The following is a 72,089-nucleotide window of genomic DNA, read 5'->3' as shown; positions in this document are numbered from 1 at the left end:
TAAATGAATGAGGAAAAGGCTGCCTGTGCGCCCAAGTAATGTATGCGTGCCGAGAAAACCATCCGGTTCTTTTGTTCGCGCATGAAACCGCAACAAAAAAACAAACGAATGGCTAAATGGAAAAGGCATATGGCAAGGACACTTCCGATGAGTTGATAGACATCGTCATGGAGTAGAGCTGCTCAGGAACGCCCCGCTTTGAGCGCCAACCACAAAGTGTCAATCGCAGAAAAAACAATAACATCCTCAATGGAAAAAAATACAATCACTCAACTTAGTTGGACAATATTCCGATTGTGGAGAGAGAAAATCATATCATTAAGAACGTGAACCGAAATTATGAAAATTTTCTTTATTTTAATTTTGCTTGAAAATTCCAGCTTCAGTATTCGATTGGGTATACATATTAGGGTGCCCATCGAAATTTATTTTATTTTTTTTAATTTCAAGTCCCTACCCCCTAATTTCCCTCCTTTTTATGAGAAATATTATTGCCTATTTTTACAGATTTGTTTTTAATTATTCTTAGGTCAGAAACTACGGTTTTGTAGATTTATCAATGTTTGAATGATCATTTTTCCTTCGATTTTAAAGATCGATTGTGAGAAGAGGATTTATAGATCATTAAAATGATGCATAATAATCTATTGTCAGACTTGGATTGTTGGGAGTTCTCATCGGGAAATAGGACTATCTAATATTAAATTTATTTTCAAAAAACTGAGACCTCATTTATTGCAATCGCATACAAATTGTCGAAGTTAGGCAACTATGTATGTGTGTATGTACCGGACTTTCAGAGTTTTTGATCAGTGTGGCTAAGGAATTCATCAATATTTATTAAAAATGGATACATATATATAATCGCCCTTTAACAAAAAATTGGTTTTTCAAAAAAATTTAGGAAAATGCGGGTGGCACCGCCCATTTAAGTATATCATATACATATGTGTATATCAAAAACTAATTTACCGACTAAATTTGGCATACTCGTTGCACTTAGCCTCCTTATGCATCGTCTTGAAAGTTTTTGAAATCGTGCAAAAACGTTAAATGAGGTCTCAGTTTATTTGAAAATAAATTTAATATTAGATAGTGCTATTTCCCGATAAAAATTCCCAACAATCCAAGTCTGACAATAGATTATTGTACATAATTTTAATGACCTATAAATCCTCTTCTCACGACGTGTTCGATCTTTAAAGTCGAAGGAAAAATAGTCACTCAAAAACTGATAAATCTACTAAACTGTAATTTCTGAGCTAAAATGTCTAGTCGCGACCTCTATTTGATTAAAAAAAAATCTCTGAAAATAGGCAATAATATTTCTCATAAAAAAGAAACAAAATAGGCGAAAGGGTCTTAAAAAAAAATAGATGAGCACCCGAATGTACATATATACATTCATTCCGTTGAAATATTTGACGGTGGTACCGGGAGGATCGGTATTTGGGTAGTAGGAGGTTTAGATTCGGTTAAATGCCCACACTGACGTGTACATGATTTCGATGCGTCCTTCTCGTAAAAAAGCTAAAAGTATGGGTAAGGACGGACAAGTAGAAGATTGGGGACGTATGAATGCAGAATAGAATTTCTCACCTGTTGAGCCGCCTAGAATTCGATCCACGCAGCGGATTGATGAGTCGATTTCTAATGTAACGGCTAATCTTGTTGTAAATTAATATAAAACTTGTCCGCCTCGGCTACCCCTTAGGAGTACGTTCTGTTCCCTGATAGAATAAGGAGCAAGCATTTATTTTTCATTTTTTTGAAGACCCGGTCTAAAAGTTTCCTATAATCACTCTTTAACTTCAGAGGCCCCTTATCAAGACGAATTTATACAAGGTGGTGTTACAGGCGAATTTAGATTTTCGCCGCGGTCCTTCTGAATGTCAAATTAAAGTGTTTGTTGTAAACAAGGCAAATTCGTATTACAACAAGCACATCATTTTGACATTCAGAAGGACCGCGGCGAAAATCTAACTTCGCCAGTAACATCACCTTGTATAAATTCGCCTTGATAAGGAGCCTCTGAAGTTAAAGGTGAGTATAGGAAACTTTCATACCGAGTCTTAAAAAAAAAAAAAAAACATGCGCCACCGCTGCACACAAACTGATTACCATACGCTAATTTGTTCTTCGAAAGGGGTTTCGTTCAAAGTCTACTGCAGTGCTACAGATACTTACCTTGCCTCAAATAACTATGCGGGTGAAGCTCCTTGAAAAAATTTAACCGCTAAGCTGGGTTCACTCAAGAGGCCTGATGATTCCTTCACGAAGCAAAGAAGTGAGTGCTTTTGTAACTTAATTTATCTGAAAATAAGGTGATGGAGAGAGAATGTGAGAACTACAGTTTCAAGGTTTGTTGCCAGAATGAGAGGCGAGGTGGTGAAGATGCCATAAGGTATCCTACTTGATCTTTTCTCCCAGCCTCAAATCGCCCAGTCCGGATGATATCATACTTATCGTATTCAACGAAGGTGCTGAGCTTCCGGTGGCGACATTGAAAAGTATTTTTACTGCGTCGCTCCGCTTGCTTACGTACCACAATTATGGAGACTAGTTGAAGGCTGGAGATCCCGGCGTTTACGAAAATTATGGTGGAATAAGCCTGCTTATTATTCCTTACAAAGTCTTGTCGAAGGCACAGTTTGAAAGATGGTGGCCCTTCAGCAACCAACTGTTTGACCTTATCAGTGTGGCTTCAGATCTGGTAGGTCCACCATTAACCAGACTTTCTCAGCACGTCTTATCCTAGAGAGGACACTATATATACAAATCGACAAACATCATATTTTTGGCGGGTTTAAAACCGCTTTTGATAGCGCGCATAAAAGCTGCCCATGAACAAAATGGAAGATTTGTCTCCACTCGGGATGAACAACTAGCCCAATTTTGGAAAAGAGAAAGGCAATTGGCAAATAATTTTGGTCTTTGTCCAAACCGATAATAGTTGCCTTGCCAAGTAAAAAGAAGAAGAAGTTGACGTCGTCTTTATCCCTAAAGTTAGCAGGGATGGCTAACCTAGCCATTAAAGTTTCAACTCTATTTTAATTATGTCCTTTACACTGAATTATCTGAAAAGGTTAGTTCAGTTGCGCATTCGTGGAGAACGCTTTCATCCTATCCATTGTCTTTGCATCTTTCCTGACTATTAGGTGGGGGAAATATTGTGAGACTTCTCTGCAAAATCTTGTAGCCAGAATTATCAATTGCCACTTTAGAGAGGACGTGCAACTCGGCTCTAAGGCACAGAGTAAATTTCTTGCTGGTAAAGTCGTTCAACGCTCAGGCAGAGGGTCGTTTGGACGACTCTAAACCACGTCCAGGTCTATGCAGATTATGTAACATGCCTTAGTACAGGCTCTTCTCTACCAATTATTTTCAGGAAAGCGCCGAAAATACTGAATATGATTTACACTTGGTGTACTAAGGATGGACATCCCAACCAAAACGAGCCCTATACTCTTTACGGCTTAGTCAGAAGGAGGAAGTTGGGCGGACTTGTTCCCCCTACTCTTAAATGAGTCACAATTTAGATTTCTTTCAAACTAAAATACATATTTAGGAATTACCTTAGATAATTAACTTCTATGGAAGTCACACGTTGAACAAAATACCTCCAAGGACTTGGAAGCTTTCTGGTAATAGAAGCAGGTCTTTGGTAAAATATGAAGTCTGTCACGTAGATATAATGTAAGACCTACAACGAGCTGTGCATCAGCGGTATGGTGGAGCAGACTCTCAATCAATAGCGTGGGAAATCTGCTTATCAAACTTAACCCTGGACGTGCTTCGTTAGTCGATTCGACTAACAAAAATCGTGTTTCGCTTCGTACCTGCCTCTGAAGTCTTTTACCATTTTGTTTATTATATGTAACAGAGAAAATAATATGTATTTAATATTTTGTTTATGTGTTTGAAAAATTATAAAGAACAAAAATTCATAAAATGTATTTTCGTTTTTAGCTCTTTTATGTTTGTTATTTCAATTCAAAGTTGGTGTTAGTCGTTTCGACTAGCAAGCCCGCAGACAGGGTCAAAAGAGCGAAGCACTTCCAGGGTTAAAAGGACAATAATCTTTGCTGTACGGGAGCTTTCTATACAACAACGTCGGCTTAATATTTTTTCCATGAGAAGAGTCTTAGGGTGACCTTTAGGCTTCGAAAAATTGGTGCTGGTATGACAGCGTGTGGAATGTGGCGAGATTGTTGCTAAGTAAGGACCTCGAGTCTATATCGAAGGTAACGGATATAATCTTCCCTTCTTTCTAGGGTAGTATGCCTTAGTATTATCAGCCAAGACATTTGCAGTCCTCAAGGCGTGCACTCAAGGCATTGGCCAGCCTGGATATAGCACTCCGTCTTTAGGCAATCGAAGCCACCGTCAGAAACTTGGTGAATATTTCCCTCAGCAATGACTTAGAGAGGCTGTATGTGGGAAAACTTATGTTGTCCTCAATCCCAGAAGGCCTATACAGGCTGTTTTATTTTCATTGCGAAGACGGAGCTGCATACAACTTGTGAGATTATTGACTGGTCACTGCTCGTGGCACATACACCTGACTGTAATCGGCAAGCATGGGGTTCTCTTCCTGCCCTGAAGAGGATTAGAAGGCGGAGACTTTTTACGTTTCTGTCCCGCCTTCGCAAGGATTAGTTATGAGGCTTTTGGTGGCGATGTGTTGAGACATGAACACCTAAGCTCTTCAGCACCCAACAAATCATGAAGGGCCATAATTTTAGAGAACTTTCAGCAAGCAGGTGGTAAAGTCGAGAGGCGAGGAGGCTGGATGTTATAGCAGCTTTTCAACATTCAGTTTTTCTTGCGTTGCTTACTAGAATTTCATACCACCCAGTTCAGGGACCCAGCCAAACCGATCAGCTTCCACACAAAAAACGTTTTTCGTGTGGGATTCTAAGTCCAGCGCATGACCAGATTTGTCATATATAGCGAACTAGCAGATCTTGGTGTACACTGTACAGAGACGGCAGACTTAAGTGGGCCCTTGAACCGAGTACGTCAGCGTGCCCCCACTAAAGCTCGCTGTCTTTCTGCCGTGATCCAAGGAAGGAATTGAGAACAGTCAGGCAACTGAAAGTGCATTCCCAGAAGCTTCACTAAACCCCACCTAAGTAGATAGTATACATATACATATACACCAATTGTTGTTTTCGATTGTGGATTGCACATTTTCATACTCATTATATTTGTATTGAGTAACAAAAGTTAGCGGACTATTATTACGGATTTTACTTTGACGTTGATGATTTAAGCAGCTTTTATTGTTAACATAAATTATGTGAAAAAATATGCTAAGCCAATGCCGAAAATGGCTCTAACATTTCGACGTACAATATAACAACTTTTCATTAATAGGTACGCTCTTTTATCCATCTTATTTTGTTTTTATACGTACATTCTTTCAGGAGTAGTGAAGCCATGATTGTCACTGTCTAAAATCCAGTGGTCGTTCATATTTTTTTTTTAGTAATTTAATAACGTAATTCCGAAGTGTTAGGCTGTCAACTTGTACCGAAAATAGCCGGCAGGGGTAGCGATAATCCATCACGGTGTTGAACTGCCTACGCGGAGAACATCCTGTTGGTGCATAAGCACAAGCAAAATAAGGAATAAAATACTCTGAATTGTTGGACTAAGAGGGAAAACGCTAAGCTGCTGTTTCAACAAATGCTGTTGTTGTTGTTGGTGTCAAGAAATTGCGTTTATCTGTTGGCCATAATTCATTTATTAGCGAAGATAAATGAATCCACTGACTTTGCATAGGCAATTAAACTTGACGCAAAGGTGTATGCCTCTGGCGCCGCTGCGAGCTATGAGCCAAGTAGTTATGTATGTACGGATACTGTGTTCGCGTGTTCTGACAAGCGTAAATCCAATTGAGATATTAAGCCGATCCCCGCAACGCCGCAGGGGAGTAATGATGTGGTCGCTTACACAACAAAGGAGGCGGCATATTGCCTCTGCCAAGCTATTCGAAAAGGCCTAGTTCTCTCACTTGGCTACTAGCTCGAAGAAATTCTATGGCTTTGTTTGTTAAGTGATTATACTTGTCGTTGGTTACCTTGGTGGAAGCGTGCGAACGTCAGTTAATTAAGCAGTAGCCCGCGAGGAAGAGGAACCGGAAGTCACAAACAAGACATTTTTCCTGCAATCGAGTGCTGTTCTAATAAAACGCGCTAATAACATGAACAACGACTCCCTTGGCATTCCATTCGTGCATTTTATCGGCAACCTGTGCTCGTCACTTACGACATTATCGCACCTAGCGTGTTTGTGCAGCGGCGTCGGTGTCAATGTTGGCAAAGGTGGGATAGATGCTTTGCGCGTTGACATTTTAATCCTCAACCACCCTGACCATTGTCTAATTTCGCGTTATGTTTCATTCGGCTTATCGCTTCTGCCAACAGCTTAATATGCTGCAACTACAAAAATTTTATTAAAATACCAACTTTGTTTTACTTTTACGTTGGCTTACGGAGCTAAAATACAAGTTTTCCTCATGCGAATTTAACATAAAAATTAAAAGTTTAAATAAAAAAAAAAAATAACTTTTGAGCTTTTGAAAAATACATTTGCTGGTTTTCAATCGCGATCGGATATCGAAATCTTCCGAGAAAAGTTTTAGTGTGCGTTCCTAGGGGCAAAATCCAGCTATAATTAAGTCTTGCTCATGATTTTCCAAATTGTTTAATTCGATTTTTAACCAAAATGTTTAAATTTCAAACCACTGTAAAAAAATTGTAGTGGAGCAAAAGAAGATTGCGGCTTTTGTTACTACATAATTTCAAATACTATCGTTTGCACTTGGTTTGGTTTACCTACAAGACAATGACCCTCAATTTGTTGCATAGTGTTATTCGGAGAAGAAGAGTTCTTCAAGTAGTTGAATTCAGTTGAAGCTAGGACCTGGTATAGTCCCTAAGCGGACATGATGACAATGGAATGACTGTACTCCCTTAAAGGAGCAGACGTTTATCATGTGTTTTTCGAGTACTGCTGGTTACCTTCTCGGGAAAGAAACCCAAATTCATTAAAAAGGGAAAATAAACGTATAAAGTTTGTGAAACAACCCGTAAAAAGTGTAACTTTTATGCGTTTTTGACGTAGAATACGTCTTACGTTTCGATATGGACTTAATAGATGTTTGATTGAATTAATATCGAGCATTCCACCCGAAATTTGTTTTTTTTTTAAATCGAAAATTAGCGGCGAGGATGGTTTCCCAACTCGTGTAGACGCCACATATACCTGGCCGTGTGAAAAGCATGACATTTCCAGAATTATGCCGCACACTTACAATGACTGCCCTTGCGACTTGTTTATGGTCATCGCAAGTGCAAGTTTGAACGGTCCTTTCAAATCCTTGCCACTATCACGTTGTTCATTAGCTTCGTCACAATCAGTCTAGTGCCATTGCACAGTTTCAGGCCATGCAGATTTCGTAGCATTTTCAACGCGATCGATCGATTTGTATGAACGCAATTCTCCTAGAATTTGATTTTGAACCATTCAATTCAAGTCATTGCCATCAATATTGTGATGTTTTATAGTCGAAGGTTCAGCAGGAAGGTTCATTTTAAACAGGAAATAACCTTAAAGCTAATTACGAATTTCAGTGCATAGATACGTAAATGACAACTATCAGTGTTGCCATACTGTGTGCTTAACATCTACATGTATACTCAACAAATATTTCTGACTGCGTGCGCTCAACCGATCTTAGTTAGTATTGGTAATTTTGACCAATGTTCGAATATACATACATAAGCGATGAGCTCATTTTTCTTTGAAGTGATTTATCAAATGGCAGGTGGGATCGACATTAAACCACTGCAAGTATCTACCGGAATTTGTCCCTTTCCGATTCTTAGCAGTTCTTTGGGGAAACTTCTGCGGTTCTATCCTGTTGCAGGCACACTCACATATTCATGCTCAGTGGAATGGTTTCCACGTATTGGCAAAAACACGAGGACTTGAGACTTGCGTTTAATTCATCTTCCGCTGTTCACTTCGGAATTACGGAAAGTGTTTGCCGAAAGTCACCCGCCAATAGTATCATCACGCCACCGAAGCGATGATTACATTGGCACACAAAAAAAAAGGTGTGCTTTTAACCAGACCCACCGTTTCGACTCGTATACCTCCTAAATTTCGACAAGATTGCGAATTTTTTCTGTTTTTCGTATTTTACTCGGATTCAGAGGGTCGAAATACATGTCTATAGGTGGATCTGGTGTTATTATTGCGCAAATATCTCAATGTTCGATGGAGTACTGTGCGCCATCGTGCGTGCATTCATCCAATATGATCAATTTAAAATTTTTCACTACTTTTGCCATGGCTGGTTGCTTTCAAATTTTGCAAACAGGATTTTCGTTTATTTACCGGTTTAACGGAGCTTCAGTGCCGAATGTTCCGTTCTTCCACCTTACAACAGTGTTGAAGAAATTCGGATTGATGCGAGATTTCATGGGACGCCATAGAACGCCTTCGAAGTTGCAGATGGAGCTCTCATAAATATCCATGCGCAGTGAATAAAAAACAAGGTTGCTCAATTGCAAAGCTGTGTGAAAGTCCTGTTTCGTCGAATGGAAAATGTTCGGAGAACGTATGGATGTACGTTAATAATAATAATAATAATAATATTAATAATAGATTGGCGCTACATATATGTTAGCGTTTGGCCGAGCTTCTCCTCCGAATTGTGGCGTGCGCCTTGATATTGTCACACAAAGGGGAGGGACCTATAGTTTTACGCCGACTCCGAACGGCGATTGTATTTTTACGAGAAGCTGTTTTTTATGGCAGAAAAACAGTAGGAGGTTTCCATTGCCTGCCGAGGCGCAACCTCTGTTAAGAAAAACCCTTTTTTCTACATTTTTTCCGATGTTGCTTTGACCAGAGCTTGAACACGACCTCCAAGATACTGTGATACAAGTTTTGAGTAGCTTCTCCCTTTCCGCTGCATTGAGTGAGTTGTTGGTCGAGTTCTACACGTCGTACTAAACATAAAAAAATAAGGCGTTTATTGGAAATTTTGTCCTCTACAACTTGCCATTTAAATGTGCCATTTACTTCAAATAGAAATTGCTCAAAATTCGAAAAAACCGGGCCACTTACCTAATTTTGGGCATTTTTTGGCATATTATTAGCAATAAATATGTAATTGTATAAAAAAATTATAGGCACATGAAAATTGTAGGGAATCGAATTCTCTACAAATTTTTTCTCTACCTAATTTCGCGAGAAATGCAAAATTCGCGCGCAAATCGTAAAAAACACAAAATCCAAGATGTCGCACATTTCCCATATCGCAAATGGTGAAACATTTTCATTTTGTGTTCACCTAAACAGGAGACACCTAACTGCGTCGAAAAATTTCTTCCTGGAATTTTTTTATTCTTACGTCGATTTTGGTCTAAAGTGATCAGGCTAGATATCATTCTTCCTCTGTCGAGGGGCAATAATCAGACGCACAAATAGCGCTTCCCTAATAAGGCCGGTGAGTTAGGGGCCGGTAAATACATAGAACCAGGTTCTTATTAATATGTATACTAGGCTGATCCAAAAAAAGGACCTATTTAAAGAGATGGAAATTTTCCCGTTTGGAAAAATGTTTATTCCAATTTTAAAAGGTGCCGTTGGGCGTTTGCAATTTTTCATGTAAATAACTTGTTTTTTTTCATTAAAAATGTTATAGCTATTGAATCGTTTGAGAAACAAATATTTTCTACGTATATTCTTGTAGGGCATTAAAACAAATTAAAAAGACCCAAAACTTGGTTGTATTAGAGACGATTAAGTGTACTAAATATGTTAAGGATATTGCTAACGAGCTATAGCGTTGATACAAAATTATAATCGAACTTTGGCGAAAGACGAAGAACAAAAGCAATTTCTTTTGCAAGTAGTGCAATTTCGTCGCCAACAATATCCTAATTGCCATGAACTGAATTTTATTAATAACTAGCAGAGCACCCGACGTCGTTCGGGTAAACAGTGATTCAGCATACAGTTTCTTTCTGTTTAAATTAAGGTATCCTTATGAGCCATACTTTTAGCTTTATCGCGATTCAACTAATATATGCTGATCATCATTTCTGTACTGCAAATCTTGTTCCATTATTAATAGTTGCGTTCCCTAACTCGCAAGAAGTTGCAAGGATGTACAGGAATTTACCAGAAAGCGTTCCCGTACTCGGTTCTCTCGCTCTCACCCGCTTCGCTGAGTGTATTAAATTTCTACGTGCTACATTAGATGTAATTTATTTTAATTAAACACAAAATATTTACTTAAAATATGCGAAAATCAGGCGATTTAAATTTTTTAATATCTTCAAAATATATTCATACCAAAACATGTAGTTAAGAAAAATTAAGCCATTTCAAAATCAATTCGATTGATACCCATATTATAATAATTCATTAAAATGATTGAAAATTTTGAATTTTACTTTTTATACCGTTAATTCCTATAATCCAAGTTGAATTTAAATTTTCAAACATGTGGAGTCCCTGCTATTCATATGTTGCTTAGAAATTAAGCCTTTTCAAGACTCTTCCGATTAAAACATAGATTGTAATAACTCATTAAACTTATAATATAATTGTATTGGAATTTGGATTTATTACAGGTGGCAACCCCCTTCAAAGACCTTGGAAAACTTTACATGTTTAAGCTGAACATTTCTAATTTAAACTCGAGTTTTAAAACAGGTGGCAACCCTTTTTGAATTATTTTTTTACTAAAACCTTATTAAATCCTTCTTGTCTGACGTCCATATTGTGACACATATTCCAATTATCAAATTCCTTTAATTCAAGAAGAATTTGATTTTTCAAACATATGGAAACTCTCCTACATGTAGTTTTGAACTAAAACCCTTATTAAAAACCTTTTGATTGATACCCATATTGTCGTAATTCATTTAAATTAAATGAATTTAATTTTTCAACGGGTAGCAACGCTTGTGAAACACCTCAGTAATATGTTTAATGTTCGACCTGAATGTTTCTTAGCAATCTTTCATTTGACACCCATATATTAATTTTTTAGATAGCTTGTGAATAACTAATTTAAATTTGGCTTTTCGAACAGGTGGCAACCCTTTCAAACTACAACTTTTTAAGCCATTGAATGACATTCTTTAATATAATTTTCAAATAAATAATTATTCTAATTCAAGTCGAATTTCATTTTTTCAAACAGGTGGCAGCCCCCTCCATGAAAATGGAATTGTCTTTATATACGTATATTTATCTATACCAAGTCTCTGTACTCTATGAAAATGCCGTTTTATAGGAGGTGCCACGCCCCCTCGTAACTATAATCGGCCCCGGTGTACAAAATTTAATGGGAATCGGTTGTTTAGTTAAAGCGTGAAAACGTAACAAAAAACAAACTCACTTTCGGATTTATAATATTAGTAAGGATACCTTTCTCTTCCATAGATACGTCTGCATACCAAATTTCAATTTCATGTGACTTATGGTTTTGAAGTTATAGCTGATAAAATTTCCACGAATATGGGATAAGGTACGCCTCCTTTTACATACTCATATATATATGTATATAAGCAACTACCGTATATATGTATGTCTGCATAAAAATAGCTGATAAAAATTTCCACGCCTATGGGATGAGCCACGCCCCCTTTTACAAAACCATTTATGTATACCTAAACCATTATGTATGACTACAGGACTGATGAATCGGTAGCTACCTGATAAACACCGTCAATTATCGACTGGCTACTTGCAGTGTATTTCATCGATTACTTTTACAAGGCAATGTCCTAGGCGGTAGTCACCATCGGCTCTCATTTATATATACCTTACTATAAGCACCTACTGTAGTAAATTATATAGTACTATAGTATTGAAATTTCTAGAATACTGTTATTTTTTTCTCCAGCAATTACATTTTAGGATGAAAACATAAACTCGCACATTATTTATGAAAATGGGGATATTTAGGGCATAAAATGGACGCTTCTCAAAAGTGCCAAAATCCAGGACATGTCCCCGAAACCCAGGACGGTTGGTAACCCTACTACTGAAGACAGTTGCATACATCGGTAATGGGGTTTTCAGTTTGAGAAGATGATTTTGTAATCGTTGGAGTTGTTATTTTACGATGTTGGTCCCAAGCCCAGCAGACAAGCCGTTCCTGGGAGGTGTTTTAATAGGATATATATTTACATATGTATGTGTGTGTATAGCAAACCGCTTGCTCAACGAAGGACACCCGCTTGTTGCCATATATCCTGGTGCACGTACCGTTCATACACTTACATATGTTACTAACGTTTCCCAGCCTGAACGAGCACGGAGATAAGAGTAGGGATTGAACATGGTTGCGCAACCGCAACTACATACTTATCCCGAAGAACGACCAATTCTCTCCAGAACGGTCACTCATCATTGCGATCATATTTATTTGGTTATAAAATGGCTTCATTGGTCATCGCTTGAACTCATTACATGCGTATTAAATTTTTGTTTATGCATGAATTCATTTGCTTCAGTGTATTTGCATATTACAGCATTCGGAAGGCATAGATTGGGAAAATTTCGACAGTAAGGGACACCATTAGCGACAATTTTCGCATTTTATTAAAATTCCCTGTTGTGTCTTTTATCTTCGGCTGAAAGATTGGGTGCGTTTTAATGATAAAATGATGACAGCCACTGACACAGTTATGACAGCAAGGAAACTCGCTGAATTAATGATGTCAAAGTACAATGTACTGAATGACAATGGCAGGAAGATACAGCCGAGACTAGTCGTTGCACATCTGCTTAAGTGTCAAAGCAGTGTGGAAGGTTTCTTCATTTGCTGCTCTCACAAATGTTGGCCGAAGCAATCAAAATTAAAAGCATATCTGACGTCGTCGTTTAAAGCGTTTGAAATGTTTTTAATGTCCTGCAATGTCCTATTAACAACACAAAGCATATACGTACATTCATAGCTGTGTAGTCATTCGTATCGCTTTTATTTACCACCAACTGTCCTAGAGTAAATGCACCCTTTTGGTATTGTACAGGCAATTAATTTGTTGTTGTTGCGCTGTGTGAGACTAAAACTTATTGTCCCAGTAAACGGTGCGTCCTTCGAAAGCTTAAGGATGACAACTCACAGCTGGACATCTGCCATAGCCTGTGGGGCTGTAAATTTTTTTCTTGTCTACACAAAAGCTGCCACATAAACGGATGTATGCAGTTTCTATGGCCTGTGGGGTGGGTGGGATAAGTGTTAAAATCGAACTAAAATTGTCAAAGTTGTCTTTATAAACAGTGGGACTGGCAAATCTATGAGTGCGGGTTCGAATGTCAACTTTGTCACAGGAGAGTGTGGTTTCTTAGTTATTTGTTTCATCAAAGCATATACCAATAAATTATAACTCTCGCTATCGACTGATCGGTTAGCAAAATCGTAATGATGATGATAGTTGAACTTGCACCTTATGAGCTGCTCGCCGCCGTATTTGAATATCTCAGCTGGCAGGCTGTCATCTCCAGTACCTCGTCATAGTCAGGCGGTGGAACATCGTCTTCATCGACTGGGGGTTCAGACTCGTCTTCTCCACAACTTGCAATGCTGCTTCCATTCAGTAGGGTGTGCTCTGTAATTTAAATACGTTCTGGACACCTGTCACTAGGTCGCCATTGTTGTTCTTACAGGAGTTCGCCCTGGTCTTGAAACCTTCCGTAAGTCGCCTAACTCTCTAGTAAAATTTTCGTGCGTTTTTCCTATCGGCGTCGGGTCCACACATTCCAGGTGCATTCTCTAAAATCTCAGTTCGTCTCTTGGAACCATGGAAATCGATTTCTTGACCCAAAACTGGTAAAAATATGTTTTTAGAACTTTTAAAAAGTTAATTTCAAACTGCTTTCGGGACAAAAAGGATAAATATTTAAAACGTTATATATTTGAAGGTAAATTTAAAGGTCAAGGTAATCCTTGTTCCGTGCAACTAAATTAAGTACGTTATGGACATCGGCCACTAAGTTGCCATTGTTTTTCTTACAGGAGCTTGCCCTGGTCTTTAAACCGTCCGTAAGTTGCCTAACTCTCTAGTGAAATTTTCGGGCTCTTCGCCCTAATGTAGATTAAAAAATTCGTACGACGTAGCTGAAAGATGTTGTGATAAACGGCGTGCAAGGTTTGCTCAGAGGCCTTCAAAGTGTGAACCTCGTCAATCTACCTGAACGTATAAGTTTTGTGGGGATCGTAATTTCAGAAGCAGTGAATATTTGTGGGTGCAGTTTGGATTGTTAACGTATCCGTTTAGAGACGGCTTTTTCCGCGTTATTGGCACTAAATGAAGAACTTTGCGGATTAGCCACAGTAATGTGATATTCCAATCTTCGGGAATTGATTCATCAGACAAGATTGCGCATAATATGCCATTTGCAACTGATCGGTCATTAAGAGCTTAATTCAAACTTGGGCTTTTAGCAGAAAATTAGTAGTGGGAAATATGAAGTACTTTTGAGGATCGAGTTCTTTGGTGTCGATACTTTTAAGGATCGGATATTTTTGAGAATACTGAGTACCTTATTTAAATATACATATGTTGGTAATATTTCAATGCTTAGTGTAGAAATATCACAAGCTGGCTGCACTTTATTCAAATTAATATATTAATCCCAAATTGCGGCGATTGAGTGCCTTACTCTATTGCACATGAACATCTTTTGAATCGACCCTGAGTACATGTATCAAAGTGATAGTTGGAATAGAGCATTTTTGAGTATTGAGTACTTTTGAGTTCTTTTGAGCCCTAAGTACTTTCGAGTTCTTTTGTGAATACTGAGTACTCTGGTGTACTTTGGAGTACTCAGTATCGATAATTTTAAAAATCGGGTGCTGTCGATCCTTTTGAGAATCGAGTTCTGAGTAATTTTTGTATCGATAATGCCCAAGACTACAGCAAATTTTGACCCCCAACCTGATCGCGACAGAACTAACATCTTATTCGCTTTGAATAGATCTGGACATAATTTCTTTTCGGCGTTTGTATATTTCCCCACTCAGCAATGTTTAGACAGGTCTGCAACTTTGAGAAAAGTACAAATCAATAGCGTTGGTCCGGTTTGCTTTCGGATTGAACTTTTCGCATTGATTTTTTTCCTATTTCCGGGCAATGAATCATTTGCTCCACACTTTTTCATCAATTATAGCGCCGATTATCTGTTCATAATTGACACAATAACAACAATTATGGTCGCACTGTGCACCGATTTCAATGACGACAAACGAAAGCGAAGTCCAATAATTTGTTGCAAAGTTATAAAAATTAATTCCAGCGTTAATTACAACTCGCTACGAGTACAAACTTGCAAAGGCTGGCCCCACCCTCCATGGACACTTGCACATGCGGCGCTACTAAAGGGCCACAATCACTCATACAGTTTGCAATTTACAGTTTATGTAGCGTAACACAGCGGCAAGTGGGTGTGGCAATATTGTGCAATCCGGGCTCAGCGTTTTTCTCCTTTCTTTGCTTTGTGGCAAGGCTAATTGAGCTTGGTAAAGATTCCGCAACACTGCAGCAACACAGCGGGGCACTTGTTGTTGCATTTCTGTAGTTAACCGAGGCGCCTGCATGGTTGCGCATTAAATCGCTTATGATAGTGGGTGCGAGTACGAGAAATGAATGTTTTCTTGAATTCCGCTTGAAGCAGCATTTAATTGCCGTTAGACGTTTTGAAAACAACACATTTTTTCTGCCGCACTGCCCATTTTCACATTATTTTTCTTTGTTTTTATAACTCTCTCCAGCTTGTGCAATCATACATGGCATGTAACGGTATGTCGTAACGAACCCACCAGCCAATATATCAAACCCAGAAATCGCTTAAATACAATTGTTGGAAAACTTTTTATTTCTGCTGCTGCCAAAAGCACATCAGAAACTATCTGTTAGATGTAGTTTTCCATTAGCACTGTAAAGGGTGAACAGATAATAACAATTTTCTGTTCCATTGGTACTTTCTATGTACATACATATATATACATATGTACAATAGATGTACATATATAACTTTTGTATACACATAGATACATCTATCCTCTTATACATATATAGACGAGTGTACATTAGGGCGGGTGGGAAAACACAAAATGCTTGATACGAAAATTGTATTGGTCTTAAAAGGTGCTATTTTAATCGAGTACTCAAATCCGGAACTTATTCCCTCTCATAAAATCATAAAAAAAATAAATTGGGCATATTAAAATTAAGTAACGACAATATTTTAATCAATTAATAAATTAAGTAGGAAATAAAGATTAATTGATTAAAATATTGGTGTTACTTACTTTTACTTTGCCCAATTTATTTGTTTATGATTTTTTTTTACGGATTTTATCTACATAAGTCGTTGTAAAAATTTATAAAACTGGTATTTCCACTCTAATTTTAAAATTTTCAAGCTCATTCCGCAGACTGAAGATATAGTCGCAGAGGACCAGGATTTATTTTCTAGAATAAGGGATTAAAATAAAATTTTAGTTTAAAAAACTAAAACCTCCCTATTATAATTGCCATTCGTACTGTCATCAGATGTGTAACTGGAGAATAGAAATCGCTGCATCTTTTAGGCGCATCAATATTACATAGTTACATCCCGAGTTAATAAAAGGAAGGTAATAGAACCGTTTAAGACCGATGTATACAACTTTCGCATCAAACATTTTGTGTTTTTCGGCCCGCCCTAGAGTACATATGTTTAAAAAGCGGCATTCGCACTACCGCAGTGTTTTATGGTTCTTTTGTATCATCTATGTGCATGTAAATATGTACGTGTAACTATTTATTTTAAACGTCTTACATTTTTCTTGTATTTTAGACCTGCAACGCTAATGAATTTTTCCTCTGACATTGCCATTACCATTCATTCAGCATTTTCATTGGGATACAATTACTCAGCATTATCTTTCTTTGGAGCTGAAAACCGGCAGATTTTTTTCCTCTTCAGAGGAAGCAAAAACTTTGAGAAAAATAACAAATTGCACCGCAACGCCATTTTTAATGCAACTATTTCTTCTGCAATGCTGTTGTTACACATTACAAGTTTTTACAAATTACAAACTATGCGTAAACATAATTGATGACAACATTTTCTATTTGTTGCAAAAGATTTTAAACTAAAATAAAAAACTTGCATTTGAGTTATGCCATATATTTAATAAGCAAGAGAATGGTAATTGTTCAAACTTAAACTCAGACCGTAAACAGCTTTATCAAGCGTTGGTCAGATAGAATCTGCCGTACGAAAGGCCCTTGATCATCAGGTGGAAGTTTACCTTTCTAAGGTAAACATATGTCTATGTATTTGTTTTTTGTTAAGCGGTTGATTGCTTAAAAGCCTATTTAAAATTTCAAAACGTCTTCGACTGCAAATGGTTCTTTATGGGAAGCTGGTAAAATGCACTCGGAGGTTTGTCTGCCGATGAGAGACCATTAACGAGCTTAGGTCATATAGGGTAGTATGCAGCTCTAAAAACTGGCTTACCGCGGCCCCCTGCAGTAGTCCACTCGTAATAGACCCCGCTTATTTCAACCAGCTGCTCGGTAAAAAAATATTGCATACAAAATACATGTGTTGTATGTATCTCCACTAGAAGTAAAAGAAACGGCGCTGTATTGACCGGGTACCGTGCTTTCAGCTTTTTAAAACCCTTTTTTTTTTAAATAACTAAAGTTCGAACAATGTAACTATTTTTCGCATGTGCGCGAACGGCCACGGTTCCATCCTAGACGCAATACCGCCTGAAATTAAAGCGTTGCCCACTGACTATATCCTTTCGAAAACCTGGGTTCACCACAACCCCGCGCGAAGCTCCCGAGTCGCAGTGACTGGACTCAAGGAAAGGTCGAGTTCTTGCAGGGCTTAATTGTCTTTACGGACGGGTCAAATACGAAATGCGGGGTGGGTGCAGGGATTTTCATTGAGCAGTATAACCTAAAATTATCTTTACGCCTACCAGACTGCGCAAGGTTTTTCCATGCCAAAACGTTTGCAACTAAGGAGGCATTAAGGCGCATAAAAGATAATGTACCCGCGATAATTCAGGTGAATACATTCTTGGATAGCCTAGAGGCCATTCAGGCACTCTCTTCTACCTTTGTTACATCTCAACTAGTGGCTTGCTGTAGGAGAGAGGTGGCCTATATTTTTGATCCGAGGCAACGGACGAACTAGCAAGGTGCGGCTCCGCACTGAATGTGTCTCATGAGGTGGACATGGGCGCCTCGCTCAGGGAGATTAAAGCAGAAATTACCGAAATTTATCACTCAAAAGCCAAGCAGTGGTAGAACCGCCCAGGATCTTACAGGATTACGAAGCAGTTCTGGGTGTCCTACGACCCACTTAAAATCAAAGCCCCCATAGGAATGAGCAAAGAGAATGCAGTGTACACAGGGCACTGGACCGTTTGGGTGCGTACCATTCTTGCAGAATATTTCAGAGTGCAGCTGCCTTTCTGTGAATGAAATATTTGAATTCACTAAAGCCGTCAATTGACTGTAGATTGCACGAGTTATGAAGTTTTGGAGTCAAAATGGCAAATTGCTTATTGCTTATCACCAGGGTGACAATCCACTTAAACCAACCATGCCTTTCGCCTTTGTACGAGCTCAAAACTTCCATAATCGTTGTCATAAATAAATTTTTCACATGGTGATGGAAAATACTGTAGCCTTCGGAATTTCAGCGCAACCGAAAGTTTGGAAAATTCGCAAGCAGTGACCAATCTGAAATCAGCATCCCAAATATACTGCAAAAATATGCATAAACAATTTGGTCCACCAAAAATACCTTTGTACCTTTGAATTCTTTAAGAAATATTGACATTTTCGTTCACTGAAAAAAGTTAGAACATATTTGTAAATTTTCGCATTTTCGGCAGTTTAAAGGGCCCATGCACTCTGTGCTAGTTTTGAATGCTTTGTTAAGCACAAATTTATTAACTTTCACTGTAGACTCAAGGATGCTTTTATAGAAGATTTTAACTCGATAAATCCTAATAGAACGGGTGTTTTAGTCTATAATTGACGATTAATGCATCATCACCGCAAAGCGAATTTATATGAGGTGGTGTTGTTTCATCTGCTATGAGTAGTGTTTGGATGTAAAAATTTTGTTTTTCGTTAGTCAGTGAGCGAAAACGTGGGAGTGTTTTTTTTTCTGTCGCCCATTTTCATTCGTAGAAGAATAGCTGAAATTTGACAATGACCCGCTCAAAGAAAAAAAATATACAAGTAATTACTGTTGTTGTAATTTGTTTAATCGATACCAGCTTATATGAATTCGCCTTGAACCACAGAATGACAAATTTTCAACTCAAATTAGACTTTGCAATTGCGATAATATTGAAACGGCAACAGTTTTCAATATTTCTTTTGTAATTATGTGGCGCAGAACACACTTTTCCTATTATCCATAATAAGCAGATACTCTGTACCAGCTCCAAGCGATTTGAGTGCACTTAATAGGTTTATTATGATAATTCTCAGTTGAGTATTGTATCCCTGTAGGTTATATGGTAAGGATGTTAACATCTCATACACATACATACATATGTATGTACATTTATATGTTAACAAATACGCGTTTGTACCTCAAGAATAGAAAAGAAAAATACCATTATTGGCTTAGGGAAACTTCACATTTCTGGCCACATGTTGTTTTGCTGCGGAATTTGATACATTCTTCTGCCAATGCAGACTGTAAAGAAACTTTTCATCCTTCAACTACTAATCCGCCAAAACTTATTTAAGTCTTGTTGAAGCTTCTTGCTGGCAAGTGTTGACAAAAGAACAGTTTTCAGTTTTGAGCAAGAAAAGCACGTAAAAGCCAAACAAAATGTATGCATTTATTTATTTTTCAGTTACTTTTGCTATTTATATTATTCTTGTTTATTTGTTATTATTATTTTTGCTCACAACTTTTATTGTTTCCACACACCACTCAAAAAATATCCAAATGCGCGTGCAAATGTAGTGTACGTACATAAGTGCGAGTGGGTGGGTGGTGGTTTGCAAATAAACAAATATACTATAGTGAAAATACCTAAATTTATTTATTTGTTGTTTGTTATTTGGTACTTTCGTAGCCATTTCGCAATTGCCTTTTGGCTTTTTATGTTATTACGGCGTCTAAAGGATAGGCATGTTGGCGCCATTTAAATTTTACCATAGCCTCCGTTATCAATATTTCCCCCAAGTTGTTGGTTATGTTTTTGCTTTCGTTTTAGTATTTGGGGGGAATTCCCAATCACAAATCGTATTCGTTGAAGTTTATGAGCTTAAATGCCTACTACATATGTACATATATATCTACAATAGGGTGGTCTAAAAAAAACTAGTCGGAATTTTAATGCTCTCACCCCGAGGGTTGTTCTATACCGACAAAAATACACCCCTGCTTTTTTGTTAAATAAAAATAAAAATTTACACTTCTAGAGATATATCACCAGCAAGTACTGGAAATTCGCTTCAAATAATATGCTCTTTAAAATACATTTACGCAAGTTTTTGTACTGTATTTAATAAATAAATAAACTTTTTAAAGTTTCATAAATTGCACTTTATTTACATAAAATTAACAAACAACTCAAACATTTTTAACCGACTTCATAAAAAAGGGAGAAGTTGTCAATTCATCGGAATGTTTTTTTTTTTATGTATGCTAGCGCAGATAGTACCTACCTCAAGGGTCGTCCCGAAATTTGGTTTAGATCCGATCGTTGGAACAAGAAAAAATTAACGATACTCTTAAATTTGTACATGAGAATTGAAGTCGATTGTGTTTTGTGATTTAAAATTACTTGTTTAATAAAAAGTCTTATAGACACAAGATGCGGTCAACTTTCAAAAGTAATAAAAAATGGGTTTCGATGCAGATGGTGATTTTTCACGTTTGCCTAATTTTTTTATATTTGAATACCGAAAAAATTAACTGAACTTGTATTTTTATTATGTAGCTCATTTTGGTCGAACGAATTCGAAGTTGGCAAATTAAATCTTCGAATCCTTGTTAAGTACATATCAGTGGTAGACTCTTTTTGGCTTAAAGGGTAAAAAAAACAACAGTAGGTAAGTGAGTATAAAATGACGCACAGGAAATGAAAAAGAAATTTTCTTCTATTAAATTTCTTAAATCAGTTTGCAGCTCTCAAGAAAAAAATGCTCGTATATTTATTTCTTCAAGAAAATTTAAAAGCAAAGTGCTTTTGCAAGCAACAGAAATAATGAAAAATATTTATTGAGAGCTGCATTCTAACCTTTAGTATACAGTTTGTATTTGAAGTCATTAGCTTTAGGGGGGGTTTGATCCCCAAAACCCACCCCTTGTGTGCGCTAATGATTGGTTTTCAGGATATCTATATCATTTCAACGATTTTTTTTTCTATATAAAATACATACATGGAAATCTTTGAGCGAACTTAGAGATATATAGAGGGTATAGAACAATCCTAGGGGGTGAGAGAATTAAAATTCCGATTTTAATTTTATTTTTTTACTACCCTAATATATATACATGCGTAAGTGGTATGTACACATATATGTATGTACCTTAGGGTGGTACTTAAATGTAGGAAGAAAATTTGTACATCATATTTCCTAAGCCTCAACCCCTACGTTAATTCTACTATAGTCGAAGATTTATATGTGATATCTTCGACTATGGTAGTATCGATTTTGGGTATTAGATAAAAACAAATAATGTTAATTTTTTGAGTCTCTATAGAGGAATCTGCCCCTGTGCGACACGCCTTACCCGTCTCCAATCGTAATCAAACCTTTTATGTGATCTCTGTGATCGTGGTATTACTGATTGAGGCGGCGACAGAAAAAAATCGTTCATTTGATTTGAAGGACCACCCTAATGTACATAGGAAATACATACGTAGTATGTAAAATGAGTCAAGTAAGCATGTTTGGATAAATTCAAATACGACAAAAATAAAGTTAAAGTGTCTCAATCCCACAGATATCTTAATACAGTATTAAATCATTAGCCATGTACATGCCCAATATATGTATGTTTAACCTTCTATATGTACGTTGCAAAAGCGTATTATTTTTTTGTTTCTTTACGCTTACGTTCTAAAAAAAATTGTTACATACCCATTTGCCGGCGCCTCTCTGACATTGGGTTCAGTTAGGATAGGATCTTTTCATCAGAGTCAAGCCAACGCAGTTGTTGTACTTGTATGCTTTTGTCGATGTCCTTATTATTAAACGAGCACAGTTCGTTATTCCATATTTTTCGTAGAATAGTTCTTTCAAAAGTTCTGAAAGCTTTCTTATCAGGACGGGCTTGATAATATATTTTTGGGGTTTTTTTTTTGTTCGTCGATTGACTTTCGAGCCCAAAGTATCACGTTTTGGCAAGAGTTATTCTGCACCTGATCCGCAGTCTGAGATAATTGGTCGCGTTTTTGCTTTATCCTAGGTAGACAAAGTCCTTCACTTAATCAAAGTTATAGCTGTCAACCGCTGTATCGCAATACGCAACGACTCCTTGTGTGTTGCCAGGAGATCCTTTGCTTTGTATTTTGCCTGCTTCTGTAAGCTGGAAAATGTTATCCGCACACACCAGCGGCATGATACTTTTGCTGTCTTTTGTACTGCTGGAATTCAGATGGGCACCTTTTATTACGCTTTTTAATATCAAATTGATGAGGTCGTACAAAAGTCAAAAACGGCTTTAAAATCGACGAAAAGTTGGTGGCTGTTGATTTGTGGATTTAGTGTATTTTCGAGGATTTCAACGCACTGTGAAGTTGTGGTAAATGGTGTAGGGTTTCAGTTTTTCACAAGGTCTAATCGAAAGGATGTTTTAGGCAAAACAGAAACAGTTTATCCCGCTGTAGATACGTAATTTATGTGAACAGCAGGATATATCTTCTTGTAGTCTGGGAGAAGTTCACTGATATTCCAATCCTCGGGCATGTAGTTATTCAAAAGACCAACTTGCACTTAACAGTTGGTACATGCACCCTACCAGCTCCTCGCCTAGTCGCCTTTTACAAGCTTGGCCGGCAGTCCGTCGGCTTCTTGAGCTTTGTTGCTTTTAAGCCGCAGTGTTTCCGTTCTCACCTCGTTTGGCCGAGTGAAGTACGTGAGCATCGTCCCTTTACATTGTTCTGAGAATTGCAGACTTCATATGTCCAATGTACTCTGGATGTCTATTACGACATTTCCATGTTCGGCTCTGGGTGCATCGGCCCCGGTCTTTAACCCATTTAATTACTGCATTATTTTAAAATAGAATCCCGGACTGTACTTCAGTTACTCGGTTTTTCGCTCTCATATTTTTTTGTCTCTCTTTTCTTTTCTTCTCTTTTTAATATGTATCTCCTGCTTTATTTTCTCTCAGTATAGCTCAATTGTCGCTCTGGTAGCAATTGCCTGCAGTGTGGCCTGGTAAGCTACGAATTTATCTCCAGTAGTGACACAACACTCTTCGTATTACCGGCTATCTCTGAATTGGTGATAGTAGCCAACCCTCCACAGCACGGTAATGGGGCTGAACCTGGAGTAAAGGTGTCGCAGCATCCTTCTAACCACCAACCGCTTCACGTGGGGAAAATAAGTTAAAAAAGATAACCTTATGGGACACCTTGAAATCTTAAAATGGAAGAAGGCCTCCTTGGCTAAAACTCTGGTATCAGATCAAATTGATCCCATCCTCAGAGGTAAAAGACCACATTTCCTACTCGTGATGAGTGGGAAACCAATCCAACATGGCTGCTCGACGATTTACAAAAATGGAATACCGATGGTTCTAAAATACCTTACGATGTTGGTACGGTTGTTGGGGGATGCTTGCTTTAAGTAAAGGCGCTACAATATTCCTGATGAAACTAGTTGCCATACTTTAGACCGCCCACGTCTTATTAAACAGGCAAAATGCCAGAACTAGGGCTTCGGAACTAGGGAAGGATTTTTTTCCATCGCTCCGCTCCAATATTTTTTTTTCATAAGTAATTAATTACTTAATTATCGAGCCCTAACCGTCAAAAGAATTAAACGACATTTTTTTTTTAGTTTTCTGGTTGATGCAGATATGCATCTACATGCTCTAATAGCACTTCTGTGTCTAAAGAATAATAAAACAAAATGTCGCTTACGTTTATTTCGCGGTTAGGGTTCGATATACTAGAAATGAATGTACTTTAATGGGTTGGCACACGTATATGTACTATATGATCCCATTATACTATTTTGTCTTGCAAATAAAATGGTAGATAAATATTAACCCAGCCAGAAAAAAAAACCGAAAATGGATCCGAAAAAGAAAAAAGGGGATGAAATGCGAATTTTTGTCAGTTTACCAACGAATTTTTTGTTCAATACGTTTTCTTTCTGAACTTCACAGATGCTTTTTCATAGTTCGAAAAAAAAAAATAAGGCAGCGCCTGAGGGCATTCGAAGCCGGCATCTTCTGAAAGCTAACAAATACTAGCAGCATGAAAAGATAAAATACAATTATTGCTTTCAAGTAACATCATCATTTTCGAATGTTTTCCGGATACGAAAAATTTATGAAAATTTAAGGCGTTTTCTGTTCGTGTCCGGGTAGGAAAATCGCACTTTTTTTAACGTTTTTGAATACGTAAATGAACAAAAATTTTAGTCGTTTTCCGTTCGTTTCCAGATACGTAAAATTGTACGTTCCCGAAATGTCGAAAATATTGATGTATCTCTGCTGGTTGGGAAGTCATTGTTTTTGCATCGCCGTTCAAATTGACGTGGAAATTATACCTGACTGTTGAGCATTGTGCAATGAACAGTATTTCCAATTAAAAATAAAATGAAAATTTATTTAACACGGTTATTTTCAGTGGCAAAAATCAAAAATTAAGTAAATTTTGTTTTCTTTAAGGAGCTAAGGAGCAAATTATTTTTTTTTTAGCCCCTCGCTCCTTTGCTCAGCTCCGCTCCGAAGCTCTGGCTAGCACTAAGTTATCAATATTTTCAGACAGTCAATCTGTTCTCAAAGCTCTAGATACCTGCCTATTCTGACCACTCAATAATCTAGCCATTCAGAATAGAGCCTCCTTGTCTGGATGCATGGTCTTGAGGGCTATGACGGTATCGGAAAAATGGACCTCTAAGCTAAAAGAGGGACAGACACCCAATTCGTTGAAACCACCCATAACCATAAATAGCCATCCATACCAAATTTGTGTGCCGCCTCATTTCAAATATTATTTCGTATATAATATTTCGTATTCTCATATTTTTTCAGCCCTACACCGAGGAGTCTGCTTTTACGTGGCAGAATCCAAGGTAGGTTCCACTTCCACTACTGAGGTCTGGATATAAGTATCCGCACCTACTAGCTGATATGTCCTCTTCTCGCGAATGTGGATCCTCTTCTCTATATTTTCCAAGATACATAGCCGTTGGTTGATACATATATGGTCTATGGTAGATTTCAACTTCTGCAATGGTTCAGTGCTGTTTCCATTTATCAATTTTAGTATGTTTCAAACATCGGTAGCTAGGTTGCCGTAGTTGTTCTTACAGAAGTTTGGCCTGCAGCCGGAATCCATCATTCGCTATAGCAGCACTCCAAAAAATCTGTTTAAAAATGCGACTATAAATCGAGTATATTTTTGTTTATTTTTAATTTTTTTTTGGTAAATTTACACGATTAATATGTATTTTCCTCGTTTACAAATTTTTGTGTGTAAAAATCCTTTTTGCTAGTGGCTTTACACAATTCTAAGGGTGGAATCAAACAGCAGATGTGTATTTTGTAGCTTGAACACACTTTCTTAGTAAATTTACGCACACCGCAGCAGCTATATTATACTCTAAACACTCTGACATTTATACAAACTATCCGTTGAATAATCGAGCATGTAATTTCGCGAATAAAAAGGTAGGAAATCAGTAACCTACCTTTTAGGTAGGAAATCTACACAATTTTTTTTTAGAGTGAGGCGCGCTTTATTATATGCAACACCTAATTACAATTTAGCGGATCCATTGTCACAATTCTACTGCTAGTCTTGAAACCTTTCGTAAATCGCCTAATTTTCTGATCAAATATTCCGGCGTTTTTCCTGCTGGAGAGCTTTTCAAGCTCATTTGCGTATCTTCGCTACAAAAAGATAGTGGTGCGAGTCGATGTTTGGTCCACAAATCGTACGTACCTCTAAAGCACTGATCAATTGGTTTTCTCGCCTTTCGATTTCGAGTCAACCATTTAGCCTGATAAATTCCCTTATGCTGAAGCCTAGTGCAGCATAATGCTGCATATTTCGGGCCCACGGCAACGCCGAAAGAATTTTCCGGCAGTAGGGCCGAAGATCGTTACCTTGACCACCATGAACGTGACGGTACAGCGCTCGTAGGTCTTTGTATATAATTTATTCAAGTCAACTTTGTTTTTTTAAAGATCACACAATATTTTGCTAAACATCTTACATTTACTTGATTTGGTGCATTTTATTGTGATGACTGCATTTAATTTCTTCTTTAATAAAAAGTTCCTGCATTTAATTAGCTGTAACTCTGCAACATACCCACATTTTCGTATGTATATAAATTCATATGTATGTACGTAAATAGATAAGCAAGCAGATATTGTTGCAGTATGTATTTAAGCCTTAAACAGCAATTGCAATGGTATCCGTCGTAAATGCGCTTTGTGTTACTGTCAGACTTGCTTGTTGCAAATCACAAACCCAGCAAGACGAGGCTAACTAAAACTACAACAAAAGGGGGAAAAATGTATTCTTTACTAACACATTATCAAAAGTTTTTGCGAAATCATGAGAGCGAGAGGGATAGGAAATCGCATGTATGTACATATTGATGAGAGTTGCAAATGATGGTCATTTTTTTCCTGTGATCCTAATAAAGTGACTGCATCGATTTGCTAACGAATACGCCACATTCTAACAGAAGTGCCGGTCTTAAATTCCATCAATTGCCTAGTACTGTTCTTGCTGGGACATAATTACATACATACATATCGTATACGATTTTTAGTTCTAGATGCGGTTATATATTTTGAAATAAGTCTTTCGATTGGTGTTATCAGTTTTTAGATATCTCCTTAAGTTTCCGAGATCTTGACTACAATTTTTTCGATAGTAAATATATTAAACTAATCAATATCTTTAAAAAGGCGTTCTCCATTTTGGGATATCTCCTTTAGTTTCCGAGATATTGAGTAAAAAGTGTCGTTAATTTTGTAGAAATTTTGATCACATTTTGTCGTATTTCATACAAAGTGGCTGTCAAATTCCTTCATAAACTCAAAACTAATTAACAATAAACATTAAAAATTTAATAATTAAAGAATTTTGTGAACTAGTAACATTTTCAGAGACTTTGGAGAAAATATATCTTCGCGTTTTTGAGAAATTGCATTCCAAACTTCAATCGCGATTTCCCACAATCTGCCGAAATTAACATACGACAATCTTTAACCCAGGCGACGATGTGCTTCAGTATTAATTTTACCATAAGCATTCGCAATAACACGGGGCTACAAAAAAGTCATGAAATACACTCGAAACAAAACTCAGTGTAGGTTGTACGTTTAAAATCGGATTAAAAATAGTCAAGCTGTTAATAGATAAGTGCATCAAGTACGAACATAACGGTGTTTTTAAAGAAAAAGAAAAAATTGATCATTCAAGAACTATGCGGAACCAATTTTCATGTTGTACTCGACCTACACTAGGATTTTTTCGGGTGTATTTAATGACTTTTTTGTAGCACCGTGTAATCAATGCGGAGTTTTTGCGAATGCGAATGTTGTGCAAGTGCACTGAGAAAACGATTATATGGCAATCAAAACGACAAATTGTTGCGCTGGGACCCTCATATCATCCGGGATTCTAATAATTCAAATGCTTATGTATAAAAACCTGCGTGATTTTTTTAACAAAATCACAAGATTCTGAACCTGATCTGAGAATTTTGTCAGAAAATTTCATCCCGGCAAAATAAAAATTTATTTCCACCTATTTAGACCCTTGCTATAAGCACACATTTTTCAAACCAGTCACAGAAGAAATGATTAAAAATGAATTACAAGAACTAAAGTCGAAAGACGCTGATGACGTTATAGTTTCTCCAAATTCTGAAACATTCATAAAAACAGGCTTTAGAGAAACCTGAAACATCTGGTTCGGCTAGTAAGCGGTGTTTAAAGAGCGACCTCGCCATGATGCTACATTCTTCAAGTGAAGATGAAAGTTAGGAGCACACATCCGTCATTAGCAGCCCCGAATTTATTCTCAAAAAGGAATTATTCTTGTACTGCAATAAAATAGAATAAATAAAACTGAAACTTCCCTCAACTGGTGGAGCGTAAATCGAAACGAATTTCAAATGTTAAATTAGTTATTAAACGAATTAAAAATTTAAATTTTTAGTACCAAATAAAATAGTTATAAACACTACAATCTTTTCCATTTACCTAAATAACCTAATTTACTTACCTAATTTATTGCATTAAAACACTTGATAACCGCATCCGCATTGGCATCTTCGGATGTCTAAAATTGCACATTGGCAATATCCCTAATACATAGATAAATATGTACATATTATGGCGGTTATTTTTTATATTTATTCTACATAAAATTTTAATTGTATTTCTTCGTAATTATGTGCATGTTGTTTATTTATTAGCGCCATCTTGCGGTTTTTTTAATAAAAAATGTATATCTAAAATAAATTCTTCGTACCGAAGACCCTGCGCGTACAAGTTGGTATTAAAAAGGCGTGAGTACCAGATACTCATTAAATTTGATGTGTAAACATCTTTGTTCGGGACTAGACGCGAAATGACACCGAACTAGTACCAAAATTACCCTTTAATTTGCTTGGAAAGGTGCGAACAAAATTAACCTGCCCTAGTACATATACATCTGCACATACATATGTAAATATCGACGGTTGAGTGGAAGGTCGACCTATCTCGGCAGCCAGTTCAGAACGCCTTATCTGAGAAAACTGTTCAAGAACGCCCCATTTCAGAGTTTGGCTGAAGAACGTCATATTTCAGAATTTGATTGAAGGACGCCCTATTTAAGAATTTGGTTTAAAAACGCTCTATCTCAACATATTTTTTGTTGAGATAGTGCGTTTTTGAACCAAATCCTGAGATGGGGCATTCCTCAACCACATTCTGAAGTAGGGCGTTCTTGAAAAGTTTTCTAAATAGGGCGTTTTCGAACCGGCTGCCGAGATATGTAAGTCGATCTTCCACCTACACGCTCACTTCATTCTACTCTTCCATTAATTATTTCTACATTGTAGCTGAACATTAAACGTCCTTGTTGCTGCTACAATTAAGTGTGCCAATTCGCCTTGAGTTGAGAAACTGCATCAATGTTGCACTTTTTTTTTGACTGCCTGCAATGAACTTGCTTTTCTATAAAATCCCACAGAAGCAAGGATTTGACCACATTTGCCATTCGCCGTCTGATGTTTGCAGTTCATGTCTTGAATTTTCATTTGTAATTTTATTGAGTCGGTTTTCTTGCGCCTTCTTAATCAGCCGTCGATAGAATGCGGGTGCAAAGTAACATAATAAACTCCGTACCGGCTAATTAAAGAAGCAACAGTATCGTACAAAGTTGTTAATTTATTTTCGCAGTAAATTGCAGTCAGCCACAATACAAATCTGTACATACACCCATACATAAATTCATGAGTATATGAATGCATATGTAGGTATCTCTTCTGTCTTGATCCGATGCGCTATAGTTATTGTTTCCATTTGAATTTCACCTGAAATATAAATGTGATTATTGGTGAATAAGATTAGAAATGTATCCAAACATATGTAAATATGTATATCAGTTGCATACTCGTGAAGATATTGAAGCCTTGTACCGATTTAATTTCGCGTGGATACTGAAGATGACGACTCTTCCTCCACTTATGTAATCTTATTTACTAATGTTTACCTCGAAAACTGTATATTCTTTTCTTAAAATTGAGAACATCTTTATATTAAATTCAATGGATATCAACCACTACATATCTTCGGCAGCTGCCTCACACTTTTGCTTCTTTCGCTTTCACTGTACGAAAAATGTGCGTACTCGCTATTTAAGCTTGAGTAATTGAAGACTTAAAGGATTTTACTTGTCACTCAAGTGCCAATTTCAGTGGTATATACTACTTATATATGTATGTATGAGACTGTGAAGTAGCTGCTATATGTTCAACCACAGGCTGGAGCAAATTCAAAACTTCCTGTCAGTTCGCTTCAAATTGGCGCAATGGCTCTTGCCGCGAAAGCGAATGCAACGATTTAAAATACTCTTTCTAAGGAGCAACTATACGCCAGCATAGCCACCAGTAAAGCTATGTGATGAGCGTATTGCATCAATGTTTAGTTGGTCTACCACCAAGGACCGCGACTGCAATAAATATAAAAACAGGCAACGACGGGTACGGACAGCTGAGGACTTGTGGAGCGAGCATACATACATATGTACATAGAAAAATGATACTATCAACATATGCAGAAGACATCGCGGGATTTGCATACTTACATATCTTATAATGGAGTATATACTTATTTTTGGTATCTCTCTACAAAAGAATCTTACTTCTACTCTTAAGTAATAATGTTCAACATCCTTTTGAAAGCTGTGTTCCTGGTTGGTTTGCTTTGGTTTTATTTTTCCAAGTAAAATTTCACTGTATATACATTTTGCACCCCGTTTTCAGACTACTAATTTCAGCAAACATACATACTACATATCCTACATTTGATGAAAATCTGATCTTATTTAAGAGTTCGAGAAATATTTATACCAATTGCGGCTGAGCTATACTGTCTTTCCACGCTTGACTTCTCGTTCCAGTCCAGGTCAACGTCGTTGCGTGACTGAGCTAAAGGAAGCCCAGTTCTGAGGTTTTTTCGATAGTCTCCAGTCTGGAGTAAACTTCATATCGATACCTGAGTGGAAGATCGACCAATCTTGGCAGCCAGTTCGAAAACGCCCTATATCAGAAAACTTTTCAAGAACGCCCTATCTCAGAATTGGGTTCAAAACCGCCCATCGTTTGAAGAATCCGAAGATCATAATGGTTTTCAGGATAATTTCTATGTACCTAATTAATGGAATATTTATGAAAATACAAAAACAATCCACTTTACTTTTCTTATTCGAATTGCTTTTTTTTCAAATTTAAATTTCGGTCAAATCCCTGCAAATTCTTTATCATGTGATGAATAGTAACTGGTAGAAAATTATCGTCTGCGATGTTCTTATCTGTGGACTACATTTTCCACTTATCCTTCATTCTATTGGCTCAATTCTATTGGCGCTCATTTATCATTAAATATGAAACAAATATCTATCTAAATCACAGAGTTGGCCGATAGGAAGGCAAGTGAAAAACTTTGCTGATAAACAACACAAAAGTTGTATTGAATAAAATAAAATAACCGTCAATTTAGCAAATTTGTGTACATATGCATGTGTGTGTGTAGCACGTATTTGGTATTGAAGCTTTCGAAATAGGAAAAGGCGTTGCAAATCGTGTCAATAGAGCGCTGACAGTGTCCATTAACGCCACAGCCGTGCTTGGATCCTTTAACAGGGTTGATCAAAATTAAAATGTGAATGGGAGTGTATTGCAACTTGAATGATGCAGAATGAAAGAGTACAAAGGAGAAAAATGAACTCACTTTTGGTACGGCAGCAGCAGCAGCAGCAGCAACAATGAAGGCGCAACACAATGATTGCTGCAATGACAGCAGCGTCAAAGTTGGATTGCAACATAATTTATCACTGCAACAACAATGGCACAGCGGCCATACTCCTCTTGTTTTCTAGTTAGTTGGCCCTTGCCATAACGCTACTAACCAGTGCTCACACTTTCATGTTGTTGTTGCAGCTGATGCTATTCAGTCTCGTCGCACTCAAGTTGTTTGTTGTTGCACATAATAAAATTGACGTTGAATAATAGTTCCTGTATTCCAAGATTGCTGTGAATATTTTTTTATCAGAAACGTGTTTATGCCCTTTTTGTTATTCTCTTTGCTGTCTTTGAAATTCTATTAATTTCTGTCAGCTATAAGTACGTACAATATTATGGAAAAGTTTAGTGTAACTGAGACCCAACTAACGAACGCTTCTGAATTTGGAATAAAAAATGGGAAGTTAGAAGAGTTAACTTGAAATGAGAAGAGTTGCAAATTTTGAGATAATAAAACAGTTGTACATAAATAAACTTATGCACAAGCATGTAAGTCCACAGATATGTATACAATTTACCACAAACCCGCGTATTTTTAAATATTTTGTCGCGCAAGGGATGCGCGAATTTCGTTGGTTATCGACACTACTTTCTTAAATATCGATATTTTGCAATTGATGGTCCAAAATTTATGATATTTTATTTAATAAAAAATATTTTGTTTTTAGTTTTAGAGGGAACAACCAAGAAATGTATTTTCTCCATGAAAACATCAAGCACCGGTGGCACGGTTAATTATCAACCGATTTCAGAAAAAATTAGGTCTCCTTATTTTCGGTATCCTTCAGATCTGGGGGTGGCACCAGATAACTTCGAAAAGTAAACTTTCCCTGTATTTTTGGACACCCCTAATGTACATTTTTAATTTATATCTCTTCCTTGTCAAGAAAATTTTTAAAACAATCTTTACAAACATCGGACTACTATTTTCAGAACTTAGAGTCTGCTAAATCACTGTTCTTAATCTTTTTCTAAACATGTTGTGATATGTCGTAAAGTCTAAAAGCTGTTATTTATGGGGTATACTTTCTGAACGTTACTCCCCCACTACCCTTTTTTCTTTTGACTGAAAACTTTTTTCAAAATATGTAGAGTTCATTAAAAAACAAAAGCTTTCCAATACGGAGTTTGAAAATAACGTGAGGGTCAATTTCAAGGTCTTCTCGAGGTCAACATGGTTTTTTTTTAACTGGTGACCCTCCTTTTTTATCCCAAATTTAGAAAGAACGGAAAGTTTTAAGTTCAGATAACACATCATATGTGGGGTTCATTTCACCGCCAGGGTCATATGAAGCATCAATCTTCCTATTCAATAATTTTTTTTCACCAAATTTACCCAACTACGATTAGTATGTTATCTGAACGTAGAATTTTCCGTTCCTTCTTAACTCGAGAAAAAAAAGGAGGTTACCAGTTTAAAAACCCATGTTGATCTCGAGATGACCTTGAAATTGATCCTCACGTTAGTTTGCCACTCGGCATTGGGAAGCTTGAGTTTTTTCATGTATTTTACATTAAAAAAAAAAATTAAGTTAAGATCAAAATGGGTAGGGTGGGGGTAACGTTCAGAAAGAATACCCCTTATATGTTTTATGGTACCTTGCGAACTCTCTTAATATTTTTATACGTTTAAAGTTTACGACATACAACAATACGACACTTACAACACTGTTGTGAATACGCCAGTAGTGTTTAGGAAGATAAGTGATATTTGAAGACAAATTTGAAAATTGCTGGATGTAGGGGGTAGGTGTTGCAATGGCGGTTTTCGACAATATTAGTAAAAGCGAATCTAAATACCTATCATCGGTAGTAGTAAACACGCATTATTTAATTTGAAGTTAGCTTGCTTGAATAATAAATTCAAATATAATTAAAATGGTACCAGAACTTTTTCGATACCGTAAAAAATCTATATAAATACGGTGGCGAAAGTATGAAATATTCTAACAAATTTTTATTATATATTTTTTTTTTGCTTGTTCGATGTCTATTATTTATTTATAAAAGTATAGCTCATTATCTAAAAAATTTCATGTATGAATGTAAGTCCGAATTTCAAATTCTGTAGGAAAATGAGACAAAATCTATAAATTAAAAAAAAAAATGCATCTAAGTTTTAAGTTTTTATCATAATGGCGTACTTTTTCATAGATACTTCAAAATTGCATTTTATCATATCTTACTTTAATGGACTATGAAACTACATACTCAAATCTAATTAATTTTGATAAAACTTTATAGAATTTGCTTCATTCTTGTTTGAAATACAATAACGGTCCCAATGGTTCAAAGATATCCCGTAACATATGTACATAAAAAATATATATCCCGATAAATTGATAACCTACCGCCTTTTTCCAAGTCCGTTAAAAAAGCTGCAAATTTTGTCCGTGGAAACTTTTATTTCATACATAATTACTTAACACCAACCATAAAGACCAGTCCCACCATGGTCCCACGACAGTCGGGTCTCCGAAACCGGAACGACCCAGGCTGTCACTCCAGCAAATCTCCCCATCAACTCTTTGTGGAATTTGTATGCTGTTACACCAACAACAACAAGTCCCGCCAGCACAATTTTAAACATATTTTTTAATATTTCTATGAAGATTATTTAATCAAATTTTTAATAAAAAGGAATGAGTATATACTATATTTTACAACACTAAAAAAACTGTCTTGAAAATTAACAATTTCGATTAGGCCGTGTAATGGACTAATCTTTAATTACTGAATTTTTATTTCTGGGTGAAATTGCCCTTTGTAGAACTCTTTCGAATAAGAGTTAAACCTATAGAGACCTATAACGGAAGAAATAAAAGGGTTAAAAAAATTCACAAATCTATTTATTCATTATTTTTTAATTTACATCCACTACCAAAAATTAAGATAACGATTTATTTCGCACTTTTATGTAATCGGATAATTTTTTTCATCTTTGATGATCCCTCTGACAAAAATTTATTGTTAGAACATTTTAGTGCTCCAACTGTTTTTTAGCAACTTTTTTCTGTTATGGTTGGAGGTAAAGCATCAAAATATTCTACGAAAAAATTTTTCTTTAAATTATACTATATGTCTTCTAGGATAAGAATTAAGTTTTATATTAATTTATTCATTAAACTAAGTAACTGAGGTATAATTGAATTTGTGACCAAAAGTTAATCCACTGTAAAACAACATTGCGATGAAGTGGAGCTAAAGGCTCTTACCGAAAAACTCCTTAAAGGAAACATGCGTTAAAGAGTTTAATAAAAAAGGCTTAAAAACAACCTAATTAAATTAGTTTAAATGTTGTGTCTACGCACATGCATACACACACATAAAAGGACACCCTGCAGAAAAAATTTTGAATTGATAAAAAATAACCAACTTGTAGTTATAGCTATGACAAAACTAACCCACCAAACAATTTGTGTTGCCAGCAATAAGAAAATGTGTCGCCCTCGGAAACAAATTTATTGCCGGTAATATTGCCATCGAATCGATTTCCTATTACCGGTCGCTTTAAAACGTCCGCCGAAGGCAACTCGCCTGGGCGAGTCGTTTTCTTATTACCTGAATAAGTCCTTTTCTTATCGCATCAGGCGATATTTGGAATAATTTTATTCTTTTTAATACTTCATTTATTTTTTTGTATACCAAATTGCAACTAACAATCGGAATTAATTCATTTTCCCGCTGTGAGGCTTCCTATTTTTTCAATCTTGTCCTTGGGCATAATTTAGATGCTTTTGGCCAATACTATTGACGCCATATTCATAAGTTTCGGAATTTTTGAGAACTTTTTTATTCAAAATTGACATGAATGAAGTGATGTTACCGATTTGTCACCACAGCAATAAATCGGTGAGTCGCCAATTTGTTGCCATTGACGATTGTTGCCTATTTCTCATGTTTTGCATGGTGGGAACTTTGGGTGAGTTGTAAAGTCGTGCAGGAGTCATGCAGACGTAATCAGAAGATTGTTTTCTTTAAACTAGTTTCTATTTAAATATCCCCAAACAAAGTTTACATTGAACACAGTTTCTTTCTGCACTTCACAAATACTTTTACGAATTGAGTACGAATAAAAGGAAAATCGAAATTTTATATTGGGCCGAATGAATAAAAACAAAGCAATTGCTTTTTCTTAAAATTGCATACCTTTTACTTCAATTTTGTTTGAATAAATCGAGTAAAGTGTAAGAAATTTTAAGAAAAAGCAATTGCTTATTGTTTATTCATACGGCGCATTATCATTTTCAAGTTACATATCGAGCCCTAACCGCCAAAATAACGCAAGCGACATTTTTTTCAAAATTTTATTTTTGATGCAGAAATGCATCTAGTTGCTCTAGGAATATTTCTGCATCAAAAAGAAAATTTTGAAAAAAATGTCGCTTACGTTATTTTGGCGGTTAGGGCTCGATATGTCTGACTGAGTACGAATATGTAAACAAATATTTAATATAATAAAATAAATAAAAAAGTAAAAAAAAACTTTTGTTTTTCTTATTGATATTTTATTTCCAAAAGTAGTTATTTACAAGTTAGTTGACATCTAAAGCAGAGGTAACCCCCGTTGGCTATTTCGCGGCCATCGCCCTAAAAATATAGTTAGCCTTCTTCAAAGAAAATATATTCAGTTCCTTCCTAATCAACTCCAAGTTAACTTATAGTTAGATACATTTCCCGCTGGGTATATGCGAATACATACTTATGTATATACATACATATGTATGCATACATGTAACAATCGTGAGTTAATTAAGCTCACATTTATTTAACTGCTTAAAATAGCTCTTAAAAATAACCCAGTGCATGTAAAATATGTAGAAAGGCAAAGAGTTTATTTTCATACATAGTAAGTATATACATTTCTATGCAGGATTTGGAGTATAAATATGTGTTATTTGACGTTAAATCTACTCATGCACAGTTTATTTCACCTCTTTATCTTACTTATAAGCTTATTCTTACACACAGGTGTATAGTAGCTATATTACATATCGTCGTTTAAGGTACAAAACCGCGTAACAGACATTTGCTGCCGAAAATTGGATTTGCTCACACAAGCTATTGGCTCAATCCTAATCCATTCGTCCTGAAATATACTAGCCAGAAATGCGATTGCTTTATAAAAAAAAGAGAACCATTTTGAAATATGAGTGTTTTTACTCTCTAGAAAATAATTTATGCAACCTCACATACGCGGTTTTACATTTTGTTGATACGCGGTTTTGTACTTTAAACGACGATATGCATACGTATTAACATACATACTACATTAAAACACCTATGCACATTTACATTATGCAGAGTAAATAAGTACACATGAAAAATTTGTGAATGTATTTATTATTATAGACTGGCATTTGCGTGTGAAAGTAAAGCATTTGTTGCATGCATGAAATCTTTTCGAATATATCAAAGGATTTCAGCACTGCTGCTGTCACTTTTAGTGCTTCCATTTCTTTCGTGGGTTCCGCGTAATGCGTACATGCATATGTGCTGTAAATTATGACACATGGCTTTGCTATGTATTCCCTGCCAATGCGATATTTTGACAAGCACATCGCTAGCACATCAAGTGATGTACCTACATACATATGTACATTTCGTAGTTATGCTGATGTACACTGACATCTGTAATATGCATGTTTATACATACGGTTCCTTGCAGAATAACGGTCTCTCCTTCTACATATCTTCGCTGCAACAAACAGGTGGCGAGTTCTTGCATTACTTATCGCCACTATACGGTGGTTTTGGAAATATTTACAAATCTTGTGAGTTACCCTATATTTATGGAATTAGTTCCCGATTTTCTGGATGGTTCTTTCATAAAAATTGTGGAGCTGTGGTGGTAGTGTACAACTTTATTCTTTGACGCATGGCATTCTAAGTATGTATTTCAAAATTTATGAAAAAAAGGTGTTTCTCAATGTGCTGTCAGCGGCCCAAGTTAAGTTTCAAATACCGTTATCTCGAAAACTGGAGCCAATCGAACAAAACGGAGGCCCGCAATTGAGTACCTTTGCGCAAAATAAGTTAAAAATCCGAACACAGTTGGGGCATTCACAACGGTGTCGCAAGTGTCGCATTGTTGTGTGTCGTAAACTTTAAACGCCTAAAAAATATATTAAGGGGATCCGCAAAGTACCATCAAAGTCATATTATAAATTTTTGCAGTGTTAAAAAATAGTTGGTTGCCGTTTCAAGTTCTTTAAACATTTGTTTAAGATTTTAAAGTTTACGACATACAACAATATGACAATTACGACACCGTTGTGAATCCCTCAAGTGTTACATACCCTACATTGTAGCTAAGAATGTTGCGTATACGCCCCGTTACCACGTAGTCTAATGGTGAATTCGTTTCTTCCAAAAAATGTTGCAGTTAAACGTTGCAAAATGTTTTTGACGTTACACTCAACCCGATAAAGTGGGGGTTTTTGTCTTCTTGTCCTTGTCTAGCTTACGCATTTCATAATATTGTCATTTGAGCAGCCATCTGATTTTCAGGGCAACTATGTATCTCCCCTGAAAAATACTCAAAGTGAAGAGAATGTACCTTTTTTGCCATAAAAGAATGTGACATTTTAAGAAACGTACATAAAATTTTCCCACCGTTTTCTTTTACTTTAGAATCGAACACGAAAAGAGAAAGGGATACTCAAAAGACGAAACTTTATGGTAAAAACGAAAACATCATAAGAATAAGCCGATTTAAAAACATAAGTACTAAAACATATGCACGAACACTTTCTACACAACGTGCAGGCTTTGGCCGGCATTGCTATACATCAAGGATTTTCCACGTCTTAAAATATATTTGGCGCTTTCACGTTTTTCTACATGTTTGGCTGAGTATTTACTCCAATTTGAATGACACACCACCTTTAGAAACTTATAGTCTCACGGCAAATTGATGTTGAGTGAAGCTTTTTCAAAGCAGAAGCACACTTGAAGATTTGAGACTGCCTTCCGAGGAGCTGATTAGTTAGTCAGTTAGTTGGAGCTTGGGTATAACAGAACAAGAGACACAGCGAGCTGAAAGATTTTTTGTATCTCTTCAAGAAAGAGTTTCTAACCCAGTATGCCTTATAAATCCTAATAAATCCTAAGAGGTTCTTTATAACGAAGGTTTCGACCGTTGGAAATACATAAATCTTTGTCTAGCCAAAGTCGCACTGGAACAGAGAATATGTTCTGAAATTTCACCGTCTTCAAGGCAGACCTGGCATACCGACTCTGTGTTTATACCTATTCAGTGCAAGTGGAATCGCTGTCGGTAGCGACCCGTCAGGTACCCAGAAAGTAGCCCGATTTCATTTCTATTTGGTAAAATAATATCCTTCCTATTGAAAGGGTAGCCGAAGAGCTTGGTCTGTCTATGGCCCCTCACCGCTCCCCAATACTTACTGCGTTCAGAGTGTGCGCACTCTGTAATTATGACTTTCGTGGAGGACCAACTGAGACCACAGAATGGTTCAGGTCCCAAAGTGGCCGTTAGAGATCCTACTCGCGCCAACTCCTCGGCGATCTCATATCCTTCGATTCCACAGTGGCCTGGTACCCAGCACAGTGTTGCCGTATTTTTGGCAGCCAAATTTTGGGGCGATCGCCATTAGAAAATTCTTTTTATCGATGTTGCTCTGATCTGCGATCCAACCTCGGTCTGACCAAGTGGTACTGCCCAATCTTCTCTCGACTGCGGCGGCAAATCGGACGCTTTGCCCTCTCATATCAATACTTTCTTGATAAGAACTGCTCTGTCTGTTGCATTATAACTTAAATGCCTACATCAAGTCTTTATTTGATCTGTCTGTGTACCAAAGTATATATATGGAATCAAGATATAGGAAATCGTTTGTCCAAAAAAACAGTTCGGGGCATTTGATCCTAACATGGAGTTAGAAAATTCTTAAAATATTAGTTTCATGCTTTATGTTCTGAAGAGGGCTGCCAGAAATTTTACCCTTTTAACTGCGTGTTCAAGCCGCCTTAAGTATAACAAGTTTTAAATGCTTTTAATTAGAATTATAAATGATTTCAGCTCATTTCGAATTAAGATTTTCTTGCTTTTCTTAATCATTTGGAAATGACCTGGAATTTTGAAATATTGAAATCTTCACTAATATAACGAATTTAAGAAATTCTATATCAATTAAAAATTAAATGAAGTCCCATATGTTTCTAAACAAAAATTATTTACTTTCACGTCTACATAATTCCACCAAACCTAAAATACAAATAAGTGCATCTTGTTGGAGTCATAAAAACATCCTTTCACCTCTTCCTTCCTCAAAAAAGCGCTTGCTTCAAACTGCTTTACATGTTTTGCCATGCCATTGCTTGCCGCTCCAACAAGATGCCTCTTTCGCTGGCTTGTCACACCGAAGTGGTGAGGTGGCAAAAAAGCGCAAATTAGTAACAGGTGTTTTCTTTGACATCATTTTCAGGAGTAAAAGCAACACATCTTTCCACTCTTCACACACACTTTGAGCTCGATGCAAAACTATGGCATCAACAGTGTTTTCTGCCCGTCATCACCAATTCGTTAGGACTCAGCTTTGCCTGTTACCTCAACATCACCGTTGGCTTTGAAGGCAGCTCATCTTGGCTTTCGCTATGGATTTGTCCTTATTTTTTTGGATGCTTTTACTGCCTTAGCTTTCTTTGGCTGTTTTGCAGCATTGGCTCAAAAGTAAATAAGTAAATAAAGTCAAGTCACTTACCGTGTTGCTAACGGCAACACAACAACTATGCACTTCAATGACTGCTCCCTTATTTTCAAAAACCGCTCGACTGTTCTGGGCTTTCTTTTTTCACACAAAATTGGTTGTTAGGAAGTACAGAGGACGAGAGAATTAAACGCACAAATAAGTAGAGAAAAAAGTACAAATACGTAGAAGGCAATAAAAAGGCGCACAGCTGCCGTTGGAAAACACAGTCAAATAAGTGCGGCATTTCAAGGCAGTCACTTGGTATTTTGGGGGGATGCAAACCGGCGAAAAAAAAAACATAATTTAATTTCATTATCGTTTTATTTACATTTTTATTTATATAAACACAAAAAAGCCACAGCAAATAAGGGCGACAGAAGAGATGACGGCTCAGTTTGAGAATGTCACCACTCGATGATGGGAATAAGAGGAAACTGGGTTGATGGGCAATCATTACACAGCGACGAAGATGGGGTGGGCGAAACGTCTTCAAAAATTGAGCATACGTGTGAGCAATTCGTTTTAAGACTTATAGATAATGGTACACACACATGCTGTGTTTAGAGCTGGCAGAGATTAATCATTTGATAAAATTAATCGATTGTTTTTCTACAATTTACAAATTAATTGTATCGTAGTTTTGAGTTTCATTAACCGATTTCAAGAAATATGAATTCTGTAGCTGTCTAAAATTGCAAACAGCCACAGAAATTGTTCAAGTTCAAAGCATGCAATGGTATAAATAGTTGTGCCCATTGTAAAAGAAAACCTACAAAACTAAGTGTGGCGACGTTAAAGGCCCTACACACGCATTGATTTATCGGCGAACCAGTTGGTCGAATGCTACAGGTTGGTTGTAAATCAGCCGTATTTTGGCAAGTTGGTCAACCCTGAGGAAATAAAAGTTGTTTACCCAAACTTTACGGACTTTCGAAAAAATACTGCCATTTAGTTGGTACCTCGGTGCCTGCTGAGCGCCTTTTTTCAAAAGCTGGTGCTACAGCCGCAACCGCTTCATAACAAAACGCTTATCAAAAAAAAAACTTTTGTTTTCGCAAACATGGTTAAATAATAAATAATTATCGGCATTAAAAATACTCGTTTTATGTTATATAAGGCTTATTTATTAACAAGAGAATTAGAAATTTTTTATGAAAAAATATTTCTGTGAATACTAACTCTAATAAAGTGCCGTCAAAAATTCAATTTATCGATTATTTCTCGATAATTGCAATTAATTCTTTTGGATTGTGATTAATGATATGATTAATGAATCGATTATTTTGTTTTTTGCCATACCTATTTGGGTCGGTATATACATATGTACATACATACATATGTATGTATGCCTGTATATACATAAGTATATGCAAGGGTAGTCAAAATTTGATTGTGGCTGCCAGTGAATATTTGGCTCCCTAATGTTATGAGCATTTAGAATCTAAATACGTGGTGATACAATTTATTCGAGCGTATAATTGTTGTTAATTGAATTTGTTTGAGAAACATATTTGGTTACTTGAAGATGGGCGTGTCGTCATTGCAACTAAAGGTAATGGAGATAAAATTAGGCCCCATGCTAGTAGGCTTTCAACCACACGCTCGAATGCAGGAGAAATAGTACGGGCAGATTTGTCGAGAAATATAGTGAAGGTAATGACTTATGTAGAAGTAAATCCCTACAACGCAGAACAAGATACCCGTTACAAAGTGTATTCACTACACTCTAAGTAGACGAATCTGTGAAGTAAATATTCGTAGCCACTCGATGTGATCTCACTATCTATTATATCGCACAGTTTGATCTAAACTGAGCTACGACAAAAATCAGATCGGGAAATATAACTTCTTGTGGATCGTACAGATTCAACGCAATTAAAGAGCGAAATACACCACCTAGGCTATCCCCAGATGAAAATGGAAACATTTGAGGGTCCCACTTCCGCTATCTCCCCCAAGCTGTTGAAAAAGAACGACACCAAATGCCGGAGTTATCCAGGACTTCAAAATACATATGTATGTAGAAAAGACTGAAATCGATCAATCAATCCGACAAATTCTGCATAGGAAGCTTTTTGGTATACGCGATCGTTGGCGCATTGCTCTTGCGATGACGTCGGTTGGGACGTTTACTGTGAAGCTCGGAACACTTTGACGACAGCAAGCGACAAGCAGCATCTGTCAAATTTTAAATACACACGTTCTTACGGACACAATTATTTTGACGACAGCACGACATCTTGGCTGCAGGACTGCAATTGTCGGCGTCGCCAAATTAAATCTATTTCTAATTTTGCCGGCGACAATGAGTAGATGTAGTGCTGCAAAATTAAATTGTCGCAAAATTAATCACATATTCTTGATTGTTCATGTTTTTCTTATTTACTTAAATAAAAATACACAATTTGTGAAATAAATATACCAAAATGTCAAACTTTAAAATCAGCTGTTTGCTATGTCGCTGAGGTCTTCAAAATGTTTAAGAAGCTGGCTTCAAGGCGACATTTGTCGACAAAATGATGTCGCTGTCGTTACGTCGTGAAGTTGCCGTCGTCAAAGTGTTCCGAGCTTGAGTTCAGAAGTTTGCCATTTTTTTCTCGTTCAACTTTGGCGTTGACTTTGTAAACCAGCGATTGGCAGAGAGAGCTTTTACTCTGCACGTGCCAATACAAAATGTATAGAAAGCTTAAAAGAGCTTTGCCCGCGGGCAAAGCAGTGCCCAGCATCGATTCAAACACCTAGATCAGTGATGCACAGAGGGAGCTTTTACTCTGTGCGCGTTCATATAAAATATACAGAGAGCTTTGAAAAATTCCGGCCGCGGGCGCTGCTTTGAGCATCACTGACCTAGATACATATTTCGGAGTAATTCCATTTGATCCTTATATATCCGATATTGCTGATTGCATTTCCGAGCCATGTTTTCCCATTGCATCTGCTATTGAATTCGCTTCGCTTAGGTATGACCAAGTCGGCTCTCAAGCATCATCTCAATGACTATGTAAAAAATTATGTTAACTAGACAATAAACAACGTAGCAATTTGGCCTTCATCCGAAAATAAGGCGAACCAATTCCTTAAATACACATGTGTATGAGGAAGCTAACCTTTCATTTGGCTCTTAGCCCATTGAAAATGAGACCCGGAAAGTTATTCATGAACAAAGCTTGAGTTGCTAGCCTTTTTAATGAGTTTATAAACCAAAATACTATAGGGGGCGTCCATAAATCATGTGACCACTTTAGGGGGAGGGGGGGTAAGGTAAATGATCACTATCGATCACGTAGGGGGGGGGGAGGGGGGTTTCGTATTATCACGTGATTTGCTTTAATCTCAATAATAACCACATTTCCCTTTCTATTAAATATTTTGCATATGGCAATCATATCAGCTGACTGAGAGCGTAGTCGATAAATATGTATATATGTATTTATGTAAAAAGTTTCAAAATATAACCGAAAACTTGCAAGTCGTGTCGCGTAGAACCCATTCCAATTTTTATTCAAACTCTTGCTATGATTTAAGTTCAAAAAGTTATGGTGAAATGAATTCCAATCTTCACTTGCAGTTATTTCGTGCATATGTTGCACGACATACAAATAAAACAAAAGCAGCGTGCCAGGAAAGTACAAACATCTTCTGGAGAGATGCTAAAAAAACTTGTACAGACAAAACTGATTTCGAAAGCATTATTTTAAATAAAATTAAAGAGCTAAAGCAGTCAACGACAAAAGTTAAGATCACCAATATTGCCCAGTACTTCCAACACCCCAATGAAAAGGTGATGACAGATTTTAGTTTATTAAAAGTTTGTAATAGTAATGCATTATTGTATTATGCATTTCAGAACAATGATAAAGAAACGCCTCAACTGAACGATAGTTCTACCCCCGCAATTGAACCCGACTGCAGCCAGAGTGAAACCGCAGACGTAGTTCAAAATAGCAAGGCCTCTGAAGAGTTTACTACGCCAATTTGTCGTAATACCCCAGCGCAGGACGTTCTGCGGAATCAAATTTCTTTACTGAAAGCTGAATACAATGTGGCATTGCTCCGTGGAAAATCAAACGAAATTTCTAAAATCAAAAAACGTATTGAGTCTTGTAAAAAACATCTCCGAAGAAAAAAGCTTCACGCTATTCACTCCAAAAAGCATAGGTTAACTCTTAAATCGAAACTAGCAGAAATAAGTGCAAATAATGTCGACGCAGCCAATGTAACACATAGTACTCCAGGCCGTCCTCGTATTGAATGTAAGCAGCCTGAGTTACTCAAAACAATTGTCGACATAGCCATGTTTGGTGCTTCTGCCAACGAACGTCGGCGAAGTGAAATTGTACGGAGTTGTCAAACCTTAAGCGACCTTCATGAAAAATTGTTACATCTCGGTTACCAAATATCTAGAAGCGCGACATATTTGCGATTAATGCCAAAAAATTGTAAAACGTCGGAAGGAAAAAAGCACGTTGTTACCGTACCTGTTAAATTGAGTCGGCCAGAGGCTGATCATCACAAAAGCCATTTGGACCAGCACTTCTGTGTCGCTACAATTAGATCGTTGGAAACGCTGGCAAGTATTCTAGGCCCGCTGCAAGCATGCTTTCTATCGCAAGATGATAAAGCTCGTGTACCAATAGGTTTAGCAGCTGCTAACAAGCAGGCACCTGTCTTAATGCATATGGAGTACCGCGTTTCGCTTCCTGATCACGATTGGATGATAGCCGCCAGACACAAGTTGATACCTAGCGTTTATGCTGCATGTGTAATACAAAATGGTGAAATAGGACGTTCGGAAGCAGTAACCTACTCTGGACCATCTTATATTGCCATCAGAAGTGGAAAGCACTCGTCATCGACCGCATCCACACATGCATTTGATTTTGAAAAACTTATCACTTTAACTCAATTCCGAAATGTCATAAAAGATAATTGTGGACGTGTTAAGCCGGTTATTTTTGTGTCTTCTGACGGAGGCCCGGATGAAAATCCTAGATACCCCAAGGTGGTTGCACATGCAATTCATCACTTTCAAAAACATGACCTCGACGCTATTTTTATATTCACAAACGCACCTGGTAGAAGCGCCTTTAATAGGGTTGAACGCAGAATGGCTCCATTAAGTCGGGAATTGGCGGGGGTAATACTACCTCACGATTCTTTCGGCAACCATCTAGATGGAAATGGGAAAACTGTTGATCCAACATTAGAGAAGATAAATTTTCGTAAAGCTGGTGAGGTGTTAGCTGAAATATGGAGTGGTATGGTCATCGACAGCTACGAAGTATTTGCAGAGTACATTGAAGCAGATGCTAGAGCTGAAAATTTTGTTCCGGTATTACCATGTACTAAGTGGTACAGCACACACGTTCGAGAAAGTCAGTATATGCTTCAAATAGTTAAATGCACTAATATCGATTGCTGTGGACAAATGCGGAGCTCCCTGCTTCAAATTTTACATCACCGCTTTTTACCTCCTCCATACCCTCTTCTGCAAACACCTAGTGGTCTAATTGTCCCAAAACCTGACGCGCATGATGGAAAACAATTCGCGCCTTTACTTTTAAGACTATCGTTGGGATCGAAACATTTAAATTTTGATATAAATAAAATGGCCTACGACTTCTTTTGTCCAACCATAAAAGGGTTGATCACCGAACGCATGTGCATTAACTGTCAGCTATACTTCAGCTCAAAAAAAGGTCTGCATAATCATCTTCAGTCTTTGCATAAAAAGAAAAGAAATTTTGAACCAATACGTTCGTTAAGGATCCTTAATCGTCGTCCAGCTGAAGTTCTGTGTATTTTAAATGGAAGTGACGGAACAAATGTGGTAGAGTGGCACGATGAAAACGATATTGTTGATGATGACGTAGAGCCAGCACCTATAGATGAGAAGCTTTCTATCGTTAGTGTAACTGACGTATGTGCAAACCCATGGCTTGATGCATAATCAGGTTATTTAAAAAATGTTTCCCTGGCTAAGACGCACTACCTTAACTCAAATGAATTTTTGTACTTTTTATGTTACGTATTTATTGTATTTATTTAAATGAAGTGTTAAATGAAAATTTTAATTTTTCTGCTTAGAGCAAAAAAACCTTTTAATTTCTCAGTAAATAATCACGCGATTTTCGCGGGGAGGGGGGGGGGGAGGGGGGAGGGTCCCAAAATGTAAAAAAAATGATCACGTGATTTCTGAACGCCCCCATACGAAACATACAGCAGTAAATGCAACCATGCAACAAACAGCAGGAGGAAATGCGTCAAAACGAGCGCGTTTGCTTCTTTGGCATAAGAAATCGCATTTGCAACACTTGAAGACTTGTGTCAAACGCATACACATACATATATAAGTATTAAAAAACTCAGCCATGCAAAGGATAAAAAAGCATAAAGATGTTGATAAAGATAGAAGCTGTAAAGAGAAGTGCTACAAAGAGCTGTGTCGTCCCAAGGACCTTCCGCTTAGAGTATTACGAATTTCATGCCATCGCTAGTTCCAAAAGAAGCTAAGGCAGCTGTTACCAGTGCAGCTTCCTTTGCCGCAGGACTTTCGCTTGCACATTTACATACATTATATACATATGTATGAAAACACAAATGCGCAAAAGAGTTGTACGAAAGTGCATCGTTATTCATTCCTCACAAGCAGCGCTTTTTTGTCGATTTAACGTTGGCAAAGGACTTTTATCATGTACTCTTGTTCTTGTTGCCTGTTAATGAAAAATATATGTATTGCACTTTAAAAACTTATTTTTTTTTGTTATAATAGTGCAACAGCTGAATGGTTTTAGAAAAATTACTTATGTCACTGGTGGAAATTTCGTTTGAACAACAAAATATACATATATGCCATATAAACCGGACTGTTGATGGCGTTTTAGACTCGGTAATATATCCAACTTTTTCACGCAATTCGCTGCCAAATTGAAAAGGTAAATTTTATTTCTGCTGCAAGTGCTGTCAAACTAATCGAGTGTTGCCGTATTTCTATACTAGTTAGGATTAATATGTAATCTCTTCCAGCTGCAATTATATGCAACTCTTTTTGTAATGACTCATTTTACTAAAAAACCCTGTTTTTCTTCGAAAGTACTGCGTTATAGATCATAAATAATCAAGGTAATTAAATTTTAAACGACGTGCTAAAGTATACGAGGGTAAATTATTATTTTTTATTTCATATTTTATTGTCTGTTTCAGAAAGTAACACCGAATTTAGCAATGGACGCATTAGTCTAAAAATTAAATTTTTCTATTCTCAACCTTGAAAGATAAGCAGTTTCACATACCGTGAGGCCCCATTTTTATACATATATACCCTGCAGGGAGTGACGTTAGCTTATACCTAACTTTAGTCTGTTTACGCGAACACTAGTGCTAACTGTTAACTGTGTATTTTGTTCGAAAAAAGCTAACTACTTTTGTGGGGCGATGGCCGCAAAAAAGTCAGACCTGGATACCTCTGCATTACATGTCAACTAACTTGTAACTAACTACTTTTGGACATAAAATATCAATAAGAAAAACAAAATATTTTTTTGTTTTTTTACTTTTTTATTTACTTATTTATTTACTTTATTATATTACATTTCATATTTGTTTACATATTCTGCTCTGGGTGGCCCCATATTCGAACACCGTCAGACATAACTTCAAAATGATAGTATAAAATTTCGATCTTCCTTTTATTTGTCCTGAATATGAAAAAGAATCTGCGAAGTTCAGAAAAAAAGTGTATTGGAAGTAATTTTTGTATGAGGATATTTAATAGAAACTTGTAAAGAAAACCAACTCCCGATTGCGTCTGCATGACTCCTGCACGACTTTACAATTCACTTTAAGTTGGTTTTGTCATAGCTAATTAAAAGTGAGGTATTAATCGAAATCTCGCCAAAAAGCTAACTATAAGTTGGTTAGTTTTAACAATTGATAATTTTTCACTGCAGGGTATGTTCGTATGGCTAACTACTATGTCGGGAAGCTGGCTTTAGTATAATGCGGCATTCCCTTTATTCTTTAAACGACAAGGAATGACAAGGAAGGACAAGGACCTCCATAGCATGCATATACGTACGCATGCGTTTGACAGAAAAATTGAATATACTAATTTTTATGTCAGCACTTACATAGCAGTGCATGAAAACGTAAGAAAGTTATATGGATTTTGACTTCTAAGCGCAAATGTCAAACGCACGCATACGGATACGCATACTATGGAGGTCCGCCTTTAATAGAATATTGACTTGCTAGTATCGGAACTATTTCTTGCACGTTTATTTATCAAAAGTTGTTCAACGGCTCGACGCCAGTGAGTCATTCGCAATCGTATGCTGCGAATGCCGCATTATACTAAAGCCAGCCTTTCGACATTAGCTACCATTCCATTATGTTAATAATGTGCGAAATTTCGGGGTTCTACATTCATTTTTGAGGGACATTTTTAAGCCCTACGCCTATTGCTTCCAGTTTTATCAAAAAAACAAAAAATTTGGAGCTTAACTCTGTCCGGCCCTTCTAAGCGACTCAGAAAAAATTCCTGGATGACATACATATGCATTAGGGTGCTTTTTCGGCGACTAGCCTATTCTACGTTGGTAATAAAAATTTTGTTCCCGGTAAGTAAAGTTCCTCGTAATTTTGAAAACCCTTTCGCATTCTGCGCACTGGTAAATTTTATTACCATCTCATAAGCAGGTAACAAAATATTGCCCCGAGAAGTATGCAACACCAGAATTTATACAAAACTTCATAGCTGAATTGCTGAATAGATTAAATTGTTACCAATGTACTTACAATTGCGGTTACAAGAAGTGGTGTTATTTTTTGGTAACAAAATTTTCCGGTTTCAAAATGTTCGGTAGCAAGCAGAATATTTAGGCCTGTATATATATTTTTTTACTCCCACCTCGAAATTTTTTGTGAAATATGTATCTAAAAACAAGTTCCTTGAAAATTCCATCCCTTAATATTTCCCGTTGAAAATGCACGTAAACTTTGATTGTTTTTCTTCAAAATTCTATAGCTCAGAGACATTTTATGGTACAATCTTTGTCAGTGATGCTTTTTCTTCAGAATTGAATGCTCTACAAAACTGTCCATTGCGGCTTAATATTTTCATTAAATTCCAGTTTTCTTTCCCCTATCTCTTAAACAACAAGAGCTAAAGCAAATCGCTAACATCGATATTTCTTGAGATATTGGGATTTGAAGTTGAGGTAGTGTAGAATTTTCATAGATGATTGAGCTAAATTGAGGAAATTGTTGGTCAACTTCAAAGCGAAATATCTCATGCAATATCGATATTAGCGATTTTGTATTCCGGATCTTTTTTGTAGGAAATTCAATGGTCTAGAAGTTTGTCATTTGCAATTTTACTTTAGCTGTTGTTATTTACGAGAAAGAGTTACGTACGGGAGTTTAATGAATATATTGGGTTTAGTGCTTAATATTAAGGGCTCAAATTTTGAAGAACTTGTTTTTGGATATTTCCCCCAAAATTTCGAGGTGGGAGTCAAAAAAAAATTGCGCTCTAATATGTATGCAAAAAAGGACCATCCAGCGTGACCGGGGTACTATTTCAATTAGGGAAAAACTAACAAATTTTTGTCCACCTCACCGTAAAGAAATCTGACTGCGTCAAATCAAATGTATAAAACTACTACATTGTAGAGGAAGAAATTGTCTACATAACTGCAGCTTAAGGTACTATGGTGAGACTTATAACTTTCGCGTACATGGCGTATGAGTAACATTATTTTCTGCTCATATTTCACAAAAAGAATCCTTGAATTTACCAATCGATGACAAGAAAGTGATAAGTCGTGGCGTAGTATTTCCCACTGAAATTATGTAAATAAGTGCTCTACAATATAGGACTATACTCTTTTTGATTAATGCATTTGATTGGACGCAGTCATAGTTCTTGGAGTTACTAACTTTTCAGTCATTTAAATAAATAATACCCCGATCACGCTCGACTATACCTTTTAGATATATTATTAAGGACATTCTTTTTCTAGGGCCTTTAGATTTTTTGGTATGCCCCTTATTAAATCGTTCCAGATTAACTACACTATTTGTGAAATGACATAGGTAGATGACCTAAAGAATTATTGAAACAAATATATATACAACCTCATCAGCCCTGTTGCATCTCTCAATTTCTTCTATCACAAAGAATATAGAAAGTTTGTTAAAAACGCGCCTAATAAAGGTTAAAGTTAATACCAAGTTTTTTAAACAATTCTCTGAATTTTATCAGTGGCTACTCCACATCTATGTTAAGCAACAATACAACTCTTCACAGCGGCGCCTACTTGTAATAATTTGATCAACAAAAAAACAGTAAACTCTTACTTTTATTTTTTCCCCCCTTCCCAATCTCTCAATTTATTCGATTATGACATACCCTGAATAATATTTATTACAGTCCCTATTTGGTAAAGCTTGAAAATTAAATTTAATGTGCTGGCCATTTGTGCGCCACAATCGCCAAATGCTCTTAGAACAGCTAAACAAACATAAATGGCATCTTAAAGATAGATATATATAAACGTACGTCCTCCTATGTATACATATGCACATATGTATGTATTTTGGATGGGACAGAGTTTTCTTTTGGTTTGCAAGTAATTTCCTTCTGGTGAAGTTTCATAAATGAGTTTTAACTTAAAAATCAAAAACTTTCGCCATAACCATAAAATCGGTTACAAACCAAGATAAATACGTGCTTACATATATACATATATGTATGTACGTTCATGTGTACACATGCGCTAAAAACTTACATACAATACTGACGGCAGATATGGATATACATGGGCAAAATATTTGTTTGTAGTATTGGGTGTCTACTGTTGGTCGTTTGAGTTGCCCACTTTGTCGAGTTTTGAATCGTTTATACGCTGTTTTGCTCTTACTTTTTGCGTATGCCTTCTTGCAGTTGCTAGTTTGCAGTGGGCTTGACTTCCGTTATTATTGAACTTTGATCACTCCATAGCGTGTGACAACACATGAGGATATAAAGAAAGCATAATAAAAACAAATGCATACACTCGAAGCTAAGCAGAATTGCGATAGGTGGCAGTGCCTTGCCACAAAAATCGAATCGTTGTTTCAACAAATTAAAAACTTTTTCCATTTCGAAATGAAATAAATGTTTTGGAGGCAATATAACGACTGCGTAAGTGGGTAAACTCTAAACGGCGGCGGTTGGAAGGAAAATGTGGTGCAGAACATTAGGAAAATATTTGCTATATTGTGCATACTTACGTGTACGTACATACATACATATGTAGGGACATATCTCATCCTAAATCAAAAACAGTCACAAATTAAAATTTTTCCAAATTGATTTTTCCCTATAAAACAATTTACAGACCACATTACTAACGTTCGCCCAAAATTTCTTCTTCAGCACTATCTTATTTAACTGGAAATATACTTAATTAAAATTGTATTCGTTTTGCTTACGTCGCACAGAAATCCGAAACGGTAATCTAGAGAAGGCCTTCCCAAAGTGGGTGCCGCGGCACCCTGGGGTGCCGCCAGCGTATGCCTGGGGAGCCGCTAGTGGCTAGAGTATATAGTGGTGCGGACAAATTCTTTAGACTTTCCATATACAACGCAAGCGGTTTGATCAAACTTCAACATGTAGGCCAGAAAATCAAAAAATTTAGGTTTTTATTAAAATTACCGCCGCTTACCGATTACGAGCCGCTGAACGTCAAACCCAAAGGGATATTTCGCTCTTAAGCGTAGTGCCCCAGTACGTTTTGTCAACGTAAAATTGAATCAGAAAATTTTCAGAAAAATAGCCGAAAACGTCCCTTTTCACAACCGCTTTCGGTACTTTTGTAGACCTAGTCCGCGTTTCATCCACTTTTATTCCCGTCTTTGGATTAATTTTCGGGTTTTTTGCTGGCTGGGCTGTTTTCGTAATAAGCGCAGCAGCTTCGCGCACGTGTATATATTACTTATTCTTTGGAACTTCACAATCACACTGTCAAAGAGCGAATCAACACGATTTTAGACGCAGTATTCTCGTGTTAGTAAGGTACCCATTCGCAATGCAAATCGAAGAAGAACGAAGTACTTCAGACTTACGCCACTAGCGACGAAATTTGTAAAGCTATCGACAAATTTGTACAGAACAATGGTTTGAAATGGAGCAAGTGTGCGGATATTTGCGGTGACTGGAAAAACGAAAGGAGCGATGTCTAGGATGAAGCATGAGGCAGAAAACGCCACGAGAAGTCACTGTATGATCCCTCGGTATTCCCTGGCGACTAGGAAGATGCCGCCACTAGATTTAAAACCCGTGTTGGATGACGCTGCGAAGATAAGAGAGGCCAGCGAAATTAAAATACATCTCTGGTTTTTCCTAGCACGTCGAGATTGTTTTTATTGGGTAAATGTATATTTTAGAATTTCCATCAATTTGCGTGCAAGCCCCATAAGTAAACAAAGTAATAGAAGTTAACGCTAAGAAAATTGATAACAGCCGGTAACAGCGATTTCCATATAAAATTCAAAAAATTAAAATCATTTATCACTTAAATTGCTTTCGTGAAATTGGCTGTAAAAATTATTTTCTTAGCGTCAACGCGCATTACCAGCATCAACTTGGAAGGTTTAGAAAAAACCATTGTCGAATATTTTCCCAACATTGACTCTGAGGATGGCTTCAGCTGGATAACAAACCCGTTTTCATGTGCCCCGAAAAGTAAACCTACTGAGATGACCAATTAAGCTTTTGACAACCTTCTGGACATCAGTGAAGACAGCACTTTGATTATTAAATACTACGAAGGGAGCCAAGAGAGTTCTGGATGCAAGTGTATGCAGAAAACACTGCTGTTGGCAAGATTGCATTAAAAATACTAGTGACTTTTAGGCCCTTATTATGAGTTGCATTCGATTTTCGATCTTCGCTGGCTAACGAAGATCGAACATCGAAAGTGAAATTATGAGCTATGCAACCGTATCGAAATTTTCGTTGAGTATCGAATTTTGTGTCGAATAGAATTTTGCTTTCGATGTACACCATCGGCGAAGTATTAGAAAATTGTGAAAAATGTATGATTTTGCACTCGGTTTTCTACTCCTGGCCAGTTTACCAAGCTCTCATCCTCTGACTAATCGTTGAACCAGAACTCCGTTGTACTTATTTTTACCACGTTTTTATAAACTCGATTTCTTTTTTATTTCATTTTAATTTGCACAAATTTACATACATATGTATAAGCACACTATTTAGTTTGCTCGATTTGTAAACAAAACTTCTCAGCGGTGAAAAATATACTATTGTAAACAACCTAACCGAGCGAAATTCACAATAGCGCTATTCTTAATCGAATGAGCGTCATAATACCAAATGAAAATTCGTTCGATCAGCACTTTCGACCACAGTTGAATGCAACTTATAATAGGGGCCTTTCTTTTACATTTCTATGTGAGACTGCATTTTCAACAAATTCTTACATAAACAAGCAATTTTTAAGCAAAAAAAAAACAAAACCGATTTCAATTCCCATTTAAGAATTTAAGATTATCGTTAATCTATTCATGATCCAATGATCGGATTTAAACCAAATTAGACCACCTGTCAGGTAACACCTTTCCTTTAAAAAAGAATTATAGTAGTCGGTTAACGTGGTCCAAAGTTATGCCGTAACATACATTTAAAAAAATAATAAAAAAATATTCCGACGAATTGATAACCTTATCCTTTTTGTGAAGTCGTTTAGAAAAAATACACCAGCAAGCCTCAGCGTCAAATAATTTCAAGGCAAAATTGTCAAAGCTCCCAATAAACCTAAAGGAAATAATGACATCATCAAAACAATTTCAGTCCTCACATTAAAGCTAAAGGAGCTCAAAGTTTACATTGTGTTTTCTTGTTTTCTTGAAGAGTAGGGGTGCCGCGAAATTTGTTTAGTACAACAAGGGTGCCGAGGTGAAAAAAGTTTGAGAACCCCTGATCTAGAGCAGCGACATTTGTGATTTTGGTGAAGTGTCAAATAATAATTTTTCTTTCCATTCTGCAAAAGAATCTTTTGCTTTTGTTAAAAAACTACGCTATAGTTAGTACGCAAGTTATATTTGCTTGCTGCTGACGTGAAAATTGTAACTAGCTGTTGAAGTGCCCATGATAAAAATATAGCAAGGTAGAACCGAGGAGAGTTACTTTTAAGATTCTTGACGTTTCCTAACATTTTAATTTTTAAATTTACTCACAAACTCACACACACATTTTCATTTTCAATCTCAAGCAACAACAATTTCGAACAATTTCAATTTTTTATTTTCAATTTTATATGATTTTAAAATGCTGGCAAACTTCAAAAAAAAAAATCATGGCCGACAAATTGAGAGAACGGTTCTACCTTGTTATGTTTTTATCATGGAAGTGCCTACAATTCAGGTAAGTGTGTCATATTTCTCAATGAAATATCAATTGGTTAAATTTTTTCGTATTAACATCAATTTTAAATTTTAATTTTTGGAATGCAAGAAATTTTTATTGAGAGATTGATTCACCTATGAGTGGCGATAAAGGTAATTCAGTTTTTAGACTGCTGTGTTATCATACTTTATTGTTTTATAAACTTTGATTCCGCCTACGTCCGCCCCCCATATAATAATTTGAGGTTTTTGTTGACAGGTTCTATTTCGCGGAAGGCATTATTTCATTTATATTAATATTTATTTCTTTTTCATTGATATACATTTTTTATTTGATACTCGTAATTTTAATTGTGAGTTTTTTAAATTTTACAAAAACGTCGCTGTAGCAAACCAAAAACTTGTAAATATTGAATTTCACAAAAAAAAAAAAAAATATTTTTAAAAATATATTGGATCGTCCATTTTTATATATATTTTATAATTTTCTAATTGGAGGATCAAAATATACCTAAGTACTAAATTTTATAAAAATTCAAGCAAACGGAATTCGTTAAATGATGTTGTCCCTTTAGATTATCTTTTCGGACCACTGTGCGTCGCTTGCGCAGCATCAACAGTTTTTTGCCCCTCGTAAACATTTGGTAATTTTTGAGTTATGACGTTTTTGATTTAAGGTGCGCTACGTGTATGTACATTGCTATAAAATCCCAAATAATGAAATTTGTAAATATGGTTCATTACACTGGTTTACAGGAAAAATATTCAATGGATGCCACTATCTAATTCCTTTATAGAATTGCTCGCATATTCCGAAAATCTAGTTAGCTTTTTATTGTATGGATAAGTTTTCGAAATATTTGCTATTTACCGTTATTCAGCTTAAAACAAAAATTGGTTCCACTTAATCACGTATATCTTATGAACCAATTTAACAATCTTAATACGAAATACGGCAAATGACCTCTAATAAAGTTCTCCATAAAACATTTATAATCCACTTTCCGATAGGAGTTATAGTTTCTGACACATTAATTAATCATTCCAGTTTTTTTTTTTTTTTTTCATGAAAAAATGAAAAAAAATCAATCTTTAACTGAGAGTTAAGTTTTCTCATTTTCGATTTTCAATATTTCATTAACCGATTTTGAAAGTTAGCATGGTGTGCATGTGTGTGTATTGACACCAAAGATTTTGCGATAATTTTATTTTTTTACGAGTTATTTGCAAACAAATTTGTATGCAGGCTTTTACACTTTTTGAAATATTTCAGCAACCATTCAATCGAATCTTATGATTTTTTGACAGCAGCTAGGAAAAAAATTCAAAAAGCATTATTTGCGCTAAATCTTAAATTTTACTTTCATAAAAAAAATTACTGGTCCTTTGATTGACTTAAAGTCTTTTACTAAAAAATTATCCAAGCTTAAAAAAAATATAATCCAATTGAACTAGAAAGCAAAAAAAAAATAAATTTTAAAACTTAAGTATCAATTCAAGAACTATCAAATTTTTTTTTTGCTTTTTTGTTCATTTGTATTATATTTTTTTAAACTTGGTTAATTGTTTTTTGTGGTAAAACTTTAAGTCAATGAGGTACAATAAGGTACAGTAATTTTTTTATGAAAGAATAATTGAAGGGGCTAGAATCATAAGGGTCTAACTGAAATTTTTTGAAAATATAAGTTATACTCATATTTGTATAGTTAAATATAGCGTTTATTTGGTGGCAAAGAGTAAACTTTGAATTAGTTAATTAACCTGCATTCATTTAGGCAAGAATCATTTCAAATGCATTTACCCAGGATTTACAATAACTAATCAACTTTAACCTTAATTATCCCAAAATTTTCGGAGTCAATATTGCACACCATGTTAACTTTCAAAATCGGTCAATGAAATATTGAAAATCGAAAAGTCAACTTTGGGTGGCCCACTTGAGAAAACTTGACTCAGAAGAAAAACTTAAAAAATAACAGGCTTTTCTCGAAACCGGTTTAGGGGCTTAAATTTTCTCTTCCCAGAATTTTTATACCCGAGCGCCCTTATGCACAAATGTATTATAACTTTGTTCGCATAACGGTTGTTTGTAGCGGCCAAAACGAATGGAGATAGATATAAACAAATGCATACGTAAATTATCAGAATGCAAAGAGAAGGGAGTCTGTCCGTCCGTCCGTGTAACCGATAACTCGAGAAAACATTGAGATATCTTAACGAAATACTTGGTACTTGGACTGCCCTTTATCCAAGGTAGGTTGATGTTGAAAATGGACGAAATCGGACTGTATCCACGCCCACTTCCCATACAACGGTATTTTCGAAAAATGCAAAAACTGCGATATTTCAGTAAATATCACGTCCAAATTGATGAAACTTTGGAAAGGAAATAATACAATTATGAAATTTTCGGAAATTGGGCGTGACCCCGCCCACTTATGATGAAATGCTGTGTCACAGTAGAACCTTGACCAATCCTTGTGTAGCAAATCTTCCAAATCGGGCAGTAATTACGTCCATCTCCCATATAACGGTAATTTACAGAAATACGAAAACTGCGATGAATCAATAACTACTGAAGCTTATTGACTCAAGATCAATGATTGTAATAGCAACTTAGCAGAAGATTAGATTATTATAGATTTTTGGATAATTGGCGTGGCGCCGCCCACTTATGACCACAAATGTATATCTCTGTAACCGATTTATCAATTTCGACCAAACTCGGTGTACTTGATAAACATGGTACGGCAAATTACACCCGCTTCCCGTATAAAGGTAAACTTCAGACATACGAAAACTCCGATATTCCAGTAACTGAGGACGCTAATTTACTCCAAGTTAATAGTTAATAAGGCTGCTATAGACTTTTAGAAATTAGGCGTGGCACCGCCCACTCTATGACTACAAGGTGTATCTCAGTAGGTAATTCCTTTTTTGATTTCTGCTAAACTTAGTTCAATCATATCATTAACTCCAACTCTGCGGATTATCGAAAATGTTTGAATTAGGTGAAAACACCCCTGCTTATCATGCAAAGGTAGTTTTGAGAAAGTTGAAACGACGACATTTGATACCCGCGTCGGGTATATAAATTTCGGTTTCGCCCGAACTTATACTTCCTTACTTGTTTTAATTAATTCAATACATATGCAAAAACCAACTGTTTGTTCATGCGAAAAATAAAACAACTACCCGATTCAGCAACTGATTATGTATTACATATTCCAATTACAAAAAATTTCTCCTGAGTACACAGAGGAAAAAAAATAACCAAACTAAAACAAAAACGCCTAACAAAAAATTCGAGTATCATTTTAACTTGTTGCATCTGACAGCATTCGAATCGGCACCCTGCTCAGCTGGAGCCAGTACCTGCAAATGTGTTTTCAAATATTCAGTTTAAATCGAATTTCTTACAATCGTCCAAAAGATTTTGATTCAACTAACGATTAACCTGAAAAAATACTCAATTTTTTTAAAAAGGCTTGTTAAAATTTTCTTAGTGTACGTAATCAGAAAAAATGCAGTCCGGGAAGATGGTTAGTAAATCTTTAGGATTAACTCGATGTGTATTTTGTACGTTCGATGGCGATTGCTGTTGTTGTTTTCAATGCCGTTGGAATATTTCCTTGGCTCATCGTATTGCTTCCTATGTCTCATTCCATTCGGCACCTCCGCCATCCACAAATAGATTTGGTATCTTTGACAATATATGTACGTAAGATACTAATATGTACATATATACATATATATATACTTATAAGGGGCTCTTAATGTGCAACTGCATAAACGTCTTAGTTAAATGTTACTCTTGACAGAAATGAAAACATTCACCCTCCAATAACATGCTTCTTACATAGTTAGATACTTACATACATAGATTTAAACTGCAGAACTTTGGCTAATTTGTAGGTTTAGTTGTTTGTTCGTACATTGTGCTGAAGGACTTTTCAATTAACATGCGAATTAAGTGCGGCTAACGTACAAATCCACTCGTCTTAATGCTAACGCACTTTAAGAGGTGCACATACAGTATTTACAGTTAAGTTTACATAAATATGTATGTGATTTGAAGGAACGTGCGTACTTAGAGTACACATTAGGTTAGGTAGCTATTTTTTTAAGCTTTGATCACCGTCCTTTTTCATTTGTATTTATTTATTATTAAACCAATCTAAAAACTAATTTTAAAAAAGTCAACATTATATTTATATACATATATTTCAGTTCGTGTGCACTACAAACAAACTCGAATTACGTCTTCCACTACATTAAAACTTTTCTGAAACTATTGCTTTTAAATTAACAATTGTATTTTAAAACATGTAATCGGGGAAAATTAAAGCTAAAAAGCAGGGACCGAGAACGCGTTCCAGTTTTGGTTTAGTTCTGTATGAGAACAAAATGTAATGTTAATCACGTTTCCACAAAAGAACCAAACGGGAAGAAAGGTATTGAGAGCAGTTTGAATGGGAAGAAAATGAGAACAAGAGGTTTTTGGAACGTTACCGTAAAGGACAAAATGCGAACAAAACTTTTGGGAACGTTCTCAAGAAGAACAGAATGAGAACGTTTCCAATGAGAACAGAATGAGTACGAAAATATCGAGAACGTTTTCAAGGAGGATCAATTAAGAACAAAAGTCTCTGGAACGTTCGGCAAGAGAACAAAAGCTTTAAGAACTTTGCGTTAAAAATGAGAGGGGAGTCTGCGTGTTTGGATGAAAACTGGTTTCATTGAGAACGATTGCTAATTCTCAGCCATTCACCTTTCAGATCGTTTATCATCCGTTTGTTTTTAATTTTTTTTACAAGAAAAGTTTGTGTCTTAAGTCTTTCCTTGACTTAATTTGCATTATATCTCTCAGTTCTTTTTTTATTAATTTTAATATTCAAACATTTAAAACTAATGAATTTGCGAATAGTTCAGAGAAGATTTGTTCCCGTTTCGTTCACTTTTAGAACGTTCTTGAGACTTTAGGTCCCAAATTGTTCTTCGAGAGGAAGCTTTTTGTTTCCGTTTAGTTCTTTTCCAATAAGTTCCGGAGTCTTTTGTTCCCATTATGTTCTTTTAGAAATGTTCCCGAAAGTATTGTTCGAATTTTTTCTCTTTGGAAACGTTCCACAGGGTTTTGCTCTTATATAATTCCTATTGAGGACGTTATCGACAGTTTTGTTCTCATTTTGGTTTTGGTTTTGAAGCGTTCTTGGGAACAAAACTACGAGAACTATATTTAGTTTCGATCACACCTTTTGTTCTCGGTCTCTGCTAAAAAGGCCATAGAATACCTAAGAAAGAAACAATTTCTGGCGACAAAAATTGTCTTATAGGTATTCAAGACATTCTTCAGCATGACCCAACCAATTAATGACGATTTTTTTCCGCAGCGAAGCCGATAACTCACAAATATGGTTTTTAAATGCGTTAAGAGTTTTTTTCTGGCGATAAAAACCGTTTTCCGCGAAGTTTATCCTTGATATATATGAACCAAAAAAAAACTTTGGTGGCAGATCAAGACTGTACGGCAGATGGCCCACAGATTGTTTTGAGTACCTGAAAATTAATTTGCGTTACTAGATGTGTGAAAGTTTACTTATATTTGAGGAGGTTTGAGCCTCGGTATAGACTTTAATTGAAGTGAAAATGCAGCAAAATTTTTCAAAAATATACCTACATATATTTGCGTAGAATAAAAATAACAAAAACGTATATGGTATATGTTTCTTAATTTCAATTTTAATCTTTAAACATAAATCCTATTTTTTTAATTGATGATTAATGAATATTTATATAAATATACAAAAGCCTATTATAATTACATTAGAAGCTCCGATAAGTACCAGATAACATCCATCCATTGTCCGTGGCCGCACAAAATTTAGAACGCACATACTGGTTGAACTTTCAAAATCAGCCTCACTCACCTTCATGTAGCTATCAATCAGTTATCGACACTGCTTATATTTTGATAGATAAGTGCTCCCGCCGTTAATTTTAAAATATCGAATGAAATCCGGGACAAATGCAGGACACTGGGAAAAAATCAGTACATTTTCAGGTTTTTCTGTTTTTAAAAAATACCCAGGACATACCTTTGAATAACAGTACGGTCCTGCAAAAACGGGACGGATGGTCACCGTAGTTATAGGATATGATCAAAGTTAGAAAATATATTCATATTATTCCTGTGAATACTGACCTTGAAAAACATTAGGATACAGGTTTTGTAATGTTATAAGTTATCGTGTTTCAGAAATTAAAGACAAGAATTAAAGACAGAAATTAAAACAAATATCTATTGACTTTGTAATGTTTACACTTTTGTGCGTTTTATTTTAAAGACATATATTATCCAACAACAATTATTATCTTTAACCATAAATGATCCTCCTTGTAAGCTTCAGTACTTATGTATGTAAGTCCATGTGTTTGAATATGTGTGTGTGAAATGTTCACAAATTTGTATTAATCACTATAATAACGAACATTTACTCACAATCTAATATGCCAGGGAACAGAACAAAGACAATGCACCGTGCGACAAATTGCTGAAATTTGAAATACCAATTTATAAAGATGCGTTTGGTAATTCAGAAGCTTGACTATTATAATACCAACACATACTACGACCTAATAGCTTAAATTAAATACAGGACTTCTTTAACAAAATCGATTACGGAGGCTATTCAAGCAACTGTCTTTCAACTCACCAAAGTCTTTCGAACAACAAAAGTCCTTCGTAAGACTACTGCCAGTTCTGGCAACTATCTTTAAAGCTTTTTTCTACCTTTCGAAAGACTAATTGAAATATGTGCTAACGAGGAGGTATTACCGTTATTCTGTTTATGTTTTAGCAATAAATTTTCTAGAAAAAGAATTTATTTAAAAAATATATATCTTCCTCAAAACAAAATTAAAATTAAAATTAAAAAAATTAATAAATTAAAAAAGTAAATGAAAATTGTATTTAATTTAAATGAAATATTTTTCTTTCTCAAACAATACAATCTAAAAATAAAAAGAAAGTTATATTAATATCAGAAAAAAGTTAGTGAATCAAAAAGTAGAAGAAAAAAAATAGTTCCTAAAAATTAAATGAATTTAAGAGAGCCTTTTTTTCTTTTGTAAATAATGAAACCTAAAAATTAAAAGAAAGTGAAATTAAAAAGAGAAAAAAATAAAATAAATTAAACAAAAATATAGTAAGCTTGTAAGAATTAATTGTAATTAAAAAATAAGTTTGTAAAAATTTAATGAAATTACAAAAAAAAATGTTTCTCCTTAAATAAGAAAATATGAAAATTAAAAGAAAACTAAATTAAAAAAGAAAATGTAGATAAAGGCATAAATATACAAATTAAATGAACTTAAAATAACAATTTTCTTTTGAAAACAATAAAATTTCAAATTTCAAAGAAAATTTAATTAAAAACAAGTAATTTTTAAGCAAAAAACGAAACCGAATTCAGTTCTCATATAAAAATGTAAGATTACCGTTAGTTTCTTCATGATCTAATGAAACTATAGAAATCGGTTAAGTGGTCCAAAGTTATAAATAATATAAAAAAAAAATATTCCGACGAGTTGATAAACTCCTTTTTTTGAAATCTGTTAATAAGTTATCTTCCGATGTGCAAATATTTATTCAGCTTTCCCCAAAACAAGTTATTTTTGAAGATATAGTTTTTATACTTGATCCTCAGATAATATATAGCATGTATGCAAAATATAACGATATTATGTTTACGGTGGATCACCACTTTTAGTTCTCGATTTTTAATTTTTTTGTCATAATATTTATTCCCTAAACCACACTGTGAGATGCACGCACAGCACCAATTAATTTTATTACTTATTACAATTGTCAATTACCACAACACGCACAGATTGAGTTGTTAGATCCTGGACATGGCTACTAACAAACATAACTCACCCTGAAACTAAAATCTTCGAACTGAACTTAGGACAGAGTGGTAAGAATGCAGCAACATGCTTACGAATTAATAATATAATTTGATACATACACATGTACATGTATCCACACAGGATTACCAGGAGGTGAACATCTCCTTTATCGGAATACGTAATTTTACATATATATAAATGTACGTTTGTACATAGAGTATATATATGTACATATATAAGTAGTAGGGTGGTTCAAAAAAAATAATTTTTTTTCCTCAGAACCATGCTCAAAAGTTTCGTTTAGATGCCAAAATAAGTCTCAGAAAATATGACACATTAATACTAATTTAAAGAATGTCCGCATCGCACTTTTCGATTTCCCATAAGAATAATACAGAAAATATTGTTTTTTTTTCTTCTGATTTTTATATTTAACGAACTATACGTTGTACTGTAAAGATCTTGGATTATTTTTACAGTACAACGTATCTTTCGTAAATATAAATATCAGAATTGAAACAAAAAGTTTTACCTGTATTATTATTATGGGAAATCGAAAAGGGCGATGAGGACATTCTTAATATTAAACTAAACGAAACTTTTGAGCATGGTTCCGAGAATTTTTTTTTTTTTCTGAATCACCCTAATTGTAGCTATTATTCCAATGAATTAGTACAATATTACTGCTGACAGTCATCTCAATGTGGTCGTCGAGTTTCATAACTAAAGCTAAAAATTATATATTTACCATGTACGAAAATTAAAGCAAACGTTTTTTGTACACGGAGAAAACAAAGAGAAACCGCATCCTATTTATTTCATATAAATAACACCGTGCGACAAAAACCGAAAAATTTTAAAATATACAATATGAAAAAAGAAATATTAAAAAAAAAATTATAATTAAGTGCAATATAAAATGGATACCAAATGAAAGATAATTTTTTGCAGAATTCAAAAAATTTGAGGCTTTTTTTCGCAAGGACGAATAGGTTTTGAAATCACCATTCTAATTAATTAATTTTTTTATGCTAATGAAGTTAGAAGGGCGAAATTCCTGGATGTGATCGTGTGTTTAGTAGTAATTAAAATACAATTTTTTCAAAAATGCATATTGAAAATTTTCAAGACTATCCAAGGATAAAATTTTAAAAAGACCTTTTTCAATACCTATTCATCCTTATGCACCAAAAAATTTCAACTTGTTTAATTATTCCGAGAGAAAAACTAAAAACGTAGTTTTACTATTTTTTGCCCCTAGTTTCTCAAATATATTATTATTCTTTGTATATGAAAATGACTGTCGCATAGTGTAATAGGTCGTCAATCGATATCGTATTTCCTTTAAACATATTTCCTCCGCCAGCGTTGCCGAGAGCTTGAAAAAAAAGTATCAGTTGCCAAGCAGAAAAAATATCAAAAGCAAACACAACTGTTATTTTTTCCACTTTTATTTGAAAAACAAAAAAATGCAGCGGACGACGATAAAGCGGTCCACCACTCACAAAGGCATATGCGGCGGCAGCGTTTTTACCGCCGACGTTTTTCGGTTAATTTAAATTTATTTATATTTTTTTCGCCCAGCAGGGACGGCACAATGTTGATTGTAGTTTTTTTTATTATTTTCACAAGTTTGGCATTGTTTTTATGCATTTTTATTTCCAGCAAATCCATTCCATATTCCAGAAAAAATATTTAATTATAATTATAATTTTCAAATCAAAATGACAACTAAATGACTATCGAAAACATCGATGGTTTTGTAAGCACTATCGATAGTTTTCACTCTTACATACATTATTCAGTAACATACATATTTCAGAACGCAGATGCTACTTGAAGCTAAAAATCGTTAATAAACTTTTGGTCCTTGAAAAAAAAATATCTTCATATTTTAGCAATTCTGATCTCATTTTCAATAGAAGTTGTTATGTTTAATTTTTGGACTGTTTTAATCAAAACTATCGATAGTACTATCGATAGTGTGGACATTTTCGATAGTATCGATACTATCGATGGTTGTGACAATCGTGGCCGCGACCATCGATAGTTTTCCAGCTCTAGTTTAGGGGCCCTATAACAGCAGCGTGTGCACAGAAATTCCGGATTTTGTTTGCCTTATACCATGTTCGGACCGACATCGAAGGCATGTTTTCGTTGCTAAAACTGGTTTCCGACCTAAAACGGGTTTCCGATCTAAAACTTGAGTTTTCGTCCATATAAAATCTGTCCAACGAAAACCAGTTTTCGCTGAAAACTTCTTGAAAATTCACGTTCCACTCATTCCAATCGGTGTCTGCATTAGCTTTTTTCGATTATTTATCTAAGTGGAAGTCATATTTTATCATCTTTAATATGCCAATTCGGATTAATTGTTAATTGGCTTGCCAAATTAAAATAAGAATAAAAGAAAAAGGTTAATGGAAATAAAATGAAAGAATAAGATTTTTTTTTTGCAGCAATTGTAAACAAAGGTTTTAAGAAATGTCAACGAAAATCCCATTATGTACCTTTAAACTAGTAATATTATTCATAGTTTTCAAAAATTAATTTCTGCCAGCCACAAGTATCAAAATGGGGCATTTGTGAACAAAAAAGTATCAAAGTATCAAATCATAAAATTTAGAAGAAAAGTATCAAAAATGATACAATTGTATCAAATCGGCAAGGTTGTCCTCTGCGCCTCTGCATACTTATCCACAGCCAGAACATGTAAATGTGTGTTTCAAGTTTTCGGTTTGTATCAAATGTCTTATAAGCCACAATAGGTCAAATGAACTTTTACTGTGCGAAATTAAAGATGGCTTCAAAATTCATAAATTGACCCATTCAAGACCAAACAATTTTTACGGTGATCATTCGTACCGTCATCATTATTGACTAAATTCATTTTAGGGTTTTTATAATTGTTTGTAAAGTTTTGTGGTTTTTTTAGTGAATCGATTCTGAATTTAGTGAAATTATAAAAAATAATACTGATTCCCTCAAAAAATTTGTAAATATGAAAAATATAGGCTGTAGATTCAGTGGTGAAAATATAAATAGGGAAGAGACCTTTTAACATTATTTGTCTATTCCCCTTTCGATTATTTGGTGTTTATTATTCTTTTATGAAAGTGTAAGCTCGAAATTACCAAAAACCCTGTACATAGTTTAGTACAAAAATTAGCAAAATTCGACAAAGTTTCAACAAAATGTTGGGATTTTTAATAAGATTTCTTAGAAACATTCTGAGTATGCAGTTTTGTAGCCCATTCAATGTTGTAAAACGAAGTGGAAATTCTAAGTAGCAAGGACTTACCGTTGATTTTTGGTAATGTTTTTTGTCGAAGGTGTTGCTCATTTTCTCCATACAAAATAATTGCCGAACATAGTTTGTATGGAAGAAAATGCGCCTAAAAAACTGCCAAAAATAACGGTAAGTCCAGGCTACTTCGATATTCCACTTTGTTATACTAAAACTTAATAGGCTATAAAACTGCATTTCAAAAATATTTAAAAAAATTTGATTAACAAGTTTAAAATTTTGATCAACATTTGTTAAAATTCGTCGAATTTTTGTAAATGTTCTACAAAGTTTGAAATTTTGATGTATGTATTTGGTTTTTAGATATTAATCTATATTTTCATAAAAGATAATACAACTTTTTTAAGCAAAGAAAAGTAGCGAAAACTTGCCAAAATGTCTTTTCCTATTTACATTCTCGCCACCGTGTATATTGTGTGTAAACATTTTCGCGATCATTTTCCAATATTTTTCTCTTTGTTTTGTTGTAAATAAAATTGTATTAAAATTAACATATTTTGTTCTAAAAACAAAATTGTATGTTCGGGTTCGATGCTTTAAAAATGTCCCGACTTTTTGCCACAGAAATCTGGTCAGCGTACCAATGTAAACAAACATATTTACATACATATGTAGGTATTTTTGTATGCCCACTTGAAAGGTGCACGCCTTACTCGTAAAAGATAAAAAGTCATTTCGGTACGTAGAGCCTGCTGTCGTGGGAATGCCCGATTATCCTCCTTTCCCCCGTAGCGAGGACACTAGAGGCCCTTCTACTCCCCCACTACACAAACCACCTGACCCCAGCGAAGCATCAGCATGGTTACCGTAAAGTGCACAGCATAACCACAGCACCTAACGCCATAAACACTCAGATAACACGTGGCCTAAACCACAACCGCCCCTGTGAGAGAACCATTCTAGTAGCGTTAGATCTGTCAAAGGCGTTTGATACCGTCAGGCACTCCACGCTGCTAGAAGACATAGAGGCCTCCTCTCTTCCACAGAGACTCAAACGGTGGTCGGCGAATTATCTGAGTGGTCGATACGCGTCAGTAATGTTTAGACAATCGAGCAAACCTAGAAAAATAAAACAGGGGGTCCCACAAAGTCGTGTCCTTTCCCCATTACTGTTTAACTATTATATTTCCAAGCTCCCTCAACCACACGAGGAAGTCTCGATTGTCTCTTACGCGGATTATTGTTTCATAATGGCGTCCAAAAATACTTGGAGTAACTTTCGACAGTCTGCTCCCCTTCTCTGCATACACAACCGCAATTGTCAACAGAGTACAGAGCTGCAACAATGTGCTCAAGTCGCTGGCCAGCAGTACTTGGGGTAAAGACAAAGAAACATTGTTGGCACAATACAAGGCAATTGGCCAGCCGGTTCTAAACTATACAGCGCCCGCTAGAATACGGCAATTCGGATAGCTACGGGATGCCTTTTGATGTCGCCCAAACACCACCTTCACGACGAGGCCCAGATGCTCCATATCAATAAGCATAACACAATGCTCTGCAAGCAGTTTCTTGTAGGGAGCCGGTCTGTGGTCACCCAAACAAACAGCTGCTCGCAGAAGAGCCCTCGCCAAGGCACGTGAGGAGGCATCTCTACGAACTGACGGATGAAGTTCAGAGGTTCATTAAACAACCACTGGACCCAACCGCATACAGACAGGCCCTAAACGACATTCACAGGGAGTCGGTCTCAAGTTATGTAGACTCCCTACCTGTAAATACCGTTCTGGGCACACAAACACCTGACTTGGACGGGACAGAACTTTGTCTGCCTCGGGAAACCCGTACCACAATAGCCCAACTACGCTCTGGCTATTTTAGCAGGCTAAACTCATACCAGAACAGAATAAACGAGGATGTGCCCAACCAATGTCCGGCATGTGGAAAGTCGCCACCTGACTCACGGCACCTCTTCATATGCCCCGAGAACCCCACCCACCTAACGACCTTGTTGAAGTTGCGCACTTCCTGGGCCTCCCCTTACCTGAAACAGTCAATAACGTTGACGAGCGGGGTTTAGTAGCCGGGACAACAACAACAATAAAGCTGGTCTATCACATTCAGCAAATCTAAAGTACTCTCTCCTGGGCTTTAGAATATTTCTAACGTGACTACATCAACAAATTATTCATTTTTCCATTTCTGTAATTTGACTTTAGCACCAAAAATGGGGAGATTTGACTTATTGTGCAATCGTTTAACATCAAATTTGTTTAAAAAATATTATCTTCTGTTCAAAAATTTTAAACTGCTAACTAGGAAACACCGAAAAAACTCTGTTTAAAAAATCATGTCACTTTTTTCTTAGTGTAGGTATGTATTAACTTCTTTTTCTAAGTAAGTATTGTGTGTGTATATTTTATTTTCCTTTTTTTGCTGGAAAAGTTAGTGGAACAGGTGAAAAAGTTCAGATAAATCTTCAACCCGTTTCACATGTTCAAGCGCATAAAAGGAAATTAACCATGGCATTTAAACTTAGTTGACCGAGAAACCTGAGGACGAACTTTTTTTCTTATGAACTCATTACCAGTTTGTCAACATTTCTATTCATTGCCACGCACAATGCTTAATTCGTTTCCATTCGCCATAATTAAATTAAATTAGTTTATTTTAACGAGTAGCAAAAGGAGACGGGTACAGTAGTAAAGTAGCAGGCGGATATGTATTTCACATTGCGTGAATTTCATAAATGCTCCCTGGTAAAATTCTGAAACTACAAGGAAACTCCAATCATTGCTTATGTACTGTCGCAATGATTTAACCGTGAACGCTGAGGGCTACCCATGCACAGTCCATTTCTTTATAAGTTTGCTTCTTTGACCCCAACGCCACTAGAAGATGCATTGAAAAAACTTATCCCGACTCATCAACCAGAGCAAATTAAATCATTTTAATGATTAAATGATAGTGAAGTTGGATTTGGTGTTGAGCAGCAGGGAATAATTTAAGTGCTGTTGGCTACAAACCCAACCACCACCACTTTTGCTCATTACTTCAAATGCTGCTGATGCAACTTTAAGCATTCCCATAAAGTATTATCGTCACACATTATGTCGGGCGAGATTGGTTGGCCGTAAGCTTTCGAAAGTGAAAGAATTATGTGAAAGTATTGTGTACAGACAATTCTGAAGCTGTTCTAACCTACAAATAAATGCGGGTAGTCCGCGATGACTTCCGGATCACTCGCGGTTAAAAGCACTTTTGGTCTCTTTGAATGGAATAAATAAATATTTTCAGTTTATACTCGAAAGGGTATGAAAAGCGGATAGTCGGTTTTTTAAACTAAAATTAAGCTAACGTTTGCGTATCTATCATTGAATAGATAGTTAAATTGTACCCTTGAGGGATGAGTTGGGGACCGTACCCGTCAGCACTGTAGCCAACTTGGTGCTTTTCACACTAAATTTAGGGCTTTTCTTTATTCAAAACGCGAACATTTTTGAATTTGGTGCTAGGTGCGTTTTTTGGTGCTTTTTTTTTTAGTTTGACGACAACAAATCTGTAAATCTTAAAAAAATCGAAGCTAAATTAATAGCAATCGAAAATATTTTAGCAGCTTTACAAAAATGGAAACACAATCTTGGTACAATGACAATCGCAAGCGAGCATATGTTTGCCAACAAATTTTTGACACACAAAAAATATTTCCCACTATGCGCTCAAATAAGGCACATTAAAAAGAGAAATCAAATTTCGTTATGTTTCAGGTCATCGTACAGTTTCATAAGTAAAAACACTATCAGCTGATTGCCAAAAAATGCCTGCAGCTGAGATCACCTGTTATTTGGCATGCGCTCTTATCTTTTACAATTTCTTTCATTTCTATTACAATTTATTAAAAATACACTAACACACTGAACCAAAAACACCAATACATTAATCAAAAACACACCTACAGCCTGCCAGAAAAAACGGTAAGAAGAAGAGTTACTTTACTTATGGAACTGTACGATGTTTCAGGTGTCAAGCAGTCGGAAATAAAAGTTCTTTATGTTCCTTTAGTCCACGAGATCATAAGAGACTGCAGTGTAGATTTAAACTACCACATAGTTCATGAAACTTAATTTTTTGCTTTTGCTTTCGTTTGATAGGAATTGTAGAAGAAATTATGCAAAACGAAGGAAAATTTATCATATAAACAGTTAGGAAAAATATTATAAATTTTTCTATAAGAACAAGAATGTTATCGTCGCTTGGACGAAAATAGTTGAATTTATAGAAAACTGAAAAACTTCGACCGTCGAGCAAGAAACATTGATTTTTATTAATTTATGTAAATCAGTATCCCTACAAAAAAATTTTATGCATATTAAGTCCGTTTAAAGCTCCGCGATTTTGTTTAAGTTTTAGTACTTTTTAAAATTCAAAACATGGCGACACTGCCCGTCAGGAAAGAGTCGAGGACTAATTAATCTAGAACGATAGTCGTATTAGGTTAGTTGCAACTACTTATGCCTAATTGTCTCCCGTGAAGAGTACAAATAATCCCAGACTAAGTACGCTGTTTAAATATAAGCCGCTCAATTTTTGAAGGGTAATGTATGTACAGTAAAACCCGCTTAAGTACCTCGATGCGAATACTTAAGCCATCATAATTATTGATGTAGTTATTAACTTACATAAATAAATCCTTGAATAAAACATCAACATTTAATGAAGTATACGTAGTTTAAAACCAAGACCATAGCATTATTTAAACACATAACCATATAGAGAAAAATTTTATTAGAAAAATAGATAAAGCAATGAGTTTTAAAATATGTAAATTTATACGCGGGGAGGTACTTAAGAGATGAATTTTTTCAGATTACATCCAAAATTTCACTTAAGGGGGTTAGGCCCTTAAGCGGGAGGGTACTTAAGAGGGTTTCACTGTTTATGGACGATTGTAGTTACGTTCCTGTGAAAAGCCACCCATTCTATTAGATCAACTGGTAAAACTGACTAGGTAATTTTTAATGACAATAAATAAATACCAGTGCCATTTCGTTCATAAAAATAGTCATTATATCTGTTTCCCAATCAAAATTACTTGATTTCAAAAAAGAATAAAATTGAAATAGTTTAAAAATTTATATTTTTCGTTCTAGCCAAATTAATTTAAAAGAATCCAAGAAGGAAGAAGAAACACAGCTAAATTAAAAACAGCATATTTTTCCCGCTGCCCGTAAATTCAAACCCTAGATCTCTCAAATGGAACGCCAGCGGTCTACTCAGTTGGTCATTGTACATAAAAGTACATGCAGCATGGAACTAGTTGAGCTACAAAGCAAACTGGTATTTAGTATTCTAGGTCACAACTTAAAATACATATAGCTTTCCCTGCAGGGTATAGTTCATCTCATCCCGTTAATCCCACTTCCGCCCAGTAGTAAGCCTAATTCACTGCATAATTTCAACCATTTTCTCGCTTAGTTGAACATTTTTTATAACATTTATGTAAGTGCAAACATTTTGTTACATTTTACGATAACGGAGGTTCCAAGAGAAACTGAACCTTGGTACAAAAATTACTTATTATATATTTTTGTTTTAACTAACAAACGTGTGGATAAGACATTTGAAAAAATCTTGAACCAACAAAAGAATAACTAATTAAAGCTTAAAATGCATTTGTATTACCTTTTTACGTTTGGAAATCAAGTTCTAAGTAGATTGTTTGAGTGAATTTAAAGTAGGTTTTGTTGAAAGTACTGTCAAATAATTTGCAATTCATAATTCAAGTGTTTGGTAAAGGTGTTTTTAAACGACATGTATTTGCATCTGTAAATGTGTCTTTTTTAATACATATTTAATTGCGTATGTCTGTCAAATTCACAGTCTTTAATTAACTATTTAAAAATCGTTCTTTGAAAACGAAATAAACTAAACTCAGAGGATTCTATATGTGTGTCAAATGAAAATAGAAACACATCTAATTTGCCTTTACACGATATGTTGACATTTCCATAT

General features: G+C 35.7%; 1 protein-coding gene across 1 annotated transcript; it reads left to right on the top strand.

The window, feature by feature from the left end:
- The first annotated feature begins 43,825 nt into the window (after positions 1–43,825).
- Positions 43,826–46,463, top strand: LOC118746346. Its single transcript, XM_036480200.1, has 2 exons — positions 43,826–44,294; positions 44,361–46,463. Exons 1-2 carry the CDS (start codon positions 43,938–43,940, stop codon positions 46,461–46,463), a joined length of 2,460 nt encoding a protein of 819 aa, XP_036336093.1. The 5' UTR covers positions 43,826–43,937.
- The last annotated feature ends 25,626 nt before the right edge of the window (positions 46,464–72,089 follow it).

The sequence above is a fragment of the Rhagoletis pomonella genome, unplaced genomic scaffold, assembly GCF_013731165.1.
Source record: "Rhagoletis pomonella isolate Grant_MI unplaced genomic scaffold, Rhpom_1.0 Rhpom_scaffold_00010, whole genome shotgun sequence".
NCBI classification, from domain to species: domain Eukaryota; kingdom Metazoa; phylum Arthropoda; class Insecta; order Diptera; family Tephritidae; genus Rhagoletis; species Rhagoletis pomonella.
The sequence above is the reverse complement of the archived record's forward strand: the minus strand, read 5'-3'. Positions and strand labels throughout refer to the sequence as shown.

What these genes read in the sequence shown, in the direction of transcription:
- LOC118746346 (XM_036480200.1), top strand. Translation starts at nt 43,938, where the DNA reads ATGTATTTATGTAAAAAGTTTCAAAATATAACCGAAAACTTGCAAGTC. An exon ending in TCCAACACCCCAATGAAAAG is followed by an intron (nt 44,295 to 44,360) that starts GTGATGACAGAT and finishes TATGCATTTCAG; the next exon opens with AACAATGATAAAGAAACGCC.